Below are 72,089 nucleotides of genomic sequence, written 5' to 3'. Positions count from 1 at the left end.
GTGAGTGTCCTGGTTAGTGGGGCTGAAAAGGCTTAACCTTAAGGCTAATGGAGAGTTTAACTTTTCCTTTTCATCATTTTTTTAAACTAAAACATAATTGATTTACAATGTTGTGTTACGAGAATTTAGCTTTTTCTTTATCCCAATCAACTTGCCCTGGTTATTCTACTCAAACTATTGATAATTTTTAAATGTTTTATTGTGTTTTTCTTGATGAAGTGTGTTTCTTAGCCTCTAATTATAATTGGACATTCCATTTTTAAAAAAAAAAACAGCTCCTAAATCAGTATTTGCTTACTTTTTCTTCAAGAACATGAATCAGTCTATAGATTACTTAACATTTACATATATTCATTGACATTTACTGGCAGAGGAGAGTGAAGATTTTTACTGTAGAACCCTCTATGTTAAGTTGCAAATAAATAGATATGATTTTCTCACATTTTTATAAGAACACCCCTGTACCACGTGACTTTTCTGTTCCTCCCAACAAGAGGGAGAATCTTTACTCCACTCCTTGAATCTTGTGTGGTTTGGGTTTTTGGTTTTTATTTTTACTTGGTTTGGTCAAAAGGCCACCAGCAAACATGATGTGTTGTTTAGTCGCTAAGTCGTGTCCAACTCTTTTGCAACCCCATGGCCTGTAGCCCACCAGGCTCCTCTGTCCCAGGTGTTTCCCAGGCAAGAATACTGGAGTGGCTTGCCATTTCCTTCTCCAGGGCTTCTTCCCCACCGAGGGATTGAACCCATGTCTCCTGTATTAGCAGGTGGATTCTTTACCACGGAGCCACCAGGAAAGCCCAAATATGATGTGAGCAGAGACTGAAAATTATTCTTAGGGCCTTGCCTTCTCTTGCTAATGGGAAACTTTCCACCACCACAGTCTACTAGAGAAATCTTCTGACACAAAAGCAAGCCATCCCACTGAAAGACTAGACTATCCAACCTTCCAGCTTACAGGGAAACTGCCCTAGAGCGTCCATCCCCAGGACAGCTGCCAAAAGAGATGAACAAAGCTGGCTCAGAAGAAAAGAGTCACCGGCTGACCCAGAAAACTGTGAGTAAGTAGAATGGTTTGTTATTTTCCGTCACAAAGTTTGGGGATGATTCCATTATGCAGCAATGGATAACTGACATTCCCACCTTAATTATTTGTTTTAAATAATTTCTATGTATCTTTTTTTAGATTCCACATATAAGTGATACGTGATATTTGTCTTTGGCTTACTTCACTTAGCATAATCTCTAGATCCATCCATGTTGCTGCAAAAGACAGTATTTCACCCTTTTATGGGTAATATTCCACTGAATATATATATATATATATACACACCACATCTTTATACATTCATCTGTTGATAGACATTTAGCTTGCTTTCATGTCTGGCGGTACATGTAACTTTTCAAATTATTGTTGTTTTCTTCAGATATATGCCCAGGAGTTGGATTGCACAATGATATGGTAGCTCTATTTTTAGTTTTTTAAGGAACCACCATTCTGTATCCATAATAACTGTACCAATTTATATTCCCACCAACAATGTAGGAGGGTTCTGTTTTTTCCACACCCTTTTCAGCATTTATTCCTTGTAGACTTCTTAATAATGGCCCTTGTGACCGGTGTGAGGTCATACCTTTGTATAGTTTTGATTTGCACATAAATACAAATCATGAAATATACCCACAGACATGGAACACAAACTTAAGATCATCAAAGGGGAAAGAGAGAAAGAGGGATAAATTGTAAGTCTGGGATTAGCATAAACAGACTAATATATATAAAATAGATAACCAACAAGGACCTGCTATATAGCACAGGAACTACACTCAATATTTTGTAACAGTCTTTAAGGGAAAAGAGCTTCCCAGATGGCTCAATGGTAAAGAATCCACCTGCTAATACAGGAGACATGGGTTCAATCCCTGGGTCAGGAAGATCCCCTGGAGAAGGAGGCAACCTACTCCAGTATTCTTGTCTGGAAAATCCCACAGACAGGGGAGCCTGGAAGGCTACAGTCATGGAGTCACAAAGAGTCAGACATGACTTAGTGACTAAAACACAAAAAAAGAAAGAGAATCTAGAAAAAAAAAATATATATATATATATATGTATAATTGAATCACTTTACTATACATCTGAAACTACCACAGCATTGTAAATCAACTACACTTCAGTCAAATTTTTTTATATAATTAAAGAAGAAGAGAATCTCACAGCAGGCAAACTTTACCTCATCTGTGACTTTAACCGGAAAATCACACTCCACTTAAGCATCCTATATAGAGTATAGGCATATCCTAAATCATGACAGTTAAGTATATTAAATTTTAATCATAGTTAATAGCCTGGATTAAGTCTGGGTTGGGAGACAGATCAGCTCTAAAAGTTTTCACCCTGTAGCTACACATTTTTAAACTTCATAGTTATTATGAAGATGAACAATCAGGTTTTTATCGAAATAGTAACAGTGACACTAATTCCTGACCTTTTATTTTATTTTTGTTTGAAATCCAACAGGTGTTCTAAAAACTGTTTTGAGACAGAAAACATGCCATAGATGTTTTCTGAAGAAAGTAGGATGAAAATATTTTGTAAGAGGTATCCATATTTTTTATTGGAGTATAATTGCTTTTTCAACGTTATGTTAGTTTCTGCTGTACAACATGAATCAGGCATAAGGAAACATATAGCCCCTCCCACCCCACCTCTCTAGGTCATCACAGAGCTCCAAGACAAGCTCCCTGTGCTATACAGCAGCCTCCCACTCACTATTTCACACATGGCAGTGTACATATGCCAATGATAGTCTCCTAATTCATCCCACCCCCACCTCCCCGCTGCCTCCATTAACTAAAAGCATTCTTTTAGAGTACCAATCTCACTAGATAAAACTAGTTTTCTTAGGATAATGATGGACAAAGGCTATGCATTATTCATCTTTGTGTAGCCCATAATCCCTCCAGTTTAGGAAGCACTTGATATGCATTGGGTGAATGAGCTAGTGAATGAATTATTGAGTGAGTAAATGATTAATGGGCCAATCACATTGTTTCAGACTTTACTGTCTGTAGTGGTTGTACTTCAGAAGATGTGATCTGACCCATGATATAACTGACTCAATATAATTAATGAGTCATTTCATAACAAGGTTCTACTAGTATTGTGCTCATAAATGAAGCCATGCTAATGACTCAAAGAATCATCTCAACTTCAAGATCCTTCTACATAAGTTAGATTTGCCAGTTTCTACCCAGTATCTATAGTAGGTTGTATTCTTCTTTTAATAGGACAAAATCAGCCAATCTAACTTTCACCAAGTTTACAAGTTGTGCAATAGTCATAGATATATAAAATACATATTTATCTTTATGTTAGAGACAACACTATTTGTGGTGATTGTTATCTGAGTGAACAGGTGTGGCTGAAAAAGCCTTTGCCTGACCAACTGTTCTTCCCACGCTGTATACATGTAAAGGTGCTTCTATGGTTGGCAGCTGTAGCCCTGAGGCAGAGCCCACAGCTATTTGCAGCTCCACCACTTAAAACCATGCTCTGCCCATTACCACTATTGGTAAATAGCTATATTTCTAACTCATGCAAGTAAAAGTGTTCTTCATATGATCATTTGGAATTCCAGAATTACACTGGCTCATGTGAAATTTTATTTTCTGGGATCTTTGTAGCTCTTCTATCCGGTCTGTTTTTGTTTGCCGTGCTCCAGTTTAGCAAAGAGCATCCATGTGAGCATCCGAGGGACCACACATTCTTCACGCCTGCCCAGTTTCAAAGCCTCATGCTTCCATGAGAATCATCATTCACTAGTGAAATTTAGCTTCTTGCTGTCTGACTTGCCTATTTTGAATTGAATACCATTCACAAGAGGAACTGATGAACTCATTCAAGTAATAACGTTCATTTACTTACTGCTTATTTCTGGAAGCACCAGGCACTGTTCTAGGTGCAGGGGACACAGCAATAAATAGTCACTGCCACAGGGGAGCTTTTATCACAGTGATGCACAGTTCCTTCCAGCTTCAGAGCAGAGATAGCACCTCTTCCTTAATATCACATTCACCAGCGGTCCACAACCGTTTTGGCATTAGGGACCAGTTTTGTGGGAGACAGTTTTTCCACAGACGGCATGGGGGGATGGTTTTTGGGATGTTTCAAGTACATTACATTTATCATGCCGCTGCTGATCTGACACCAAGCAGGGATCAGGCAGGAATGCAAGTGATGGGGAGTGGCTGTAAATACAGATGAAGCTTCACCCACTCACCCACCACTCACTTCCTGCTGTGTCCCAGTTCCTAACAGGCCACGAACCTCTACCAGGGGTTGGGGGCTCCTGACTTAGACCACTCTTTTACACTTAATAAGTGCTTAATATATGCTGTAAGACAGATCAGAATTATTGAGAATCTCATTTTATGCTGAAGTCTTATTGTATACAGTCATTCCTCAGTATTCAGTATTCACAAGGCTGGTTCCAGAATCTCAGCAAATAACAAGATCCATGGATGCTCAAGTCCCTCAAATAAAATGTTGTAGTGTAGTCAACCCTCTGTGTCATGGTTTCAGCATCCGCAGATTCAGGTGCAAAACCCACAGATACAGAGGGTGACTGCATATATGTGGTGTGTATGTATACGTGTGTGTATGTACACACACACACACACACACACACACACATCTTATGTGCCATGAACCTTGGAGAACCCTGAACTTCTGATTGATTCCATTTCCCATTTCTGCTCACTGGATCTACTAGCTCTTCACACTGCCTAAGTAACAGAAGAAGCACAATGGCTTTTAGATTTCCTTTGTCAATCAAAATAATTTTAACTAGCTACCTTGCTTCCTCTCTGCAAGCTGGGATATGATGTTGTTTTTCCCAGACTTACATCAAGCCTGCAGTCCTATATTTACTCTGCCAAGATTTCCATACGTTTTATTAATATTAGCATTTCTCCTGAGTGCCTCAATTGTATTCTAAGTGTGCAAGTATGGGTTCATGGCATGGATTTCAGAAGGCTTATCTGGGGCTTGACATGCTGCCTCTTCTTCTCTCTGTGTGCATGTTTCAAATGCCAGTGTTCACCGGCACACCCACGTCAGCTGGTGGCAAGGCAGCTCATAGAGGAGTTGGCACAAGCACATCGTTCCTTTACTTTACTTTTGGGCCCATTAGTTAAGCATCTCAGGGGTTTGTTGTTCAGTTGATGATTTATTCCAAAGACTATATTTTAGGAATCCAAGAAAGAATTACTAAGAGATTCTTACTGTGAAAAGTCTTTGATATACCCTACCTACTAACTTCAGATTTCTTACTCAATGTAAATTCTCTCCCCTCAAAAAGGTCTTGTTGGTTATATTCCTGAATTGGTATTCAAAAAGGTTAAATGTTGTATCATCCAAGGTTCATTTCCCTTTTGACTTTCATATAAATACCAATGTTATTTCCCATATTTTACCTTTTATACAATCTAAGACAAATTTGGAATGGGAGAGAAAGAAAACTCAAAAGCATATTAATAAATAGCAAATATACTACTGATAAACTAGGAATTGGGATTTGTATACCACTTTGTATCCTGATCAGGACAGCCAAATGCACATGAATATATTGTTAAAAGTCATTTGACTATGATCTCTATCCCTCAAAGCTCAAACCATAGAACAATCAAAAAGCAAGTACTTATTCTGTATTTCCTACATTCCTAGCAATATGCCAATTCCCACAAAAAGGAAAAGATTATCATCCTCCCCCAAGGATCCCTAAAATTTTAATAAAGAGAGAAGACCAAACAATAAAATACATTGCCAACAACAAAATCACCAATATCATTTAAAAGGCAAAATCAGTGTCTCCTTGGATGGTACCACTAATTAGTACTAAACCAAGTCAGAGACAAGAAGTTACTGAGTAGTCCAGGTGCTTCATGCAGAGCAAGGACTCTCGGAAGAGGGACCATATTTATATACTTGCATGAGGGCTCAGTTGGTAAAGAATATGCCTGCAATGTGGGAAGCCTGGTTTCGATCCTTAGGTTGGGAAGCTCCACTGGAGAAGGGATAGGCTACCCACTCCAGTATTCTTGGGCTTCCCTGGTGGCTGAGCTGGTAAAGAATCTACCTGCAATGTGGGAGATCTGGATTTGATCCCTGGGTTGGGAAGAAGCCCTAGAGAAGGGAAAGGCTATCCACTCCAGTATTCTGGTCTGGTGCATTCCATGAACTGTATAATCCATGGGTCACAAAGAGTCAGACATGACTGAGCGACTTTCACTTTCACCTGCAAGCCCGGGTGCTCTTTGGTTGCATACATCAATAAGAGACACAGAGACAGGCAGTTAGCATGAAAGTGATGGCTGGTAGGGGATGGGTAGACACTTTTCACATTTCCACAGATGTCCAGAAACTTTTGAGCACCCTTCCTATGTTGGAGAGTTTTTGCCTCTCCAAAGTAGAAGCTCATCAGAAAAGACCCTGATGTTGGGAAAGATTGAAGGCAAAAGGAGAAGAAGGTGGCAGAGGATGAGATGGTTAGATAGCATCACTGATTCAGCGGACATGAATTTGAGCAAACTCCGGGAGATAGTGAAGACAGGGAAGCCTGGCATGCTGCGGTTCATGGGGTTGCAGAGAATTAAACAGGATTTAGCAACTGAACAACAGTAACAACAAAGTAGAAGCTAAAAATTATTTTCCTAGCTTCCCTCAAGGTAGGGTATAGGCTCATGACCTGAGTCTCACCAAGACGTGAAGGTTGAAAATGGTCGAGTGAATGAAAGAGTGTGGTGTTGTATTGATGCTGCCAGGCAGTGGCTGGGGAGGCGACAGAGGGTCAGACAGACTTCAGAGGCTGCAGTGGTCCTAGCGGTCCTGGTCCTAATATCTCCTGCAAACTTCAGAGCCTGTACTGAGTGAAGCTGTGCAACACTACAGTCTGGAAATTGTTCCTGAATGTAAGGCCACCGAACTTGACTCTCTGGCCATCACAGAGAGTCTGTGATATAAAATTTATTCTTTCATAAATTAAAAAAAAAATTATTGGAGCATATTTGCTTTACAATCTTATGTTAGTTTCTGCTGTAAAGCAAAGGGAATCAGTTGTATGTATATATATATATCCCCTCTTTTTTGGATTTCCTTCCCATTTAGGTCGCCAGAGAGCACTGAGTAGAGTTCCCCGTGCTATATAGCAGGTTGTCATTAGTTATTAATTTTATATATAGTAGTGTATATACATGAATCGCAATCTCTCAGTTCATCCCACCTCCATTGCTCCCTTGGTGTCCATAAGTTTGTTCTCTATATCTGTGTCTCTATTTCTGCTTTATAAATAAGTTCATCTATACCATGGTGGCTCAGATGGTAAAGAATCCACCTGCAATGCGGGAGATCTGGGTTTGATCCCTGGGTTGGGAAGATCCCCTGGAGGAGGGCATGGGAACCCACTCCAGTATTCTTGCCTGCAGAATCCCCATGAACAGAGGAGCCAGGTGGGCTACAATCCATAGGGTCGCAAAAAGTCAGACACAACTGAGCAACTAAGCACAGCACACAGCACATACAATTTTTCTAGAATCTACATATAAGCAATATTATGCAATATTTGTTTTTCTCTTTCTGACTTACTTCACTCTGTTATGACTGTCTCTAGGTCTATCCACATCTCCATAAATGGCACTATTTTATTCCTTTTGTGGTGGAGTAGTATTCCATTGTATATATGTACCACATCTTCTTTATCCATTCTTCTGTTGATGGACATTTAGATTGCTTCCATTCCTGGCTATTGTTAATAGTGCTGCAGTGAACACTGGGGTGTATGTATCTTTTTTAACTCTATTTTTCTCCAGGTGTATTCCCAGGAGTAGGATTTCTGGATAATATGGTAGTTCTATTTTTAGTTTCTTGAGGAACCTCCATACTGTTCTCCATAGTGGCTGTACCAATTTATATTCCCTCCAAGAGTGTAGGAGGGTTCCCTTTTCCTCACATCCTCTTCAGCATTTATAATTTGTAGATTTTCTTGGTGATGGCCATTCTGACCAGTGTGAGGTGATACCTCGTTGTATTTTTGATTTACATTTCTCTAATAATTAGTAATGTTGAGCATCTTTTTATGTGCCTGTTGGTCATCTATATGTCTTCTTTGGAGAAATGTCTATTTAGGTCTTCTGCCCATTTTTTGATTGGGTTTTTTGTGTTCTTTTGTTGTTGTTTTTTATTGAGCTACAGGAGCTATTTGTATATTTTAGAGATTAATCCCTGTTGGTTGCTGTTTGCAAATATTTTCTCCCATTCTGAAGAGTTTGCCAACCAAAATGGCAACATAGGAGATGCCAGCCTCTGTGTCCTCACAAAGAAAAACAATTATACAGCTATCTACAAACAGAAGCTCATACAGACAGAGTATGGTGGTTACCAGAGACTGGGGAGTGGGGGAAATGAAAAGATAGTCAAAGGGTACAAACCTCAAATTATAAGATGAACAACTTCAGGGGATATAATGAACAGCATGGTAATTAGAGTTAATAATATTGTATTAGACACTTGAAGGGTTCCTCCCTATAGCTCAGATAGTAAAGAATCTGCCTACAGTGCAGGAGACCCAGGTTCAGTCCCTGGGTGGGGAATATCCCCTGGAAAATGGAATGGCAACCCACTCCAGTATTCTTGCCTGGAGAATTCCATGGATACAGGAGCCTGCCAGGGGCTACAGTCCATGGAATTGCAGAGAGTCTGACACTACTGAGCAACTAACACACTTATATACTTGAAAGTTGCTAAGAGAGTAAATCTTAAATATCGTTACTACAAAGGAGAAATGATAATGATGAGAAATGATAGAGGTATTAGCTACAGTGGTAATCATATTACAGTATATAATGTGTCAATTCAACACCTTAAGCTTACGCAGTGTTTTAATGCTGATTATATCACTATAAGGAGAAGGCAATGGCACCCCACTCGAATACTCTTGCCTGGAAAATCCCATGGATGGAGGAGCCTGGTGGGCTGCAGTCCATGGGGTCGCTAAGAATCGGACATGACTGAGCAACTTCACTTTCACTTTTCACTTTCACGCATTGGAGAAGGAAATGGCAACCCACTCATGTTCTTGCCTCGAGAATCCCATGGACGGGGAGCCTGGTGGGCTGCCATCTATGGGGTCGCACAGAGTCGGACACAACTGATGTGACTTAGCAGCAGCAGCATATCACCATAAAGCTGGAAGGGGTGCAGTGGAGGGAGCTTTGTCTACTCAAGAACATCTTAGCCATTGAAATGTTTTCTATGTTGCTTTCTAGAAACTTTATCAGGTTACTTTCTCATTTAGCTCTACAAATTATTTGGAATGTTTTTGTATGTGATGTTGTGCTTTCTATGGTTGACGTATTGTGGTGTTCTCAAGCAAATATGATGTTTAGGATTTTTACCTTTTGTTCATAAATGAGGTTAGCCCTGTTAATTCTTTATTTCATAGTGGCCTGGAAATTGGCCACAAGTAATACTTCTTTATTAAATATCTGGAGCATTTCTGGAAGGTCTTAAGTTAGATTCTATTCTTGAATAGAACTATCCATCCTTACTTTTCTTGCATCAGTAGTAAGTAAGTAAGGATAAATATTTACTTTTCTTCCATTTGGATATCCATCAGTCTTGGACCATTTGTTTAAACAATTTTCTTCTCCATCTCTGCCCTGTTCTCCCTTCCCCAAAACCCTACAAGGAGCACATTTAATATAAATCAAATTACTGCATATTGTAGTAACCTTTGGAGTCTTTATTCTACTCTGCACCTTTTAATCTATCCTTGCATTAATACTAATTTCAGTTACTGTAGATTTATAATACATCCTGATACCTGATCATGTAAGTCCTATACACTTCTTTTCAGATTATCCTGGTTATTCTTGACCCTTTACATTCCACAAAAGTAGAAAATCAACTCAACCCATTTATCTGGAAAAACAAAGGAAAAACAAACGTTTGGGTTTTTTTTTTACTTTTGAATAGGGATTGCCTTGTGTTGACACCTGCATTAATCTACAGACAAATTTGGGAGGGATTGACATCTTTATGATAGCGAGCCTTCCAATCAATAAACGTGGAAAATCTCTCCATTCATTTTGTTCTTTAACTTAACTCAGTAATGTTTTATAATGTAGTTTTGTATGGATTTTTTCCTCATCTTTGGTTAGATTCATTTGTAGGTATTTGTGAATTTTGATGCTATTGTCCATGGTATTGTGTTTGTTAGTATATAGAAATGAAATGTATTTTATTTTAACCCTATATCCAGATTTCAATAATTTATATGCACATTCTTCTGGATTTTCTATATCAACAATTATTTTGTCTGTGGATAGTGACAGTTTAGGAGAAGGCAATGGCACCCCACTCCAGTACTCTTGCCTGGGAAATCCCATGGACAGAGGAGCCTGGTAGGCTACAGTCCATTGGGTCGTGAGGAGTCGGACACGACTGAGCGACTTCACTTTCACTTTTCACTTTCATGCATTGGAGAAGGAAATGGCAACCCACTCCAGTGTTCTTGCCTGGAGTCTATGGGGTCGCACAGAGTCGGACACGACTGAAGCGACTTAGCAGTAGCAGCAGCAGCAGTTAACTAGGGCTTTGAAGGAAACTCTGAAAGGAGGGTGGAGAAATAAGACGGGGAAGGAGAGGGAGCCAACAGAGGGTGGATTATCAAGCCTGTTGCCATGGTGGGTGACAGGAGCTTACAGTGACCAAGAAACGCAGGGAAACACTGTGGACACATGTCCTAGAGTTATCCTACCTGAGGGATAAACTAGAATATTTATAAACCAACCCTCCCCACCTATCAATTATGTGTTAATGATCATTCTTGGAAAGTATTAATTCTCTGGTTATTTGGCCTTCATGCATGGAGAAAAATGGACTTCTACAGCTTTAGAAAAGCCCTCAGATGAGAAATGAGTACATTGAAGGTATAGAATTTGACCCTCCCACAGGCCACACCAGCAACACTGGTGAAATATCATCCTTTCAACAGAGTCTGGGATTCTCTTTACTAATATTGTGTTTGGAATTTTTGCTTGTATGTTCATGAGTGACAACGTCTTGATCCTTTTATTGCAATGGCCTGGCAATTAGCCATTGGTAATATTTCTTTTTAAATATCTGAAGCATTGCTGGGACTGGATATTTCTTTCTGAGACAATTTTAAAAGAGGAATTTCATTTTTTAAAAAACAGAATCTTCAGGCTTTGTTTTCTTGCATCCATTTTAAGAAGTTTTGTGGTTTTAAAGGCACTTATTTATTCTAAATCTGCTAATTTCTTAACCAACCCTGTTGTATCCATATTGATGCCTGAGACTGTTTTTCTCTATGGAACAGAACAGTTGACATCTCTAACTTAGATAACTTGGCTATCACTCAGAGACACCATTAGATTAAATATTAGCCTTATATTTATATAACTTATGAAAGCAAAGAGCTGCTCCAAAGTGAATTTCTGCTTCCACAGATAAGAGCTACTAGTTACTTTTCAATTCAGTTCATTCACTGGAAACACAGTTAACTTCCATTTCACCTGGCACTAATTACACAAATTATAAACATATAAAAAGACTGGAAACTCAAGAGTGAAACTGAGAACAAATCAGAGCAAGGGATTTAGGTTTTTGAGTTATTAGATTAGAAATGGTAGATGAGACCATATGAAAGAGCTCACATTCCAGAAGGAAAAAAAAAGGCAAGAGAAAACTGTCAAGTTTGAAGAGGAAAGAACATGGAAATTAACAAAAATTAATTAGGAAGAACCAGAGTGATGATGTTGGATGTATCAAAGAAGGAACATTTCAAGAGGGAAGAGTTGGTCAGCCAAGCCCAACTGGAACAGTGGTCACGAGGATGAGGACAAAGTGCAATCCCTTGTCTTGAGTGACGTTTAGGAAAGTCATTTTAGTAAAGGAATAAATGTCGGTAAGGAAATAAGTAGTCAGAAAATGCAGATAACGGATTGTTTCACTCATTTCAAAGAAATGCCCATACTGAATAGTCATGGTGCCAGAGTCAAAGACGCTGAAATGTTTCCATGCCAGAAAAGGAAAAGTTCTATACTGGTAATGCAAGATGCAAGAAGAATGAAAAGCAGTTATGAGTGAACAAAGTCTAACACCGTTAGGCTTGGTCAAGAACATTGCAATACAAACAACAACCCATTTTTCCTGAAACCTGATAGTTAAGGTCCCACAAGGTTTAATACTAAAAGAAAGCACTGCTTTTGTCCTGGCCCCTGTATCACTTAAAGGGTTTTGCAAATCTCTATAATAAAAGAAAAAAATACAATTCTAAGAGGAGTGATCACACTCTATCATTTTAGCTGTGTTTACATGAAACCAAGAAGTAAGTAATGTGCACCCTGGGAAACTCTCAGAGTGAACTCCTGTTATGCTCACTCTGCCTTTAAGGACAGCCCAGATTTAAGTGATTTGTGGAAATCTCAAACATGGTTGACAGTCCTAACTCCAGAATCTCAGATCGTACCTTGAGAAGCCTAAGGGTTCTGACAGCGAAGTTCTTGACCAAACCCGCTCCAAAAAATAAGATAATTTCAAGATATTTTCCTTGCTACTGCAGAGTCACCTCTATGCTTCAAAGGCAAAATCAAACTAGATGAATACAAAAAGCTAATTATTCATAATAAATCTTTGTTAAACACTTAGCAATGGTAGAAAATACATGAATATCAACAGGTTCAGTGGCTCAAGGCATTTTTGAGCTCTCCCCCACACTCATTTCTGAAATGGAGGCTTTCCCTTGTCTTTTTCCATAAAGATGAGCACATCTTCCTAGAACTGATGTTGTGGGGGGTGGGCAGCAGAGAGAATAGAACAGATGAATCCTCATGACTGCTCCCTCGGCAGATTTAGTGATTCTCACTACCCTCCAGCTTAGCTGGTGTAATGGATTATTAACTGAAAAACTGTTTTTTTCCCCCACCTCAATCTGTTGCAAACAGTTTCCTGCAATTGAATATACACATGAAAATGAAAAAATAGAAGACTTTTGTTCTAATACTACACTTTGCTCTTTTCTGAACAACACCAACCAACAGTCCTGGGCCATGTGAATTACAGTGTCAACGTTGTAACACCATAGAGTTGAAAGGGAGTTTTTAAAAGTTCTGGCCCCAACCCTGACAAGGAACTGGGGTCCCAGAGATATGATTACTTGTCCAAGGTCATACAGCTACTGGACAATTAAGGAAATTCTATTACATTCTACCACACAAACTTTTCTTGCAACAATAAGCAACCAATCTCATTTTCTTTCTTTCTTTTTTTGCTTCTCTCTCTCTCTCCCCCTCCTTCCCTACCTCCTTCATTTCTATCTTTCCTTCTTTCTTTATTTCTTTTGAATAAACACTGAAACCAATCACGAAAAGTATTACTATTCTATTCTTTAACTGACCACACTGTCCATCCCTCTGGGCACCATTAAGAAGCCTTCAATATTTTTTTAAACTGAAACATCATATTCTCAGCCTAGACACAACCTCATTACTTTTTTTTCTAACTTGAAAATAACTCCTTATGTATTTTACGTTTTGTTAACTTTGCAAAACTCACTTTATCTCTGTACTATTTTTAACAGTATTCTTGCCTGGAAAATTCCACGGACAGAGGAACCTGGTAGGCTATAGTCCATGGGGTTGCCAAGAGTCAGACACGACTGAGCATAGCATAGCAGCAGCATCTATTTTAACATTGATTTCCTATGTGGAGGGCCAACACAGCCATTAAAATCATTTAAAATGTGTCCATTGAAGCAGTGAATGAAATTTTGTGACACAGGTCAACAAAATTTAGCACAGTTTCATACATCCAGACTTATTTTAGCCCATTTAGATATAATTTTAATGTGGTCTTTATACTAATGGACTTTTAAGATTGAAAATATAAACTTGAACACTAATCTAGTTTAATGAGTAACTGTTACCTGGAAGAGTTAAATGCTGTACACACCGAGGTCATAGAGTTAACTAACAATAGAACCAGCATTAGAACCCAAGTCTGCCGGGTGGACAGTCGGTTCAGTTGTCTGCTCCAGCACATCATGTTGCCCCCCTAAAAGCAGTTTATAGATAAACATAGACCTATTTGCATCTTTCCAGCCCTAAAGTAAACTTTTGAGTTTTTCTTCAATATTTTCTTCTTTTTTATTTGGAGAAGGAATGAAGAGAGGATGTTTTGGTTCTCTCTTCCTCTCTTGAATTCCACCTTTCTTTCATCTATGGGCCTTTGTTGCAGTTGCCCAACTGAAATGAAAAACAAACCTCCAGGTTCTTTTCTGATAGCATCAAAGAAGAAAAAAAAGCAAAAGCAGTTCCCGGAACTCATGAAACAGGTTTCCTTCCTGACTGTCACCCGCCATCAATTCTTAAGAAAGTAGCTTCACCAAGAAATCTACTGTACAATTCCTTAAGAATTGGGGCATGGGCGTTGGGTATGGGATGGGGCTGAGTGTTCATGTTTCAACCTTCATAGAGACTACAGCTTCTGTCTCAGAGGAAAAGCATAACTTTGCCTTTTTACCAACAACATCGTTTAGTTTAGAATCCTACCCACTTGTCTCCCAGCACCTTGAATTAGGCTTCAAATCCCACTGCTTTTACTTCTGAACTCTCTCACTTCAGCATTATCCTAATTCAGATACTAATCAACTCTACAAGACCTAGACTTTTCAATTAACCTCCAAATGTCTCCCTACCTCTAGAATTTCCTAACTTCAATCCTTCCAAAATGTTTCCATTTTACCTGAATGTCCTACAGCATAAGAACTTTAATTACTGTTAATCATTCCCTTCTTGACCCTCTGAATTTTTTTGACCACCAAACCAAAATCCTCTCCTGAGTCTCCTCAGACCCCTTTTCAGGCTCCTCTTCACTGCCAATCTCTTACAGGTGGTGCCCTTCTCTTTTCTCTTGGGATTGACACATATTTTCTATTTTATTGTTGCATTGTTGTTGTTGTTCAGTCACTAAGTCATGTGAACTCTTTGGGACCCCATGGACTGCAGCACGCCAGGCTTCCCTGTCCTTCACCATCTCCAAGGCTGCTCAAACGCACATCCATTGAGTCGGTGATGCCATCCAACCATCTCATCCTCATTACAGTACTAATTACATTCCATGATGCATAAAATAGATAGCTAATGAGAGCATGTTGTATAGCATAAGAAACTCTACTTAATTCACTGTGGTAGCCTGAATGCGAAGGAAGTCCAAAAGGGAGGGGATATGTATACGAATGGCTGATTTATTTTACCATACAGTGGAAACTAACACAACATTGTATGCTCCAATAAAAATTAATTTTAAAAAAATATACAAGACACTGGTATTGTATATTTGGCCTACTCTATAGGCCAAATGCATTGACAAGTCCTATGCCTAATTGTTTTGTTCAGTTACTCAGTTGTGTCCAACAAAGCTACCATTCCAGGCCATGTCTTTCATTATGGATAAAAACTAGAAGTACATTGTCTAGTCAAGAGACATGGGACTTTTCAAATGTAAATTATTTAAAATTTAATATCATTTAAAACTCTTTCAATTTGTCACTACCCACATGTGGCTAGTGGTTACCATATTGGATGGCACAAACACAGAATATTTTCATCAAGGCAGAAAGTTCTATTGGACAGTGCTATTCTAGAACTTCCTACAACTGACATTAAAAAGAAAAAATAAACACCTCTGCTTAGAGCATCTCTTATATGAATGTCTCAACTTGCTCTTCCATATGAATTTTCTCTCCTGTCCCTCCACACTAATCCTACTACTTAATTCCTATTAACTTTGCTATGAATCTTACTTGATCTCCCCACTCACACACCTGCATGCCCCCCCCAAATACATTTTCACAGCATAACCAAGGATCTCTTTCCAAAGTGTAAATCTGTTGTGTCAGTTTCCTAGTAATAACCCTTCAGTGGTATATAAGCCTTCCTACTAGCTATATAAGCTGACTGCATAATTTAGCATCTAAACCTAGACAATTTTGATAATAAAGGGGGATGCCAATAACAATTATGCTTCTACAATAGGGCTACAATGGGGCTCTCAGGTAAACCAGTCTGTATGGTCACCCTATAGAAAGTTTACATTTCTTAGCTTGATTTAGAGCATTCGATGCTCTGGCCCTGTCTGTCTCTTCAGATCTACAGATCTGCCATTCACAAAATGCAATGTGCTGTTTTACATTTCTGTACATTTGCTTATGCTGATCCTGTACAAAGATCTCATGTACTCTTTGAGTCATGCCTGTTAAACATAGAATTTTAAAAGATCTATATAAGCACTACATATTAATTTTAAAGTATATGTATTCCTTGCTTATAAAATCATATGCAATTCTCAGAGAAAATTGGAAAATATAGAAAAGTTTCAAAAAGAACAAAAGCATCCACATTTCTTGTGTGTGTGTGTGTGTGTGTAATAAAGTTTTATTAAAGTATAAAGGAGATAAAGAAAGCTTCTGACATAGGCATCAGAAGGGGGCAGAAAGAGTACCCGCTTGCTAGTGTTAACAATGAGGTTATATAATCCAAAGAATGTCTGGAGGTTGCAAAGACCTCATCAGACCCACTCCCATAATTTACATTTTAAGATAACACTGTCCTCAGGCAAGATACATCCTTGTAAAGACCAGGTCTACTCCCATAATTAACATTTTAAGATAACAAAAGGTTGAATCCAAAGACTGTCCTTAGGCAGGATACATTATTGTTAAGGACCTAAGGACTGTGGAGAAAGAAAAAAAGTTTGTCCTTTCTTCCTCCTTGAGAATTCCAGACCCCTCTCTCCTTGGGGACCCCTAGACTCCCTATCAACCTGCCTAGGAACTGACTCTCTCATTCCCCCCTTTTCTTTTAGGAGAATTTTGTTGCCTAGGGAAAAGGGGCGTCATTCTTGTTCCATAACTGCTTCCGAGCTGACAAGGGGCGTTGTCCCTAAATTGGTGAGGCAACATATTCTCCTAATCCTTATATTGAGGATATCTGATCCAGGGGCCCCAAATAGTAGCTGGAGGAAGCTACAGCAGTAGCAGGAGTTTGAGCAACCATTTGTAACTTAAAAGCTTTCATGCGGCTAGAAACAAATCCAGTTATACAATTACAGATGCAGGCAACATAGTCATTAAAACAAGTTAAAATCGAAATTAAAAGTCACATTATGTCCATAGTTAAAGTGCAAAGTGTTGCACCAGTCCATTTTAGGGTTGGTAGATGTCATCAGATGAAGAAGAAACATCACATGTGATTGTTGTCGAAGGTATTCACAGACTTGGAGAAAGTCTTTTCCTTGAAGTGGGGATGTCCACATTTCTACCACTCAAAGACAATGACAGGTAATATTTCACTGTGTGTTTTTCTTTATCCATGTGTACACATTGTTTTCCTTCAAAATATATTTTTGACCATTTTGCAGTAGGCCTTTATCATATATTATTTGTATTTTCCATGTCATAGATATTCTCTTAAGAGCTTTAATGGTTGGATATTAACTCATTTTATGAAGATGCACTGATCTTGTGTTAAATATTTCTTGAAATTTTATCAAATTTTACAACAATTAAATATGCTTTTTCATAACAAAAGCAATTTGTATCCACTGTAGGCTTTTGGAAGGGAAATGTACAAAGAAGAAAAGAGGTTTATCACATTCTGAAAAAATGACTTGTATGTTGCTTGAAAGATAAGTCTGTATGAAAACATTTCTAAAATTGCTATTAAGTCAACAGAAAACTATTGCATCTCTAGAAATATTACATTTCTTGGAAATATGCAGATTTTTAAGAATGCAAATATTGTATCAAGGTAGATTTTTCCACAGCTATGTATATTTTTTCTCTTAATATCTGATACTGCCACTAAGCAAAATTCTTCTAAATGCATACATGTTAAATGTTTGTAAGAAATATTTCTTAAGGTGTGTACCAGCATTCCAGAAATTCTACCCATAAATGTTAAGGTAGAATGTACCCTTTCTGAAAATTTCCACTGCATTTTAATCACAGATGAAATAGAGATTCATTTTATAAATGTTATACAAAATTTCTGACCTGGGAATATTTGAAAATATAACTTATTTCTCACCAAGATGTAAGACTTAACCAAGCGTACTTGGACCTGAATTTGTGGTTCTAGGAAACATCAACATGATGAATATATCACAGATATAGTCACCATTTGCCATCTCAGCAAGTGAAAGGTAGACTTGTGAATATGTGAATACCAGAATATGTGCCAAAATGCTACCACAATTTTATTACTTGCTGCTGTTCTGCTAATTTTAAAATGACTCCATTCAATCTCAATTAAACTTTTAATATGCCACATCTTGGTACATTTTGGCTTGGCAGGAAAATGTCACAAATTTATTCTGGTGGTCTCTCAACACTTATCTATTGCAGAAATGTTTTAGCTACCTCCTTTCACAGAGGATATATCAAAATATTTAGAACAGAGAATGCAACAAGCTAAGGCATATAGTGCCTGAGTAATATTAATATGCAATTGGATTTTGAAGGAAGCAGTTCAGAACTATAAAAATACCAATAATTCTTCTTTGCTACAAGCCCTAACCATACACATAGTATAAAATCCAGAAATCATGGTTGAGAAAATGCAACCTCCGAAATTCCAGCAAATACATCAGCACATAAATGTGGTGCCAACCAGCAGCCCTGTTTGCATAGCAGAACCTAAGAGGCCAGTGGCACTTGGCCCTTCTGAACAGGGCCTTGGAGAAGAACGTGGAACTTGCCTTTGTGGATGGTGCCTGGGTGTAACAAGGAAACATCAGGGTGAGAGTGTAGCCTGCAGGCTCCTCACACTGTGCAGACTGTACATGTGCAAGTAAACATACGTGGGTGTCTTTGGCCAAAGAAGGAAAAAAAGCAAGCTGAAGTGAATGGAGCAAAGCTGAACACTCGGAAAGTGTGACGGTGATTCCAGGGGATATGGCCGTGTCTGTCTACTAGTGAATCAAGTGTGATGTGCACTGACACAGCCATGAAGATTTGTACTAATCCTGATGTTTAGGGGGTGACCCCAAATCGGCTCAGATCAGTTACTCTGCATCAGTGTTCAGTTTCACTGAAGTCACTTCAGTTTGCCAATATATTGATAAGAAAGTGAAAGTGTGAAAGTGTTACTTGCTCAGTCATGTCTGACTCTTTGCAACCCTATGGACTTTAGTCCACCGGGTTCCTCTGTCCATGGAATTCTCCACGTAAGAGTATTGAAGTGGTTGCCATTCCCTTCTCCAGCAGATCATCCCAATCCAGGGATCAAACCCAGGTATCCTTACTGTAGGAAGATTCTTTACAATCTAAGCCAACAAAGATCCAAATGCCAGTTTGCTACAGGTACATGCCAAGAGTCTCCATGGCTCTCATAGAACAGCAGAGGAGAGAATAGGTGATGAAAGACAGCAGAGCTGATAGCAGTTTAAGTCCACAGCTGTGAACAGGCTTCTCCTGTGACTTGCACTTTTCACCCTGAAATATGTAATTACTTCCTTGAGTAGGGCATCATGCTAATCTTTCTTTTTCCTACTTCATTTGCACACATTCTTCCATACATATTCACAGAAATGCATTATTTTACTTCTTTAGCTGTAAATGTTATACACAAAAGAAGTATTTTTATAGATCAAATCACATTTTCCTCTGGCTTCCAAAATAAATTCTGTAGAAATCCATATATGGCTCTAAGACACATAAGCTAAGATGGTGACCAGTGCAAGCAAGTAAAAACAGGTGATATAATACTTGACCATTGTATAGGGTATCACAGGTTTCAAATCACTTTCACATATATTACTTTATTTCATGCTTACAACCTAGTTAATAGGACAGAAGTTAGCACATCTGTGAGGAAACCAATCTGGGTTTAGAGATTTCATGTTGCTTCTCAAGGTCCCAAACTGGGAGGTATCCAAGTTTTCAAACTCAGAATTAAGCATTCTTTCCTCTACAATGAAAACTGGATTCAGTTCAGTTCAGTCACTCAGTCGTGTCTGACTCTTTGTGACCCCATGGACTGCAGCAAGCCAGGCTTCCCTGTCCATCACCAACTCCCATAGCCTACTCAAACTCATGTCCGTTGAGTCAGTGATGCCATCCAACCATCTCATCCTCTGTCATCCCCTTCTCCTCCTGACTTCAGTCTTTCCCAGCATCAGGGTCTTTTCCAATGAGTCAGTTCTTCACATCAGGTGGCCAAAGTACTGGAGTTTCAGCTTCAGCATCAATCCTTCCAATGAATGTTCAGGACTGATTTCCTTTAGGATGGACTAGTTGGATCTCCCTGCAGTCCAAGGGACTCTCAAGAGTCTTCTCCAACACCACAGTTCAAAAGCATCAGTTCTTTGCCACTAAGTTTTCTTTATAGTCCAACTCTCACATCCATACGTGACCACTGGAAAAAGCATAGCTTTGACTAGATGGACCTTTGTTGGCAAAGTAATGTGTCTGCTTTTTAATATACTGTCTAGGTTGGTCATAGCTTTTCTTCCAAGGAGCAAGTGTCTTTTAATTTCATGGCTGCAGTCACCATCTACAGTGATTTTGGAGCCCCCAAAATAAAGCCTATCACTGTTTCCATTGTTTCTCCATCTATTTGCCATGGAATGATGGGACCAGATGCCATGAATCTTAGTTTTCTGAATTTTGAGCTTTAAGCCAACTTTTTCACTCTCCTCTTTCACTTTCAAGAGGCTCTTTAGTTCTTCACTTTCTGCCTTAAAACTGGATTGCTGCCTTATTTTCCCAAATTTCAAGTATGTATATAGATAGGCTTCCCAGGTGGTGCTAGTGGTAAAGAACCCACCTGCCAATGCAAGAGACTTAGAGATGTGGGTTTCATCCCTGGTTTGGGAACATCCCCTGGAGAAGGGCATGGCAACCGTCTCCAGTTTTCTGGCCTGGAGTATCCCATGGACAGAGGAGCCCAGCGGGCTACAGTACATAGGGTCACAAAGAGTTAGCCATGACTGAAGTGACTTAGCACATATGCATATATATATATGAATAAGTTTCTCTACGTGTCTTATATGTTTTTATATAAAGACATGTAGATGGGATTTATATAGCAATCCTCATATAGACATCTAGATAAGTTTCTGTATATGTTATGTATTTCAATATATTACATTTTTTTCTAGAAAGGAAAGAGCTCATCTGCCTAAATTCTTTAACTCCACCTCGTCCCAAACTAGGAGGAGACGGGAATATAACATTTCCTTTGAAGTCAGGGAGGGTGGGGAGGAGGACTCTGCTCTGCCAACATGGAAAGAAAGACAGGAGGAACTAACTCCCCATCCTGGAAGTACACCCAGTGTGAGTCACCTATTTTAATGTAATGACAATGGTCTCCACACTTTGAAGTCACTTCTTATATTTGGAAAAGGTGGCATTGTCACCTCTAACCTACAAGTCAGGAACTTGGCTATTGAAACCTTGATTTAAATGACCTTCCCTTTTAGCACAGTCTGAGTGGGAGGCTTCCCCCACCACCCTCACCTCTGCAGGACTTAGGCTATAAGTAAAACAAGATAAATAGAAGAATGAAAATCTGAGAAAGAGCTGAGTTCCTAATGGAAACATTGAGACTACCACAATTTGATATCCAAAGGAGAGTCAAAACATGAAAACATCAAGAGAAGGTCACATTTGTCTCAGGTGATTTCAGTTTCTTCAGTCTCAGGGCTAATTTGTATTAGCTTCAAAATCTTACCGATTATTGAATTGGATTTGTCAGTGCAACGTCGATCAGGGAGTATTTCTTGTTGTTTCATTTGGCACTTCAGGAAGGCACTTTTGCACAATTATGTCAATTCATTATGTTAACCTTTATCAAGAAAGGCAAGCACCTAAATCCTTGTCAGTCAAGCATTTCATTTTGAAGCAAGGATCTAAGAGTCTAGAACAATAGGCAACTCTTCTTGGCTTCATTAGTGCCTTTATTTTAATCTTTTTCTTTTCACACTTTTTCTCAGGCACATCTGGGCAAGTCTACTTATTAAGCCCCATTTAAAGGAAATTGAAAATTCTACAGTGAAGCTCTCCACTTGACTGAGAGTTTTCCACTCTCAGAAAGAGTGGAAATTGAACATGATTATCTTCCACTTTGAGATTCATTTAAAATAGAAACAGGTGCATCAAAGCCAGGTTGGAGTTAGTAATGAATGGGGAGAAACCACAGTAAGTTCAAGATTTGACAAAATTCAGCACGAATAAGGCAGAGAGGTTCACAGAGTGAGCTAGGATACATTAGCAGCCACAAATCTCATTAGTCTGTACCTAGGACAATAAATAGTAGAATTTACTAAGTGATATTCTGAAATGAAAGAAAACATATTGGACGGGGGGGTCATAAATTTTTATTATTAATCAGTCATTATTATTAATCATTGATTACTAACTCAATTAGTTCACATTTCCCAAAGTAAAATAATACTCAGAGATGTGTAATTTTCTGCTAATTATTAACAATGTTAAAAATGTTAAGCAAAAAAGTTAGTTCCTGGAAATTGTGTACCTGTGACTCTCATGATCTTGCTGTTCAGCTGCTAACTTGTGTCTGCTCTTTACGACCCCAAGGACTGCAGCATGCCAGGCTTCCCTGTCCTTCACCTTCTCCTGGAAATTGCTCAAACTCATGTCCATTGAGTCGGTGATTCCATCCAACCATCTCATCCTCTGTTGCCCCCTTTTCCTCCCGCCTTCAATCTTTCCCAGCATCAGGGGCTTTTCCAATGAGTCAGTTTTTTGCATCAGGTGGCCAAAGTATTGGAGTTTCAGCTTCAACATCAGTGCCAATGTATATACAGGGTTGATTTCCTTTAGGATTGACTGGTTTGACCTCCTTACTGTCCAAAGACTGTCAAGAGTCTTCTCCAGCACCACAGCTCAAAGGTATCAATTCTTCAGCGCTCAGCCTTTTTTATTGTCCAGCTCTCACGTCCATACATAACTACTGGGAAAACCATAACTTTGACTATACTGACCTTTATAGGCAAAGTAAAACTCCTCTACAGAATAGTAAAAGCCCAAATAGGGGCCCCCTGTTGGTTGTGTTCATCAATGTAGACTCAATTCTTATAATAGTACCTGGAACATAATAAAATTTGAATCAATAGTTACAGAATAAATGAGTGAATAGTACTGTATTTTTTAACTGGCTTGACTATCAAATATCTCTACACCCCTATACATCAGAATGTGTATGAAGATTGAAAAGGATAGGATTTACAAGCAGACAGGATTCTAATCTAAGCCAATCATCAAACAAACTGCACCTCAGTTCCCCTTCATACAAAATGAGACTTTTACTACTCACTTGGCCTGGCTGTAGTGTAGATCATGGACAATACACATGTGCGTGCACACAGCTAGCATCCAGAAGAATATCTGATACATAGTACACGACCAATAAACCAAAACTATTTTTACCCATTTAGTACCTAGATTGTTCTATTAAGTAAGTTTAAATTAAATGCTAAGCCAAAGGCTACTGCAGTCTTTCATAAATGAGAAACAAATTGTCTAAAAAGAACAAGTGATTTGCTGAAGAATCAAAAATGAGTGCTCTTCAGAAGGATGGAGCCTGTACCAATACCTGCTGAAGGCAAGTTTCACGGGATCAGTCCTCTATTTTTAATGGCATAGCTATTTTTGGTAAATTCAGCCTATGTTTTCTAAGACCCTGCAAAGCTAAATATATGTGGATCAGTTTCTTTAATCTTCTTTGATATTAATCTTAACCCCTTATATTTTTATAACTTCTCTGTCTTTGAAACAAGGTAAGTAAGTTTAGCAACTTTACATGGAGTCAGTTCTCCCAATAGTTTTAGCATGTATCAATTCAGGTTGTCATAAATATATCACACATATTGGTTGAACTGATCACTTCAACTTTTTTTTTTTTGATCCAACACTTCAAGTTTTTAGTTTAATGAAGAGCTCAGTAATAATTGGTAAAACTCTCTCATCTTAGCAAAACACTAGAAGGACTTAGTCTATGCCTAACATGTGCTCTGATACTGTTGGATGGCATCTTGCCACTTTGCAGAGGCCTCAAATCACAGTATTCTTTTTAGCAAATTACAATAATCCTGGGTGGCTTGGTAACATCTGGAGAAGCTTCAGCTCCTGCTCTTCTGAGTTCCCTGCCCTGCAGCTGCCTCCTGTGCTTGCTTCCACCATGCTGCCATCGTAACTGTCTACTCCACCATCATTGTGTGTTTTATTCGTGCTTCTCCAATCACTTGAACCCTAATTTGCTGTGTGTAGTTAGGAGTCTGAACCCTCAGCATCTTCATCTAGTTGTTACTGTTTGTCACTAAGTCATGTCCTACTCTTTGAGACCCCATGGACTGTATGTAGCCTGCCAGGCTCCTCTGTCCATGGGGGAAATCTTTATCTTTTATAGAGGCAACTGCAAAATCCAGCAGTGAAACATTTAGAACAGTGAAAACATAGGACTTGGGGCAGATTCTCCTTGAGTCCTGTTATGCACAAGCAATAAGCCTTGACCATCCTTAGCTTCTTTGACCGAGGCTGCCTCATCCATGTATCAAGGGTGGCAAAAACATGGATAGTTGCAATTCCTTACTCAGAGGTTCTAAGTCTGTGAAAATACTCTGAAAACTGAAAGTGCTCTCCGAATACTGGTGGCTTTGGAAATTCTTACCAAAAGATCTCCTTCACCTTGGGTATACTTGCTACAATGAAATGGATGTTGATAACCACTAAATTGGTGAGTAATAACACCATTAGGAAACTTCAGTATGTAGATGTAAAGTGTATTAGTCAGCTTGGGCTGCTATAACCAAACACCATTAACTGGGTTACTAAAACAACAGTCATCTATTGCTCACAGTTGTGGAGGCTGAGAAATCCAAGACCAAGGTGCCACCAGATTTGGTACCTGGTAAGGATCTTCTTTCTGGTTTGCAGATGACTGCCTTCTCGTTGCATCCCCTCACATGATAAAGAGAACTCCAATCTCTTCTTCCTCTTATGGTGCTGGTGGTAATTTAGTCACTAAGTCACGTCTGACTCTTTGTGACCCTATGGACTGTAGCCCACCAGGCTCCTCTGTTCACAGGATTTCCCAGGCAAGAATAATACTGGAGCAGGTTGCCATTTCCTTCTCCAGGGATCTTCCTAACCCAGGGATCGAACCTGTGTATCTTGCATTGGCAGGTGGATTCTTTACCACTGAGCCACCAGGGAAGCCTTTTCTTCCTCTTATGAGGACAATAATTTCATCAAAGAGGCTCTACCCTCATGACTTTTCCTAAGCCTGATTACCTCCTAAAGTCCCCAACTTGTAAAAATCATCATTTTGGGGTTAAGGCTTCAGCACCTGAATTTGGTGAAGGGGAACACAAACATTCATCTTTAACATAAGAAGTCAAACTATTATGAAATATCCAAAACATCACATATATGAATGCACTGAGCTAGCAGCTAGGTGTAGAATTTTAATTCCGACTTTTTATCTTGCTCTATAAACTGGGAAAGCCACTAGGCATGTAGCACACATGTACTATTTCTAATCTTAAAGTATTATAGCAAAGGAAATAGAATTTTCCTGTTTTGTAGTTGAGATTCCACGTGGCTTAGTAGCATGGCTAAGATTACAGATGTACTAAACAGAAACCCCAAGATTCAGACCTCATTCTGTTTCCAAAATCCCCTTCCTTCCCCACTTTATCATGTTGCCGATTTCTTCCTAGGTTGTCTTATCTGTGAATTTGATGGTCACTCCAAAGGTTTTCTTAGGTCCTGTTCAACTCTAAAATGTGACAATTGACTGCGGGTGATGGGTATCTAGACTGCTCAGATGAGTCAGTAAAGTAGCTCTAAATAGATCAACCAGGGTACCTACGAGTGGAATTTAAGTGTGCTAAAAGGTAAAGGCTCTTTGTTCTCCGGCTCATGGGAAGCAGGTTCGTGTCCAGCTCTACCTCTCTGAGCATCCTTCCCCTTGATTCCAGTCTGCTATGCAAATTAGGCGATTTGGGCATATCACAACCAAAAGTGTTTGGGAATCTCTGCAATAAATGAACCATCTGACTACATATAACAGAGAGAGTGCTTTGTGGCTTGAAACTATTGAACCGATATTATCAGAGTCATGCTGTAACTCTCAAAATGACTTGATTTCCCCAGGAAAAAGTCATAACATAATTTATGCATTCTCTAGCATGTACAGCTGAAGCAGCAAATAAATTGCAAAAGCAACTGGCAGAGCCGAAAAAAAAACTAACCAGTGATCTTTTGAGCATTCCTAAGTTACTGTACGTATGTGAAAGCTTCTTTAAACAAATAATCATGCTGCATTTTGAAGACTTTATTAGGTAAAGCAGGACATATTTTCACCTTCCACTGCTGACCAACACGTTCTGTGATGCAGTACAAAATTCTGCTTGTATGATTCTAATCTTTCCTTTCCATTGATTCTGTCATTTTCAAAGTACAAAGTCCTGGAGAACTATGCAAAGTAGTCACCACAGAATACACTCCTTGACCTAGGTGATGTTTAAAAGTTTATCAAGCATGCATATCTTTGAAATATTAAGATTAGAGTTACCTGCACCAATTGGAGAGCTGGTACTTCCTCTTGGTTTGTAGGTCAGCTTCTACATTTTACAGCCAGAAACTGACCTTGACCTTCTTCATAGAAACAAAACTCCGGAAGTACAGGCTGCTGTGTTTCCTACAATGCCCTCCTTTCCAAGCAGCCTTCCAGGAATGGGAAAGACACTAAGGGACAAGGAAGAAAGATGCAAAATGTAGCGTCCTGTGGGAAAACCATATCCATGCAATTCACTGAAAGCCACAACTTCTTAATGGGAAAGGTGCCCTAAAACCAGCTCTTTCAAGAAACAGTGAATCTTGCAAACTGGGTGTGACTGCACCATACTGCTTCAGTCTAGAACAAGTAGATATACTCCCCTCACATGCAAAAGAAGCCAAAGACCCATTACTTCTCTCTGTAGTCTTTTGCCATATTTGTGTTTGAGACATTATGGCTTCACATAAAAACACACTTCACATAAAAAACGTTCTGACTCATTCATGTTGAACGTTAAGAGGAAGGTGGACTTTTCTCTAATAGAGAATAATAAAATTATTGGCTTTAATTATGTCATGGAGCTTCCCAGGTGGAGCTAGTGGTAAAGAACCTGCCTGCCAATGTAGGAGACACAGGTTCAATCCCTAGGGTTAGGAAGATCCCCTGGAGGAGGAAATGGCAACCCACTCCAGTATTCTTTCCTGGAGAATCCCATGCAGAGGAGCCTGGCAGTCTACAGTCCAGAGGGTCACAAAGAGTCAGGCACAACTGAAGCAACTTCACACACACACAATTATGTCATAGATCACATTGCCTATTAAAAGCGGTTAGTGATTTAGGGTGTCCTTACTTAACAATTTAAAACTGGATGCTGTTAGTCCTGTGAGATTTTTAAAAACAGTAATTCATAGATACAACAATGGCAAAGATTTCCTTTTTTTTTTATTTTATTTTATTTTTAAACTTTACAATATTGTATTAGTTTTGCCGAATATCGAAATGAATCCGCCACAGGTATACCCGTGCTGCCCTTCCTGAACCCTCTTCCCTTCCCATACCCTCCCTCTGGGTCGTCGTCCCAGTGCACCAGCCCCAAGCATCCAGTATCGTGCATCAAACCTGGACTGGCGACTCATTTCATACATGATATTATACATGTTTCAATGCCATTCTCCCAAATCTTCCCACCCTCTCCCGCAGAGTCCATAAGACTGATCTATACATCAGTGTCTCTTTTGCTGTCTCGTACACAGGGTTATTGTTACCATCTTTCTAAATTCCATATATATGCATTAGTATATCACTTATATGTGGAATCTAAAAAATACAAGAAACTAGTGACTATAACATAAAAGAAACAAACTCACAGAGACCGAGAACAGACTAGTGGTTACGGGGGAGCAGAATAAGAGGGGAGTGGAGATACTGATTATGGCTCCAGGATGTACTGTAAAATGGGGGATGTGGCCAATATTGTAAAAATCAAATCCCTCATGACTATACATTGGAAGTGAGAAATAGATTTAAGGGACTAGATCTGATAGAGTGCCTGATGAACTATGGATGGAGGTTCATGACATTGTACAGGAGACAGGGATCAAGACCATCCCCAAGAAAAAGAAATGCAAAAAAGCAAAATGGCTGTCTGAGGAGGCCTTACAAATAGCTGTGAAAAGAAGAGAAGTGAAAAGCAAAGGAGAAAAGGAAAGATATAACCATCTGAATGCAGAGTTCCAAAGAATAGCAAGGAGAGATAAGAAAGCCTTCCTCAGCGATCAATGCAAAGAAATAGAGGAAAACAATAGAATGGGAAAGGCTGCTGCTGCTGCTAAGTCGCTTCAGTCCTGTCCTACTCTGTGCAATCCCAGAGACAGCAGCCTACCAGTCTCCTCCATCCTTGAGATTCTCCAGGCAAGAACACTGGAGTGGGTTGCCATTTCCTTCTCCAGTGAATGAAAATGAAAAGTGAAAGTAAAGTTGCTCAGTTGCGTCCGACTCTTCGCAACCCCATGGACTGCAGCCTACCAGGCTCCTCCATCCATGGGATTTTCCAGGCAAGAGTACTGGAGTGGGCTGCTATTGCCTTCTCCGTGGGAAAGACTAGAGAACTGTAAATGGGAAGTAACCTTTAAAAATTGTACACAAAATTTTAGAAAAAAAATTTTAAGAGTTTACCAGACCAAGAAGAAAAATAATGGCTTTCTTTTTGTTTTAATATATGATATATACTAATAGTATAATTACATATACTAATCTATGATAAGCTATAAATCAGGTGGTTACATTACCAGATTGTTATGTTTAGGAAATTTAGATACTATTAATCTTCACTACTGATTATGGCTCCAGGATGTACTGTAAAACGGGGGATGTGGCCAATATTGTAAAAATCAAATCCCTTAACTACTGTTTGTTCTTAAACAAGGAAGAAAGTTTTTGATATCAAATATTTTTGCAAAAGGTAAACCAATAAACAAGTAAATATGTGAGGTGATGGGATATGTTAATTAATTGGTGGGAGGACTCCTTTCCCAATGTATGTGTGTGTATACATATATATGTATATATAATCATCACATTGTACACTCTAACTATCTTACAATTTTATTTGTCAAGTATACAATAAAGCTGAAAAAAGTGAACCAAGTTACCAACTGGGGCAATCAATTAATTAGTTTTTCATTATATTTAATACCACAGATAACTTGGATATATCTAGAAATTCAGAAATACCTACATTTTTGTCATTATATTAGTTCAGTTAAAACCTACTTACATATTTTCACTCCTAAATAACATATAATTGTAAAGTGATAGAATTGATTTCACATGGCATATGCAAAATTTCATCTTTATTCTACAGTCATATTAGCTGTGTGCTTTTCTTTGTCTGGAGATGCAATTCAGTAAACTACTCATAAATGCCAACCATGTGGAAATGAGAGTGTTTGATGATCTCAAGGAGATAACGATAAATCCCTGACTTCTAGGAACTTATAGTTTAGCAATATGTAAACTATATTGTCTTTGTATTTTTCCTGTCTTCTCCCCCTCTTTTTTTTATTGAGAGTGCCCAGGAAATTTAACTAGCAATTTTAGAGGCCTATAAAATCAGAAGCAGATTGACTCTCAGTCTTTAAAGATTTTAAGCAGAATTATAATGGCAGCAAACAGGCGGATATGGCAGTAAGAAAGTAATTTTTATAATGTAACACTGTCTCCCCGATTCACTAGCGTAGATTCAGCACCTCCACGTTAACAAAGGTTAACATGATGCTAGACACGACTGAGTGACTTCACTTTGACTTTTCACTTTCATGCATTGGAGAAGGCAATGGCAACCCACTCCAGTGTTCTTGCCTGGAGAATCCCAGGGACGGGGGAGCCTGGTAGGCTGCAGTCCATGGGGTCGCTAGGAGTTGGACACGACTGAGCGACTTCACTTTCACTTTTCACTTTCATGCATTGGAGAAGGCAATGGCAACCCACTCCAGTGTTCTTGCCTGGAGAATCCCAGGGACGGGGGAGCCTGGTGGGCTGCCGTCTCTGGGGTCGCACAGAGTCGGACACGACTGAAGTGACGCAGCAGAAGCAGCAGCTAGCATTACCACAATCTCTGGGGAAAGTTCTTCCTGTTTGTTTTCTGTTATTGGCGTTGATTTTTAAAGTATTTATTGAATTTGTTACAATATTGCTTCTGTTTTATGTTCTGGTTTTCTGGTCTTGAGTCATGGGGGATCTTGGCTCCCTGACCAGGGGTCCAACTCATTGGAAACCAGAGTCCTAACCACTGGACCACCATGGAAGTCCCTGCATTTCATGTTTTAACTTGTAGTAGTGGAGACTTTCATCCTGCGTATACACTTATTCCCCTCATTAATTTTAGTCACTGTTGAACAGCAACCTTTTTGTGTGTATTCAGTCAATGGCAATCCAGGATGTCTTTGTGATGCTCTTTTCAGATTGTGAATCATTTTAGCCAATAGAGAATAAATCGACTCTACACAGTTCGACAGTTTCTACTAGAGGGCCATAATACAGATTTCCTATGAGAATAAAGACCCTTACATCAAAGTACTAAGTATGGTGTATTAGTTTGCCAGGGCTGCCGTAACAAAATACCACAGACTGGGTGACTTAAACAACAGAGATTCATTTTCTCGGGGTCCTGGGGGCTGGAAGCCGGAGATGGAGGCTTTGGCAGGGTGGGCTTCTCCTGAAGCCACTCTCCCTGGATTATAGTTGATTGCCTCCATGCCGTGCCCTGACACAACCTTTCCTCTGTGGACACACTGCTGGGACATACTCTTTTATAAGGACATCTGTCATAGTGGATGAGGGCCCCACCCTTTATGACCTCATTTAACTTTATCTCTTTATAGGCCCTATTTCTAAAATAGGGCCATCAAGGGGTTATGTGATTTTTTTTTTTTGGTGGGAGGAACACAATTCAGTTCCTAATGTACAACCCCCCAAAACCTTCAGTCTCATGAATATTATAATCCTATTGAAAGAAACTTTCCTTAATATTTAGGAGGATTATTTCAAAACCTCTGAAACAGTAAATTAGGCAGAATATAAAATGCAGCTGTCATTAATTTTACTCCACATCTCAAATTTAAGAAATGCCACATTTGTTATTTTTCTTAATGTTATTGAATCTGAACCATAGGCTCTTGGAAAATCAGTTGTGGTTATTACTGGGTCTCCATCACCCTGCCGCTTTCATCCAGGTTCAATGGAGATCAAGGAAGGCTTGATCTTGGAGAAGCTCACTGGTGACCACTACGCTGGTCATCATAGTGGGTAGGCTTCTCATTGCCCAACCCACATGGTGGCCCCAGAGCTGAGACGCGGTACGGATGCTTGATGAGGGTGGGAGCTGAACGCCTATGGTCCTACCTCCCTAGGGAGCACAAGAGAGTTCTACTACTCTTCATGCTTGCAAACCACCAGCTTGCCCCCTTTCTCAGATTCAGAGACGATCCTCCACCTTCTCCCAGCCTGCTGCTAAGCTGCTAAGTCATGTCAGTCATGTCCGACTCTGGGCGACCCCATAGACGGCAGCCCACCAATCTCCTGTCCCTGGGATTCTCTAGGCAAGAACACTGGAGTGGGTTGCCATTTCCTTCTCCAGTGCATGAAAGTGAAGTCACTCATTCGTGTCCGACTCTTCGCAGCCCCATGGACTGTAGCCTACCAGGCTCCTCCATCCATGGGATTTCCCAGGCAAGAGTACTGGAGTGGGTTGCCATTGCCTTCTCCCACTCCCAGCCTAGCACTTCTATTTCTCTCATCATTTACCCCTCTGCAGTGGGTCCTCCCCTCACCTGGGTTTAGAAATCCAGTCTTCTCTCTACAGCAGTCATTTTTTTTCTCACTAATACAAAAATAAAAAATAACAAAAAGCCTGAACTGAGCTGTCTTGTAGGCTGACTTATTCACTAGAGATGACAGCTGAAATCTACACAATCCCAGAAAATGAAAAGTTCCACATCTGTCTCCTCATAGCAACCAGGAGAACACGAATCCATTCTAAGAGACAATGAGACGTCATAAACTAAAAAGATAAAGAAATTGAATGAGTTTCATTATAGGCTCTTTAAATGTCTTTTCGACTGTCTATGTTTTACTTTCTTCAACCTGCCCTGCATTCTAAATTTGTGAGGCATGTCAAAATGAGCCTTCAGTCTCTTTCGTGGCGAGAGGAAAACTGACATCAAGAGAAAGGTGATAGGGGAGCGATGTGATTTCTGCCACCAACACTGTTTTCCCCATCACATATGACTCTGTTGTTCTAACTGGATCCAAATTTCAGAGATGGCACTTGGGGAAATCTCAATGGCCCAGTGACCATTCTGGAATCAAACAAATTCCACAAATGTGTTGCTAAGGAAGTGGACTGATCGAACATGAATTAGGTAAACAGAGTTGAAAGTATTTTCCAGCTAAGACACCAAATCAGCATTTGTACTACTGGGTATCTTACTTATTCCTTCTAGCTAGCTTACAATAAATGAATAGGAAGAACCAAATTAATTTTTGTTCTCTTTGACATTACTCAGGATTTCTACATTCAGGATTTTTATAATAAGGAGATATTTTACATACCTATTTTTTTGAAAATTAAATCAAATATAATTTAAATGTCATAATTTTTAAAAAGAATTTGTCCTGTCAAAAGTATTATCACTAAATTTTCCCATATTAAGCTTCTTTTGTCAAAGACTTACTTTGTCATATTTTGAAGAGATGTAAAGGATGAAATAATATGATTTCTGGGATTTACTTCAAAATAATCTGGAACTAGCAGAGAAATGAAACACAATTGACCATGAGATGTTAATTTCAGAAGCTTTTTGATGATTACATGGTGGTTCATTATAGTACTCCCTCTACTTTTTGTATATAGTTCAGATGTTCTGCAATTGAAAAAGGTGAAAACAGGAAGTAAAACTTCAGAATTGAATTTAGTACTCCTTATGAAAAATAAAGACCAACAGTAAATCCAATAGAAGGGTAAATGTATAACTTTACTAGAGAACACTGGACACCTGTCAGGGTGATGCAGGGAATTTCAACTTCTTCTTCGAAGTGTTCAGAATCCCCAGGGAACCACGCTCTTTTGTCTTCTGTCATGATTGTGAAAGCTGATGGGTGTGTGGTCACCCCTGAGAGTAGTGCTTTGGGGAATAGCATCCTTATGCCAGCTACTGCCAACTGGTGCTTGTGTTGTTTCGATATTCTCTGAGGTCTTGTCAACCAGCAGCTGTACTTCTGGAAAGAATCTAAAACCTAACCCCAGTGGCAACTCTCCCTGCCCTCGTAATCTAATAATGGGATAGAGAAACAGCAAGAGGCAGTGCAGCTGACCCTTCTCCTGTATTTCCCCTTAATCTTGGGGTCCCACTGAAGAAAAATATACTCATTCTAGACTTATTCTTTAAATGATAGAGGGAGCCTTTCCAGGTGTTACAAGACACACACAAAACCGTCAATCATTTTCCCTCCCTCCAAAAAGCTTACAACCAAGTTAGAGTCAGAATACACAAGGATGAAATAAGTTAGAAATGCAAGGTTGTGTAGGATGCATGCCCACTGAATAAAACAGACACCAAATACCGTACTGTGGCAGGGTAGGGAAGACCCCATCGTAGAGGGAGTAAACTGGAAAAGTTTTCATGAGAGGATGGCATTTAAATGGAGGCTGTAACCACACCTAAATTCATACAAAGAGGGACTTAGCTGGTCATACAGTGGTTAGGAATCCACCTTCCAATGCAGGGGAAGCAGGTGTCATCCCTGGTCAAGGAGCTAAGACCCCACATGCCACGGGGCAACTAAACCTGTGCACCTCGAGTGTCATAACTAGAGACGCCCACGTGCCACAGCAAAGACCCAGAACAGCCAAATAGCTAAATACAATTCACACAGAGGGTGAAGGACTAAGCTAGTGACACATTATATAGTAGAAAGAGCAGAACTGAAGCCAGACAGATCCACCTCCGATCCCCACTGTCATCTCTGAACTCTGTCCACTCATTTGTGAATCACGCAAGGAGGTTGTAAGAACTGAAAACATTAACACTTGGCATTATTGTTGTTGTTCAGTCACTCAGTCATGTCCAACTCTTTGCGACCCCATGGAGTGCAGCACGCGAGGTTTCCCTGTCCTCACCATCTCCTGGAGCTTGCTCAAATTCATGTCCATTGAGTCAGTGATGCCATCCATCCATCTCATCCTCCGTCACTCTCTTCTCCTCCTGCCTTCAATCTTTCCCAGCATCAGAGTCTTTTCCAATAAGTCAGCTTTTTGTGTCAGGTGGCTGGTGTTTTGGGGGAAAGCCTATTACTAAGTAGGCTGCTAATAAATGATTGCTTTTTTCTCCATTGTGTAGGAAGCCATAGGAAAAACATTTCTAAATAAAAACTACAGCCAGATTGTAGAGACCCTGAACCTCAGACTAAGGGGTTTAGACTTTATAGGTGTCCAGTGGATTTCAGCAGAGAAAGTCATGGTGAAAGTTGTATGTGGAAAGATGATTACCCTTACAGTGATTAGGCAAGGTGGTTGAGAAGGGAAACTTGATCTAGAGAAGTTACGCTAGAAAGTTAATACCATGATCTGAACAGTAAGTATTAAGGGTGGGAATGGGGTTGTGGCCAAAGATGAATTTACTATGGAGCTAATGAAGCTTCATCTTTGGCCCCTTACTTTGAAGAACCTCATCTGGGGCCTCAGAAATGATATGAAGATGGCAACAGCTTTGCATAATCATGTCTGTGTTGTCAACTTTTGCAAAAATAAGGTATTAACTGGTGAAGACCACTGTCTCTTCCTAACTATTAGTTTGGACTTCCATAACAAAATACCGTAGACTGGGGGTGCTTCAACAAAAGAGATCTATTTTCTCATAGTTCTAGAGGCTGGATGTCTGAGACCAGGGAGTCAGCATATGCAGGTCTGGTGAGAGACCTCTTCCTGCCTCTTCCTGCCTTGGAGAAGCTCACTGTGCACTCATAGGGCCCTTCCTCTGTGCTCAGGTGGAGAGAGAGAGTTCTCTTCCTGTTGTTGTTTACTTGCTAAGTTATGTCTGACTCTTTGTGACCCTATGGCCTAGAGCCCACCAGGCTCCTCTGTCCATGGAATTCTCCAGGCAAGAATACTGGAGTGGGTTGCCATTTCCTCCTCAGGAACTGAACCTGTATCTCCTGCACTGCAGGAAGATTCTTTACCACTGAGCCACTTGGGAAGCCCCTTCGTGCTCTTCAGTTCAGTCGCTCAGTCGTGTCCTACTCTTTGCAACCCCAGGAACCGCAGCACGCCAGACCTCCCTGTCCATCACCAACTCATGGAGTCCACCCAAACCCATGTCCATTGAGTTGGTGATGCCATCCAACCATCTCATGCTCTGTTGTCCCCTTCTCCTCCCCTCAATATTTCCCAGCATCAGGGTCTTTTCAAATGAGTAAGCTCTTTGCATCAGGTGGCCAAAGTATTGGAGTTTCAGCTTCAACATCAGTCCTTCCAATGAACACCCAGGACTGATCTCCTTTAAGATGACTGGTTGGATCTCCTTGCAGTCCATGGCACTCTCAAGAGTCTTCTCCAACACCACAATTCAAAAGCATCAATTCTTCAGCACTCAGCTTTCCTTATAGTCCAACTCTCACATCCATACATGACCACTGGAAAAATCATAGCCTTGACTAGACAGAACTTTGTTGGCAAAGTAATGTCTCTGCTTTTTAATATGCTGTCTAGGTTGGTTATAACTTTCCTTCCAAGGAGTAAACATCTTTTAATTTCATGGCTGCAATCATCATCTGCAGTGATTTTTAAGCCCCAAAAAATAGCCACTGTTTCCACTGTTTCCCCATCTATTTGCCATGAGGTGATGGGACTGGATGCCATGATCTTAGTTTTCTGAATGTTGAGTTTTAAGCCAACTTTTTCACTCTTCTCTTTCACTTTTATCAACAGCCTCTTTAGTTCTTCACTTTCTGCCATAAGGGTGGTGTCATCTGCATATCTCAGGTTATTGATATTTTTCCCAGCAATCTTTATTGCAGCTTGTGCTTCCACCAGCCCAGTGTTTCTCATGATGTACTCTGCATATAAGTTAAATAAGTAGGGTGACAATACACAGCCTTGACGTACTCCTTTTCCTATTTGGAACCAGTCTGTTGTTTCATGTCCAGTTCTAACTATTACTTCCTGACCTTCATACAGGTTTCTCAAGAGGCAGGTCAGGTGGTCTGGTATTCCCATATCTTTCAGAATTTTCCACAGTTTATTGTGATCCACACAGTCAAAGGCTTTGGCATAGTCAATAAAGCAGAAACAGATGTTTTTCTGGAACTCTCTTGCTTTTTCGATGTTCTTATAAGGACACAAATTAATCTGACCTTGAGGTCACCACCTTTATGCCTTCAGTTCAGTTCAGTCGCTCAGTCGTGTCTGACTCTTTGCGACACCATGAATTGCAGCACGCCAGACCTCCCTTTCCATCACCAACTCCCGGAGTTCACTCAAACTCACGTCCATCAAGTCGGTGATACCATCCAGCCATCTCATCCTCTGTTGTCCCCTTCTCCTCCTGCCCCCAATCCCTCCCAGCATCAGAGTCTTTTCCAGTGAGTCAACTCTTCACATGAGGTGGCCAAAGTACTAGAGTTTCAGCTTTAGCATCATTTCCTTCCAAAGAACACCCAGGACTGACCTCCTTTAGGATGGACTGGTTGGATCTCCTTGCAGTCCAAGGGACTCTCAAGAGTCTTCTCCAACACCACAGTTCAAAACCATCAATTCTTCAGTGCTCAGCCTTCTTCACAGTCCAACTCTCACATCCATGCATGACCACTGGAAAAACCATAGCCTTGACTTGACAGACCTTTGTTGGCAAAGTAATGTCTCTGCTTTTGAATAAGCTATCTAGGTTGGTCATAACTTTCCTTCCAAGGAGTAAGCGTCTTTTAATTTCATGGCTGTAATCACCATCTGCAGTGATTTTGGAGCCCCAAAAAATAAAGTCTGAAACTGTTTCCACTGTTTCCCCATCTATTTCCCATGAAGTGATGGGACCAGATGCCATGATCTTAGTTTTCTGAATGTTAAGCTTTAAGCCAACTTTTTCACTCTCCTCGTTCACTTTCATCAACAGCCTCTTTAGTTCCTCTTCACTTTCTGCCATAAGGGTGGTGTCATCTGCATATCTGAGGTTATTGATATTTCTCCTGGCAATCTTGATTCCAGCTGTGCTTCTTCCAGCCCAGCGTTTCTCATGATGTACTCTGCCTTTATGCCTTAATCTAATGCTAATCACTTCCAAAGCCCCCTCCTCCTACCTATCACATTTGGCATTAGGACCTCAGCACAGGAATATTGGAGGGACACAAACATTCAGTTCATGCACCCATACTTCCCTCCCTTGTCACTTTCCTCTTGTACTCTACAGAAACTGTAGGCATTTGGGGAATGAGAGTAGGGGGAATTTGAATTGAAGAAAAATTCAGTTTGGGTTTAGTGAGGCATATTTATGTGGTTTTCATTCACCCCCCATGTATGTAAGTTGTTAGTATCTTTCCCTATGCAGAAACAGTTTCAGAAGTCCTCCCATGCCTCAGTGCTAACTCAACGGAAGGTGCAGGACCACAGATTATAATATAACATAACATCCCTCGAGGCCCTTAGGATCTAAGGGTGCACGTGATGGAAGAAAACACATTTTGAAATGTACAGAGCCTGTAGAAAGTCGGTGAAAGATTCTTGCAACCATCAGGTGTAGAAAGTTGGAAGTAGATTATTTAGTTCTCATTGGTAACTAGTCATAATAGATGGTCTCTCCTATAGGGAATTTATTCAAGAATGCTGCATATACATTATAACTGTTTAACTGTATTATAACTGTAGACACATAATATTTTGTCTCTTTTTAAATCATAGTTGTACAAAGTAGAATTTCTCAAAATTCCTAGATTTATATAACACAAACCTTCAGTACCACCTTACAGAAAGTCTAAAACAGATCATTCATGGGACAAAAAATTGACAGTTTTTTCATAAATTTGAGAACAACTTACAATTGAAAACAATTTACGTGACATTTCCCATAATGATCTGTGATGCTGAAGGATACGTTTATAAACTATTAATTTTTTTAAATTTCAATCCATCAAGTTGGAAAAACGACCTACCTTTCTAGTCTCTCTCTAGTAAATGTTCCACAACCCTTGGCTTATAAAAGTTGATCAACAACAAGTATGCATCCAGGAAAAAATGGTTCTGGGGGCGGGGGTGGGATTGGGCTGCAGAGGATTATTTAAAATGTTTTGTGTCTTAATGGAGTTTGTAATGTTTGTTGTATTTATATCTGATCCTTTTTCTCAGTCTACATATTGGATTAGCCAAAAATTTTGTTCAAAAAAGCTTACGGAAAAACCCAAAGGAACTTTTTGGCCCACTCAATAAAAATTAACTTCCATTTCTAATTTTATGTTGATAGCCTCTTTTGTTTTTTTTTTCTAAAAGGGGATTCCTAAGCCTAGATCTACCCTCTGACTATAGCAATGAAAATAAAACAAAAAGCATGAATCCAGACATTGAAGACACTTCAAAACATCTCTGTGAGTTCTATTTGCTCTACAGGAAGGGACCTTATCACTCTGTGGCGTGTGTGCTCAGTCACTCAGCTGTGTCTGAATCTTTGCAGCCCATGGACTGTAGCCTGCCAGGCTCTTCTGTCTATGGGATTCTGCAGGCAGGAATACTGGAGTGGGTGGCCGTTTCCCGGGATCTTTCTGACCCACGTGTCCTATGTCTCCTGCATTGGCAGGTGGACTCTTTACTGCAGGGCCACCTGAGAAGCCATATTACTGTCGTAGAGTAGGCTATTTTATTGGCTACAAAAATATTTCCCACCCCCCTTCAGTGCTAGACTTTTCCGAAACATGCTCTAATGACACAGTTTGAAACACTCAAGTGGAAAATAAACAGAAATTTACCACATTTCCAATGTCTCACAACACATTCTTTCTCCCCTGCAGCAAGCTACAAACTCATCTTTCTCTCTGTGACCTTATCATCACCACCCCCAGACCATTTTCCAAACTCTGGACAAAGTTATTTTTCTAATATGCAAATCCGGTTATATTGCCATCTGATCAGAACTCTATTACTTTTAAGAAAAAAGCACCATCTTTAACAGAGAGACGTAGATATCGGGGGATCCTTTCTCACGTAATTGCTCCTGTGTCATGTATGGATGTGAGAGTTAGGCTGTGAAGAAAGCTGAGCGCCGAAGAATTGATGCTTTTGAACTGTGGTGTTGGAGAAGACTCTTGAGAGTCCCTTGGACTGCAAGGAGATCCAACCAGTCCATTCTGAAGGAGATCAGCCCTGGGATTTCTTTGGAAGGAATGATGCTAAAGCTGAAACTCCAGTACTTTGGCCACCTCATGCGAAGAGTTGATTCATTGGAAAAGACGCTGATGCTGGGAGGGATTGGGGGCAGGAGGAGAAGGGGACGACAGGGGATGAGATGGCTGGGTGGCATCACTGACTCGATGGACGTGGGTCTGGGAACTCCGGGAGTTGGTGATGGACAGGGAGGCCTGGCGTGCTGCAATTCATGGGGTCGCAAAGAGTCGGACACTACTGAGTGACTGATCTGATCCGATCTATTTGATTGACCAAAAAGTTTGTTTGGGTTTTCCCATAATATCTTACAGAAAAATCAAAACAAACTTTTTGGCCAACCTAATACATGACTTGCATGGGATCTTTCCTGGCTTCAAGTCTGAGTCATGTGCTGCTCACAGCTGCTGGTCTCCTGTGCAAAGACTTAGCTCGCTATATGTTGTTCCCTGTTCGTTTCCTCCACAGTGTACTTGTTCACCACAAACCCCTTTCGAAAAAAGGTGGTAACTATGACTGCTTTATTTGTGCTTCTCTTCTCCCTGACTCACACATGTCAGGCACATATGAGGCTCTCAATATATATTTGCTGAATAAGCAAGTAAATTAGTCACTCAGCATGGGCAAAATTGCAATAAATGAATGGAGGGTGGAATAAACATTCATGAAACCATCCCCCACCTTAACAGTAGAGCAGCGCTGGGACCTAGAAACTCCTCTGTCACCATTTCTTCACCTCAGCACCCAGAGTGCCCTGGAGTCACCACCCTTCCAAAGTTTGCTTTCCCTTTTCTCCCTGGCTTGCTTGCTCCTTAGGATCATATCATAGATGTAGGTAAACCAAAACAAGAAAAAAAATGTGTTGCTTACTTTTAATGATTTCAAACTTTGTAAAACTGGCAGCATACTGTAATATTCTGCAACTTGCACTCTTAATGACATGGTGTTTCTAAGCTTCATCCGTTAATAATGTGTGTAGCTGTAGTTCGCTCGTTTTCACTACTATATGGTACTGCAATGAGTAAACTTACTACTATCAACTTATCCATTTTGTTCATATTCTTCCAGCCACCCAACTCCCTAGATCCTGACCGATTTTATTTTCCAAAGATGGTACATCAGTATTCCTCATGCCGTATGTGACATCTCCTTTATGCATTCTATCAATGGACATTTAGATCATTTCCATGTCTTGGCTGTTGTAAATAGTGCTGCAATGGACATAGGGGTGCATATATCTTTTCTAATTATGATTTTCCCTGGATACATGCCAAGGAACAGGGTTTCTGGATCATATGCTAACTCTATTTTTAATTTTTTTAGGAAACTCCGTACTATTTCCTACACCAGCTGTACCAATTTACATTCCCACAAACAGTGCAGGAGGGTTCCCTTTCTCCATGCCCTCTCGAGCATTTGTTATTTGTAGATGTTTTTTAATGAAGATCATTCTAACTTGTATAAGGTGATACCTCGTTGTAGTTTCGATTTTCATTCCTCTAATAGTGATGCTGAGCGTCCGTTCATGTGGCTCTTGGCCATCTGTATCATCTTCAGAGAAATGTCTTTTTAGGTCTTCTGCCCATTTTTCAATTCGTTCTTTTCTTTTTTGGTTAAGCCAAAAAGATTTTGGTGTAGTTTGTTTTATAGCAACTTGAATAACCTCTTTAGGAACTGTCCATTTTCTGGGCCCCCTGTCTTTCTGGGGAAATTTTCCCTTTGCCTTCAAGGCTCTTCTAATTCTAATCAACCAACGTCCATTTTTCCTGATACCCATCATAGCTCCATCTAACCAGATTAACTCATAATTGTTTATTAAAATTCTATATTAAAAATATTCTATAGAATGTTTCTGTTAAAATCATTTCTCCCTGCCCTCACCAATGTCCCAGGACTCCCTGCCTCCTGCTTGAGCTGGATCGCCATTTGTCCTTCAGTACAACATTCAGCTTCTTTAAAACTTCTTTACCTTTGAGTAAGTTTGGGCTAAACAAGATTTCTCACAGTGTGATCCACTGATGATCTGCCTCAGAGGCACCTGGGTCCTTATTGAAAACACAGACTCTGGACAGCACCCCAGAAAGGCTGAATCAGGATCTCTCCAATCGTATCGAGCACGCCAGGTGCGCCTTAAACACATTGAAGTTTAGCAATCCTCAATCTCCTGGGGACATTTAGCAGGGGGGATGGGAGTAGCACTTGGAATAAATTTGAGAAAAGAGACCTGGGAGAACTCAGGCAGAAATCCTTTTCTTTTTGCCAGTTAAAACAGTTAAGTCCAGTGCTCTATACCTCCAGAGCCTGCTTCTTTTCCCAGACAGTGTAAAACCATGGCCTCAAGTTATATAGCAGATGTGCAGAAAACATAGTAAATGTTGAACTTGATTAAATAAATAAGTAAATGAAAGGATCTAGAACTTATTGTCCACAAATCTTACAAAAGAGGTTCTGATTTTCAGATCATGGTGGGTGTTAGTGTAGAAGCCAGGGAATATATTAATAATTTTCAGTGATACTTAAAATTCATGATGCTGGTATCTATAAACATGCATGAGTAAATACTGTGTGACTTTACCCCAGGAATGGATATTTCCATTAAAGCTAACTAATCCCCTTGTAGACTTTCTCTCTCATTGTGTATCCTGTGGTAGACATTCTCTCAGTTGTTTTTCGTTTCCTAAGTTGTTTATTGGGGATACTGAAGAAGATTCTTGGAAGGCCCTTGGATTGCAAGGAGATTAAACCAGTCAATCCCAAGGAAAATTAACCCTGAATATTCACTGGAAGGACTGATGCTGAAGCTGAAGCTCCAATACTTTGGCCACCTGATGTGAAGAGTTCTTCATTCAGAATAAGCTCATTGGAAAAGACCCTAATGCTGGAAAAGATTGAAGGCAGGAGGCGAAGGGGATGACAGAAGATGAGATAGTTGGATGACATCACTAATGCGATGGACATGAGTTTGAGCAAACTCCAGGAGATAGTAAAGGACAGGGAAGCTTGGTATGTTGCAGTTCAGGAGGTTGCAAAGAGTTGGACACGACTTTGGACACAATTTTGAAAACTCCATGTATGTATAGAAACAAAAATAGATGTCAAGGGTATTCCATACTCAGGCCAACTGTTCCCCAACATTAGAGAAGCAGAAGCAAGGAGCCAACTTCTCTGCATTCTTGTTTATCTGATAAAAGTATAAAATTTGCCTGTTGCTTAACTTGTCATGAAAATACCTATAATAGTGTTTGAATTGAACATTAAGAAATGCGTTCTTAGCGATATTCATGTGGTGCTGTAAGTTCCTCCTTCTTCAAAGTCAAAGTGAAGTCGCTCAGTCGTGTCCGACTGTTTGTGGCCCCATGGACTGCAGCCTCCCAGGCTCCTCCGTCCATGGGATTTTCTAGGCAAGAGTACTGGAGTGGGTTGCCACTTTGTTCTCCAGGGGATCTTCCCGACTCAGGGATTGAACCCAGGTCTCCTCCTTATTGGCCACTATTTATCACTGTGTTCTTCTTGTGCCTTTATGTATGCTAAGTTGCTTCAGCCTTGTCCAGCTCTTTGCGACCCTGTGAACTGTAACCCTCCAGTCTCCTCTGTCTGTAGGATTTCCCAGGCCAGTATTCTTGCCATCTCTTCTTTCAGGGGATCTTCCCGACCCAAGGATTGAACTGGCATCTCACGCATCCCCGGCATTGACAGGCAGGTTCTTTACCACTAGTGCCACCTGGGAAGCCCATTCTTCCTGGAAGCCACCTCAAAACTTGTGTGCAAGAGGCAGATAAACAAGAAAGAAAGGAAAGAGAAGGAGAGAGAAAGAGGGAAACCATGTAGAGAGAAGGATTCCTTAGCAGAGAAACCAATCTCAATATTGTAAGAATCAGTGAATTCTCAGATCCCAGAGATGATTCAGCAGACTGCTAACTGCTCCATCATCTGACCTTTGCCTTATTTCCTCTTATACTCTACTCTTCCTGCAGACTTCTAGTGTTTTATAAATTCTTTGAAGGAAATATGCTTTCACTGTGAACCTCAAGATTATGGCACTTTTTACATGTCCTTTAAGCTTTCTGTCGGAGAAGTTCTCTCTTTTTATGAAACATAAAATAGTTTACTTTTTGACACAAATGAACGTACCTATAAAACAGAAACACACTCACAGACAAAAAGAACAGACGTGTGGTTGCCAAGGGGCAGGAGGCGGGGGGTGAGAGAAGGACTTGCAGTTTGGATTAGCAGATGCCAACTAGTGTATATAGGATGGATAAAGAACAATGTCCCACTGAATAGCACAGGGACTATATGCAATATTCTGTGACAAGCCATAGTGGAAAAAACATGAAAAAGAATATATATACATACATCCATATACGTGTATAACTGAGTCACGTGCTTGTGCAGCAGAAATTAGCACAGCATCGTAAATCAACTATACTTCAATGAAATTAAAAATAGTGCAACACTCAAAAAGAAATAGAAGAATAAATCTTACAGCACTAGCCATGCTAGTTCAAGAAGACAATAAATGATAGCTTTATATATGTATATAAATAGTTCATTTTGCAACAATAAACCATAAAAAATACTCGCTGTAACAGCACTGCAGATGGGTATAATACATAACAATATTCAGATCACATATATTACTTTCATTTGATGCTTATAACAGCCATGTAATGATGGTGGGAAAAAAGGCTATTTTTTTCCCCTCAAGCTTCTTATTTGTGTCCTGCCTTCTTCCTGCAGCACTCTTTGCCCTGATAGACACATTGATTTCTCCCTCATTTCTTCCAAGTTTTATTTAGATGTCACCTATTCAGAACCATTCCTTGACTCCCCCAATAAAACTGCATCTTCTTCCCTAATGGCACTTTTTGTCATCTAACAGCATGTGGTTTCTGTCTGTCTTTCTGTACTTGAATGAAACCTCCATGCAGGTGGGAATTCATTTTGTTCTCTACTATTTCCCCAGTCCCCACACAGCACCCAGAGTACAGCGGATGCTCAGTAAATAAACAAATGAATGCATTATTCCCATTTCATAAATAATGAATTAGGAATAGGAGGCTTAAAATAGTCGACCATGCTGGGGCACCTAATGAGTGACACATTAGGATCATAGATGGTCAAGCCAAGTCTTGTTATACATTTCTTTTCTATTATGGCTTATTGTAGGATGTTGACTCTAGTTCCCTGTGCTATACAGTAGGACCTGTTGTTTATCCATCCTATGTATACTACTTTGCATCTGCTAGTCCCAGATTCCCCCGACTCTTGGCAACCGTAAGTCTGTTCTTCATGTCCATGAGTCTGTTTCTGTCATTACATTTTCAAGACCATTGCTGACACATTGTACTAGTCTACACTGCTGCTGCTGCTGCTAAGTCACTTCAGTCGTGTCCGACTCTGTGTGACCCCAGAGACAGCAGCCCACCAGGCTCCCCCATCCCTGGGATTCTCTAGGCAAGAACACTGGAGTGGGTTGCCATCTCCTTCTCCAATGCATGAAATTGAAAAGTGAAAGTGAAGTCGCTCAGTCATGTCCGACTCTTAGCAACCCCATGGACTGCAGCCTACCAGGCTCCGCCAACCATGGGATTTTCCAGGCAAGAGTACTGGAGTGGGGTGCCATTGCCTTCTCCACTACACTACACTAATCTACACTATTGACTTCACTGGCACGAATTTCTGGAACAAAGGAAAATCTGGACACTTCATTATCATTTCCTGAGTGTTATCTGGAGCAAAAATGAAATTAAAGCCATTACATTTCCTGACACTGGATGGTGAGAAGACCTCTAAGCTATGGGGGAGGGGACACCCCACTGAGAGCCCATGCATTTTCCTGATTGTTAGTCCTATTCGCGTGGTCCCTGAACAAACGCTTGGCAAACCATTCCGAAGCACTCTTTGTCAGTAAGCAGACAGTTATTTCAGCTAAAATCATAGCATCTTAAGAGATGATGTTATTAAGATAAAGAAAGGCACTGGCTACTCTCAGTGGTAGACCATTTAGCAGCCTCGCAGGTATGTGACGTCACATGAGCTGTGGAGAGGGGAACAGGCCTGGCACATGGGCCAAAGAATTGCAGTGCTACAGTCTGATTACATGCATAGCAATAGAGCAGACCGTACATAATTTTAGATAGCACTTTCCCCTTGCTATTAAGGATGATTAAACACTTCTGATACCAAGCACAACTTCATTTAGCAACTTGCTTAGAAATTGTAAGCTCCCCATTGACTGTCATTCTATTAGTCTATTAACCAGCCTATTTCCTGTTAACCAGCACTTTCAAATAGACCCTGGAAGCAAATGTTAAAATTGCAAGAGGCCTAAAAGATTATCCATTAAAAGTCCATGATTTTAAAAAGGAAGACATTTAGGCTGCTTAGACTTGTCAGTTATACCCAGCCAAGAAGCAGTATAGTCACGCCTTAAGTCCCCCCAAGCCTCTTTATACTGCACACAGTGGGCCCACACTTTGCACAGGATCTGGCCTGCCATTCCCAAACACATTGTTAAAGAGATAGAAACTGAAATGAAAAGCCTTGAAGCATAGCAACTTCATAAAGTAATTCTGAGTGATTTGTACATTGCTGTGCAGAATAAACATCAAATTCTTTCCATTACACTGTTAGTGTTCTTAGGACAGTGGTCTATCTCTGAACTTTTATAATGTCCATAAGAATTATATATAATGAATATGAATAAAGAAAATATTTGGCTAAGCTGTAAAATCAGTTTCCTTACCAGTGGTATAACTGGTCATATGGCATAATGTTTTTTCTTCAATTACAATGTTGGAAGCCAGTAAGAAATTTGAATGGTAGGATCATACATTGGCAGAGACTTAACCACAGCTAATGCCCATTCTGTAATAATCAAGTTGATTCATTATCACCTTCCAAATGTATATACTAATCATTTCCATGTGCCAGTGTGGAAAGACTTTCACTGGTAGCTCACTGGACCATTTCCCTTTTCCTCCTGGGCACAGTAAGATGACTGTTTTCAGCAGCCATGTGCCTGAGTCATGGCCAATGGCTTGTCAACAGCAGTGATGTATGCCATCAAACCCTCATACATGTGTTCCTCCATTTACCTTCCTCATCTTCTAATCAGATGCATAAATCTAGTGGAACACTGAGCCGCAGGAGATGGCAGAGCTAAAAAGAGAAGGAGCCTGGGTCCCTGAGTCAGCATTTGAGGAGAGAAATAAGTGCTCGGGGGACACAGCAGAAATCCTTCGGAAAGACTACTCAGAAATCATATCAGAGAATAGCATTGAATTAAGGTTTAAGTTGGAAGGAAAGAAAGCAAAGTCACCTTGGATAGAAGAGGAAGCTTACACAGAGCTTCAGTTGTGAAATCTTGGGTTCAGTTGTATGAATTAACATTGACTAACATAACTGGTCCCATCAATTCATGGGAAATAGATGGGCAAACAGTGGAAACGGTGTCAGACTTTATTTTTGGGAGCTCCAAAATCACTGCAGATGGTGATTACAGCCATGAAATTAAAAGACGCTTACTCCTTGGAAGGAAAGTTATGACCAACCTAGATAGCATACTCAAAAGCAGAGACATTACTTTGCCAACAAAGGTCTGTCTAGTCAAGGCTATGGTTTTTCCAGTGGTGATGTATGGATGTGAGAGTTGGACTGTGAAAAAAGCTGAGTGCTGAAGAATTGATGCTTTTGAACTGTGGTGTTGGAGAAGACTCTTGAGAGTCCCTTGGACTGCAAGGAGATCCAACCAGTCCATCCTAAAGGAGATCAGTCCTGGGTGTTCATTGGAGAGACTGATGCTGAAGCTGAAACTCTAGTACTTTAGCCACCTGATGCAAAGAGTTGACTCATTGGAAAAGACCCTGATGCTGGGAGGGATTGGGGGCAGAAGGAGAAGGGGACGACAGAGGATGAGATGGCTGGATGGCATCACCGACTCGATGGACATGAGTTTGGGTAAGCTCTGGGAGTTGGTGATGGACAGGGAGGCCTGGCATGCTGTGATCCATGGGGTCGCAAACAGTCGAGCACGACTGAGCGACCGAACTGAACTGAACAGAACTAGAGCACAAAGGAGAAACAGGCAACTATGTGAGCATTGAGACCAAAATTGAGGAGGGGGTAAGATTATGAAGGAATATCAGTGCCCAACTAGAGGACAGCTTTTATGGTGTGCTGCTGCTGCTGCTGCTGCTGCTAAGTTGCTTCAGTCGGGTCCGACTCTGTGCGACCCCGTAGACGGCAGCTCACCAGGCTCCACTGTCCCTGGGATTCTTCAGGCAAGAACACTAGAGTGGGTTGCCATTTCCTTCCCCAATGCATGAAAGTGAAAAGTGAAAGTGAAGTTGCTCAGTCGTGTCCAACTCTGCAACCCCGTGGACTGAAGCCTACCAGTCTCCTCCATCCATAGGATTTTCCAGGCAAGAGTACTGCAGTGGGGTGCCATTGCCTTTTATGTTACAGGCAGCAGAATCCAGAAAAGGTTTTAAAGCTGCAGAGTGGCAAAAACAAAACTCTCCATTAGCAGGTATGCTCTGATGCAAAGTGGAAAATAACTTGGAAAGAGAAGCAATTGTGAGAGGAAGACTAGTTACCAGACTATTAGAAAAATCTGGGCAGGCAGATATTGCAAGATTTACTGCAAACTGATCTAAACTACAGTAGAAGAAACTGACCTGAAAACAAATACAAGAGACCAAGCAGAGGAGGCATTTCAAAAGTGTAAAGTTCAAGTAGCTGTTAGGTATAGAACTTAGAGTAATGTTAACTGAGATGGGAAGATGAGAGAAGATACAAGGTAGAAGGAAAAGATGATGAATCTGCTTTTAAATATGTTGGATTTGAAGTCCAAATTCAAGAAGCTATCCAGTGTGCCATTTGTATTACATATGCAGAACTCAAAATTGGAATTATAAATTTGGGAGTTGGCAACACAGGGATGATGGTTAAGCCATGGGAGTGGATGAAATCTGCCAAGAAATGTGTATAGAGTGAGATGAAAAGGAAGAAGAGATTTCACAGGATACTTGAAAGAGTGGTTAGGGTAGTATAAAAAGCATCAGGAGAGGAGAGTATCATGAAAATTAAGGGAGGAGAGGCTTTAAGATTCCTACCCACACAGGAGAGATCAGACCAGCAGAGAAACCAGGTATGCTAACGAGCCAGCAAGTGGGACTACGGTGCTTGAAGCTCTATCAGACTTTGCGGGCATGTTCTAAAAATTTGCCAGAGAATGCAAATCTGTTGTCAGATTCAAGTGATAAACATCAGCTGGAAATCAAAGATGGAGCAAGAGTGCAAACATCAAGTAAATGCAGACCGAGGGAGGTGAAGTATCAGGATGGGAAAAAGCCAAAAAGTTCCAGGATTTTTGATAGAGCTGCTTCTTATCAATTTCTGGCCAGGTGGTGGACTGGATCAGAACAAACACAAGAGATGTTCAATCATTTCCAGGAACAAGAGGCCTGAAGGGCCACTGAGGGGTTCCAGCAACTTGGTTAGTTTGAGAGGTCGATATCATGCTGCCCTGGAGTGAAGGAGAGATTGGTAAGTGAAGGCAATGAGTGGAGATGGAATGGAATTTATTGGAATTTTGTGATGGAAGCCTGAATAGCAGGCAGAGTTCAAAGAAAGCGTGTTTAGGATGTTTGTAAGCTGAGAGTAAGCATCTTTCTTGGGGAGGAGGAATGGGAGACTGAAGGAGCACATAAGTTAAGGAATCAAGGTGGAAGCCAGCAGTACCTACGGAGAAGTGCAGTGTGCCAATTACATCATATCTTGTTTCCTTTGTTGCTTTACAGAATATGAAGAAAGTACAGATGAAGGGTGAGGGGTATTGAGGCAGCTCATACCTGGTGAAGTGAGACCGAGCCATCCAGGAAGAGAGCACCCAGGTAAAGGCTTGAGAAAAGAGTAACATACTGGAATGGCAGCTGCAGAGAGACAAGGCTGTCTGGGGTGTGAGGGATTAGATTTTCCCTGAAGGCCCAGCTCAGGCAAGAGACAGATTTTTATCCAGCCACAATCGGAACCAGGTCTAAAATCAGAGACAATAAATAATAATAAAAATAGTACACAGGTATTTTCCAGGTGGAAACAAAGGAAAGCATAGAGGATAAAGAATCCAAAAGTGGTCAAGAGGGCAGACCAGGCTACCCTGAGTCATTTCAGGCCTAGGATAATGGTCTATCACATGTCCTACCATAGTGCCTGACACACAAAAGGCACTTAATAAATCTGGAATGATGCGCAAATGAACAATTAAATGAATGCATGAATGAATGAGTACATACTTGAAATTCAGGCTGTTTATGGAGGAAATGAAGTAAGACATTAATAGACTGAATGACTATAAAGGATTTGAGAAGCAGGATTGTGTGATGAGGCAGAAAGAACAGGTTTTGTGGGAGTCAAAGAGTTGGAGAAGAGAAAGAAATTATGGGCAGAAAGAGTTACTTCAAAATTCAGATTTTCAGAAGAGCAGTTCCACGTGATAAAAGGTCCAAAGTGTGCTTCTGCAAATGGGGCTGGTAAAGTGGAATGGAAGTGACTGTCAGTATGAGGGCAGGCTGTTAGAGGGCTCATCAGTACATAACATGAAGTCACTTAAGACGACAGCGGATGCTGGAGTGAAGAGAGAAGCTGTGAGCCAAGTTTCAAAGTCCTTGAAGACTGAGAAGAAATGCCCCAGAGGTAACACTAAAACGCACCTGTATCTTTCATCAAGATAATATTGGCTGTCCTTGCCACCCAGCTTCCTTGTGATCAAATAAAAGGATAATTATATGAAGTTTTTATTGTTAGGAACCAAGAGATAAAAGTGGGCAGCATATCCTTCAAATAAGGAGAGATTTTAAATGAAAACTACTCAAAACTGCCAGGAAGCTGCAGGGAGACAGGATAAAGTTGAGTCCTTTTCAAGAAGCCAAAATACAGGAGCAACCTTTAGAGTGTTCTGGGGGAAGCAGTGACACTGAGAGTCAATATGGGTCTCAATAAGAGGAAACAAGCAGAGAAAATCATTTGAGCTGCTAATTATGTGCTAACTTCTGAGAGCTTTATCTATATCATCCTGAATTCCCACAGCAACCATGCAGATTGGCTATCAGTACCTTCAGATTACAAATGAGGAAGCAGGGACTGTGGTTGAGTAAATTTCCCGAGACTACACAGTTATTAAACAGAGTCGCAGAAGTCGAACCCAGCTCAGGTGGATCACATCCCATCCTATCTCCACTCTACTCCATTACATTAAAACTTAATGCGTTCAGAGCTTTATAGGGGAATTGAGAACATGACGGACAATGCACGAAGAACTAGTGGAGGACACAGGGAAAGATATGGGAAAATGAGCTGGAGGAGATTGGAGTATGGGCAAGGGTCACTGACAAGAGCGACCTTCCGTTATTGATTAATAATGACTCTGGGTATATAGGAAGCTGGGAAGTGAACAGAAGAAGAGCAAACGAAACTAACCAACCTTGAGTTTCAAGTGGAACTTTGACATTCGGTGGTTGTAATGTCTGTGTAAAGTCCATTCCCATTGGTAGGGAAGTTAACTGACTGCTTTTTTAAACATTTATTTGAATAGTCAAACAACCATCTTGCCATTTAACAAGAACCCTTGAGGAATCAATTAAAAATTCCCATCTCAGAGGACTTACATATGTACACAACAGCTTGGGTTAATTTACTAATTCATCTAATCAGCCTGCCAAATTATTAGCCAATTTCCCTAATCTTGTAATAATTCACACTTTAAAAAGGCAAAGTCTTCCAATTATCATGCTACAAAATTAGAGAAAACATATAGATACATCCTTTTAGATCACCAGTAGTGACTTTAATGTGTTTTATGGAGGACAATTGATTAGACTGTGTTCCTAAAGTATTTAGGATGTTTAAAAATTGCTCTTTCAAGCATTTTGAGTGTCATTTTTATGATCTTGTTTGTGCAGTGTATTTCTTTGTCAAATCTTTTATATATAGCACAGAGATATACATCAGCCAGGTCCCAAATGGCTCATCAAGAATTCTGAGTTAGAGAATTTAGGATGAAGAGAACTGTTGTTTGATATAAATGCCGTGAAGCAGGGGCTGCCTTTCTAGCCAGAGATTTTTAGATGTGCAAGGAATCTTATGTAACCCACACATGACTGGGCTTTTGGGGGGCAGAGCTTCTTTCCTCAGGTCTAGTATTGGTTTGGCCAAAAAGTTTGTTTGGGTTTTCTGTAAGCTGTTAAAAAACAACAACAACAAAAAAACCCAATTGACATTTCTGGCCAGCCCAATACATGTGAGATCCCCTAGATAAATTCGGTTATACTTCTCAGTCTGTTCCCTACCCCTTCCCAATCTGCCTCAACATTTACTCTAACTCTGAAAGTATTGGCAATATTTATGGGGAAACTCTCATAATATCCCAAAGAAGCATCTCCAAATTCCTCCATTAGACATCTTTTATCTGTCTATGGGATCTGTCCTCTCTCTTTTTCCCCTTCATCACCTCTCAATTCTTCTTCACCATCTTTTAGAATTCAGGGACAAATTATTATAATTGCCCTCTCACACAGAGAAGTCATGTATACCAAAACTCTCATTTTCTGATAAAAAACTATTGGCTAAAGAAGATCCATGTGACACAGCCATTAATAGAATAGGGTAGTACTCTTGCCTGGAAAATCCCATGGACGGGGGAGCCTGGTGGGCTGCAGTCCATGGGGTCGCTAAGAGTCCGACACGACTGAGCAACTTCACTTTCACTTTTCACTTTCATGCATTGGAGAAGGAAATGGCAACTCAGTCCAGTGTTCTTGCCTGGAGAATCCCAGGGACAGGGGAGCCTGGTGGGCTTCCGTCCATGGGGTTGCACAGAGTCGGACACAACTGAAGCGACTTAGCAGCAGCAGCAGCAACAGCATTCATATACTATTGCTTTTTCCACCACCACACTTAGAAACCTCCGAACTGCCTTCTAACTTTAAAATTCTACCATTTGCGCACTCTGATGAATTTGGACATTGATCTATAATGGCTGAAATAAACGTGCAGTAATTTGAAAGTTTTGGCATGGTGGGAGAAGAGGACTTAATGTCTCTGCTTTGATAGCGTGGTGCTTGACCGATCTGAAATGCCCAGATACAGAAGAACCGATGACGTTTCATAATGTTATGTACACACCTTTAGCCTTATTATTTGGTTTCCAATAGGCCTGTGGGGTTTGTTGATTTCATCTTTTTTTGGTTTTGTTTTCAACTTTATGTAATCTGTGGAACATGTTAATTAATCAAGCAAGAACACATTTTTAATAGTTCTACACAATGGAAGAAAGTAAAAAATATAAATATAAATGTTTTTTATATGGTAAACAATTTTTAGAAGTTACCAAAAGTTACTGACAATCAGTCTGACTTATGTATGGCTTTGCAAAACACAATGTCAAAGATAGTTTAAAGATAACAGTCCATACAGAGATGTGGCTTCACGTATTTGTATCCTGAATTATGTCTCAGTTTCAGGTGCCACAGCACTAATTGGGGACAATCGGTCATCATCAATTTACAACGAATTTGTCTTAGCTGGCCATTTATTTTTCTCATGGTGATTTACGCTGAGCTCAGCTGAGCTTCTCGATCAGCTATAACTTTGGGTCAGATCTGAAGCTTCAAATCAGATCTCGATCTTAGATGGCTTATCTCACCTGTCTAGGGCCTTGGCAGGGAGAACTAGGCTGACACAGCTCTGGTCTTTGAGGTTCCTCACTCCCTGGCTATAAAAACATGTCTTGCTTATTGGATGGAGGAAGGGGTCCCCAAAGAGACAAGTCAACAAAGTTTCTTAAGTCCAAGGTGGGAACTGGTACACCATTGCTTGGGCCACATTCGACAAGGTGAGTGCCAATTAAAGGAGTGGGGATATGGACTCTACCTCTTTTTTTTTATTAATTTATTTTTAATTGAAGGATAATTGCTTTACAGAACTTTGCTGTTTTCTGTCAAACCTCAACATGACTCAGCCATAGGTATACATATATCCCCTCCCTTTTGAACCTCCTCCCGTCTCCCACCCCACCCATCCCTCTAGGTTGATACAGAGCCCCTGTTTGAGCCATACAGCAAATTCCCCCTGGCTATCTATTTTACATATGGTGATGTAAGTTTCCATGTTACTCTCTCCATACATCTCACCCTCTCCTCCCCTCTCTCCATGTCCATAAGTCTGTTCTCTATGTCTGTTTCTCCACTGTTGCCCTGTAAATACATTCTTCAGTACCATTTTTCTAGATGCCATATATATGCAATAGAATATGGTATTTATCTTTCTCTTTCTGACTCACTTCTCTCTGTATAATAGGAATAAAACCACCATATGACCCAGCAATCCCACGCCTAGGCATATACCCTGAGGAAACCAAAATTGGACTCTACCTCTTGATGAATAGAACTACAAAGCACATAGCTGAGAGCATAGATGTGGGAAGTCCCCTACGTATAAACAAGTTATGTTCTGAGAGCACGTTCTTAAGTCCAATTTGTTTGTAACTCCAACAAAGTTAGCCCAGGTACCCAACTAACACAACTGGCTGTATAGTACTGTACTGTAATAAGTTTCTAATACTTTTCACACAAATAAAACATAAAAAACAAACACAAAAATAAACATTTTTAATCTCACAGTACAGCACCTTGAAAAGTACAGTAGTACAGAATAACCACTGGCATACAGGGGCTGGCATCGAGTGAACAGGCAAGAAGATTTACTGACTGGAGGAGGGGGAGGAGGGGGGAGATGGTAGAGCTGAAGGGCTGTCAGCGATCAGAGAGGGAGGGCAAGCTGCAACTTCGCTCATGCCTGACGATGGCCCAGGTTCTGGTTGCTTGTTGGATTCAATTCTATCTTCCCTCTTGCAAAACCGATCCGGTGATGTCTGGATAGGAGCATGCTGGCATCTGTGAAAGTCTGCACCTTGAAGGTTCGTACGTTCCGGCATAGAGGCGAGTAGGAACAACGGTACAGGGAGACTGCTGTGAGTGACCTGCCCCGCGGTGCTTGGCCTCACCAAAAAGTGTTTGAGTAGCTAATTCAATAAACATAAATGATCCTACTACCTTAGAGTTACTTAAATTAATCATGTGAATGAGACTGCGTTCTTCACTCCTATTAAATAATATTTCATAAACACACAATGCAGTGTTGAAATTTCAGACAAAATATATATATAGAGAGAGAGAATATATATATATATATATATATATATATATATATATATATATATATGGTTAAATATATATATATTTACATGGTTCTTTAAACTCCCATTTCCTCAGACACTGGGACTTGAGCATTCCCCAGTAACATGTGGAGTTGTTTTACGCTTTCCTGAAGGCAGGGCAGAGGAAGCAGCAGCATCGTCTGATATGATATGAATTTTGGTCCTAGAAATTTTTAAGTACACAGACTCCTGGAAACTCACCCGGCCTCCTCCCGGATGCTGGTCCAACCATCTTTATCAACTAGAGATGGAAAGGATTAAAGAACGTAGCTCCAAAAACACTTCATTGTACCAGGTAATGGGATCTCTGATTCTTCATCCTGGAGTTTATATCCTAAATGCTGTTTGAAAGCAGTATTTCGTTAAGTGCTCCATGATAAGTAGTTTGTTCAGATTAAGCTTCTGAATTATTTTCATTCACATTCATGTGATGAGCAAGATAACACTGGAACTCAATTTTGAAGAATCTTTCTCTGTACCATATAGCTTCATTCATCCTGTTTGTGCTGCACAGAGATGTTGAACTGATGATATAACAACACAAATGTCTATTTACCTGCAATTTGAAAACGCTGTATTGCTTTTTGCTGCACAAAAATGTGAAATGTACTTTTCTAAGTAGACCGTCTTATATCCTTGTCATTTTAAAAATCTCACTCTATGGAGCTTTTTGTTTGTTTGGTCAGTTGTTTTATAAGCTTATTCTTTATATCCTAATTTAGCATCTAATGAGAGTAGATATAACAGTCAGATTTCTTTCAAGATATTCAGATGTAAGAAGACATGGTGTCCTTAATTTGATTTTTTTGATGGACACTGAATTATAAATCAGGAATGGAGAATAGCTGTTTACTGGGGTTTTAATTAGAATCTCACTCATCTCCTAGTTGTCTTAATAATTAAATGCTGTCTAATTTAATATAAGAAGTTTGCCAAACTGGCTGCTGATTTATGAATTTATAAATGTATTCAACTCTCACCTTTAATAGAGAACAACAAACTATATTTATTACATAGTAAAACTTTGATTCAGTTCAGTTCAGTCTCTCAGTCATGTCCAACTCTTTGCAACTCCATGAATCACAGCATGCCAGGCCTCCCTGTCCATCACCAACTCCCAGAGTTCACTCAGACTCATGTCCATTGAGTCAGTGATGCCATCCAGCCATCTCATCCTCTGTCGTCCCCTTCTCCTCCTGCCCCCAATCCCTCCCAGCATCAGGGTCTTTTCCAATGAGTCAACTCTTCACATGAGGTGGCCAAAGTACTAGAGTTTCAGCTTCAGCATCATTCCCTCCAAAGAAATCCCAGGGCTGATCTCCTTCAGAATGGACTGGTTGGATCTCCTTGCATTCCAAGGGACTCTCAAGAGTCTTCTCCAACACCACACTTCAAAAGCATCAATTCTTCGGCGCTCAGCCTTCTTCACAGTCCAACTCTCACATCCATGCATGACCACAGGAAAAACCATAGCCTTGACTAGACGAACCTTTGTTGGCAAAGTAATGTCTCTGCTTTTGAATAAGCTATCTAGGTTGGTCATAACTTTCCTTCCAAGGAGTAAGTGTCTTTTAATCTCATGGCTGCAGTCACCATCTGCAGTGATTTTGGAGCCCAAAAAAAGAAAGTCTGACACTGTTTCCACTGTTTCCACTGTTTCCCCATCTATTTCCCATAAAGTGATGGGACTGGATGCCATGATCTTCGTTTTCTGAATGTTGAGTTTTAAGCCAACTTTTTCACTCTCCACTTTCACTTTCATCAAGAGGCTTTTTAGTTCCTCTTCACTTTCTGCCATAAGGGTAGTTACACCCTATCAGATATGAAATATTATATGGAAGAGACAATGAAAACTCAAATAGAAGACAAAACCCAGACTCAAGATTTAAATATTTATGAAGGGAAGTATCTATGATTCAGCTTTTAAAATACAGTTTAACTTTCCTTATCTAGTTACATAGTCTATTTTCAGAAAAATAAAGCAAGAAATTGATTTCAGAGTGATACTTTTCAATTAAATGTAGCACTGAAATTAATTTTTAATAGAAGAAACATGATTTTTCATCATTATAATTTTTTTTTAGAAAGAAGAGTCTCAGAATCAACTTGCGAATTTTCTAAGAATTGTGACTAATCTCCAACCAAAGTGATATGGAAAACTTTAGCTCAGCATAACCACTTGCTCTTTTTTCAAACTGGAAAGTGAGAGTGAAAATGTTAGTTGTTCAGTCCTGTCTGATTGTGACCCCATGGACTGTAGCCTGCCAGGCTCCTCTGTCCATGGGATTTCCCACACAAGAATACTGGAGTGGGTTGCCATTTCCTTCTCCAGGAGATCTTCGAAACCCAGGGACTGAACCCAGGTTTCTTGCATTGCAGGTAGACCAAATTGGAAAACTGGCCTACTAAGCAGACCCAAGACTTTTGGAAGCTGTTGGGTTGGCGGGGAGCACTGGAGAAAGGAAGAAAGAAGGTGTTAGAAATGGTAATTTAATGTAAGCACAGATAACCACACAAAGGCATTAATTACTTCAGTTTACAGATAATGGAGTTCAGGCTTTTTTATCCTGTGGAGGGTTTTTTTTACTCTACTTTGAAGGCAATAGAAATGATCAACTATAGTGATGAAAATAATGCCCACTTGAAATTTCAGCAGCCATCCCTCATTATTTAATTAAAACTCTATTGATAGGATTTTATTTTATATGTAGCTTAAAAGTAATTGAGCTTCCCTGGTGGCTCAGATGGTACAGAATCCGCCTGCCATGTGGGAAACCTGGGTTCTATCCCTGGGTTGGGAAGATCCCCTGGAGAAGGGAAAGGCTACCCACTCCAGTATTCTGGCCTGGAGAATTCCATGGACTGAATTGTCCATGGGGTTGCAAAGAGTCAGACACGACTGAGTGACTTTCACTAAAAGTAATTAGTATATTTATGATGATACCGTGAATTTTATTCTTGAAAGTTAACTCTTGGTTTTTATGACATGACAATCTTGCATGGTACACAACTTCAGGCTGACATAAAATATGCAGATTTCTCTATGCTAAAGAAAAGCCAACTAAACAATCACAATGACTTTGAACTCTTCATCCCAAAGATGCATTGGGTGCATTTTTTATACATTGAAATAATAAATAATAGATTGGGTCTAAAAGTAATTTGTGTTTTTGCTGAGCCATCGACTCTCAAAATATCTGGGTTCTGAGTCTGTAAATCATTACATCGTGAATTTTAATCCTATCTCAATCTATCTGTGTGTAGGCAAAAGCAAGACTTTGGTAATTTGGTGTTTCTTTTAAAGTTTTTGTCTATTCTTCCTGTCTGCTAAAATAGTTTCCTTTTCATTCAGAACACATACAAAGGAAGAAGAGGAGGTTAGAAATTATGTAACATTCTGCTCCAGCCATTCCAGGTTGTCAACCACTCTAATTTATTAAAATATGGAGTTTTCATTCAAGAGAAGTAATTCCTTAACTTCTTTAAATTCTGTAAGAAAAAAAAAATTATAAAGGCACAGGCAGCCGTCTGCCCTGCCTCCTCATTCTGAGTGGGCCATTTTCTCAGCCAACAAGCTATCGTTCGCTGCATTGACAAGATAGGCAGGCATTTTTTGAACTTTGCCAGATTGGAAAACTGGCAAGAATTCTTTTGTTTTCTGACACCATGATGGAAATGTACAGAAATGCTAATCACTGTAATTGTTTGTGCCTAATTCTTTGATATCACACTTCAGGTAAGATATTCAGAATGTTATCAAAGAGTGAGTCTTCCATGACTCAGTGAATCCTTGATTCTTGGATCCAATACATGGTGTGTGGACCCCAAGTCTGGCCCTCATTCATGGTGTGATTTTTGACATCCTTAAGGCTCTGTCCATACCCACTCATTTGGCAGTGATTATGTTGTATATTGTTCTGCTTTCTACGTGTCTGCGTATTATTTTGCAAACATACTGTCAGCCTTAGGTGGTTTATGTGATAAAGGACTGCATATCACAGTCACATCACAAATAAACACATATTTGTGTTTTCCAGTCTATAGATATGATTTGTGTGTTAGCTGATCTTAAAGCCAAGTGAAAGTTTTGCTCTTTCTCTATTAGAGAGAAAGGCTTGTAGAAAGGCTTTCAGCTCTTGAACCCACTGTACATAAGTCCCAGCTCCTTTCTCTTCATTTCCAAGTAGACCCGCTGGATGTGTTTAATTTGGCATGGAAAGAAGGAAGATTGCTTAGGGCAGAGTTTCCAAAAATGTGTTCAGATGTTAATAGATTTTATTTTTAGGGTTCCATAGTCAAATGAGTTTGTGAAATGGAAGATTAAAATTAGTTAAAGCAGGTTTCTTTATGGAAAGACTGTTCTGGAAATGTAATATGCTAATGAGCAATTATAAGTCCCTGAGAGAGTGACAAAGTGTGTGGTTTCCCACCTAGTTGACCATCAAAACCATGATTTTGGAGAGCAGCTCACACAACCATGACAAGTTTTCTGAAGAACACTTTCATTTTGTGAAACCCTGATCTAGGAAACAACGCAAGGAAGACAATTAAGTAAATATGTGTAACAAGCAAAGGAGAGCTCAAAGATGGCAAGAGTGATAACTTGAAATCAAGAGACAGTATCAGTCAGGATACCTAGGTTATTGTACATCAGTGTCAAAAAACAAAACAAAACCCAATGTATTATTGATTAAGAACAGAGAGAGTGTATTTTTCATTTATGCCTACTGTCCGTCACATGACAGCTGAAGGCACCCCTCCACACAGGCAGCAACCCAGACACGCAGGTGGAAGGCCTTCCACAGATCTAGAATGTCCCAGATCGAATGAAAGAGGAAGGGACTCGGGAGAATCACATTGCACTCTCTTAGGAGTTTCCACTCAGAAGTTGTGCTCTCACAACTTCTGCTCATATTCCATTGGCCAAAGCACATTACATACCTAAGTCAAAGGACGTGTGGATGCACAGTGTTATCACACTTCTAAGAGAGGAAAATCAGAATATTCATGTGAACGTTCTAATGACTGCACAGAGACTGAGGACATCTGCCCGCCCCAGGGTCATGCACCTTTCCCACATCCAGGGACTTGTCAATGCAGATGTGTAAAGGCCAGGGCCCTCACCCCAACTCAGGATAATTCTGGGGAGCAATCCCAGCTTCACAGGCTTTCCAAGGGGTTGACAGAGGCCATTATTAAGACCCCATCTTGGCCCCCCATCATGCCCAAACCCTCCCTCTGCCCAGTCCTGTATCCTTCACTTCCTTCCCAAAAGATGTTCCCAGGGACTTCCCTAGCAGTCCAGTGGTTACGGCTTTCCCTTCCAATGCAGGGACATGGGTTTGATTTCTGATTGGGGAGATCCCACATTCCTTGTGGCCAAAAAACCAAAACCTAAAACAAAAATGATATTGTAGCGAATTCAATAAAGACTTTTAAAATGATCCACATAAAAAAAAAAATCTTAAAAAAATAAAAGTGTTCCCAAAGGCACTCCCTAAAGAGCCTCCTGCTCGGTAATCGCTATCTCAGAACCTGCTTTATGGGGAACCTGGTCCACTACACTATACAACATAGGTCTTGGAATAATAGCAAAAATTGTTCTGTGTATTTTTAAACTTTAGGTAAATGGTATTGCATTATATTCTATAATTTGCTTTTTCCTCTTCAGATTATGTTTTTAAGGTGTATTCACATTGACTCACATAGCCCTAATCTATTTATTTTAACAGATTTTTGGAAAATAACACATGTACTTGTTTATTCCCCTATAAATGAAAAATTTGGGCTTTTTTATAATTTTTATAATTATAATTTTGCTGATATTCTTTATATATATACTTGTTCACATACATAAGAGCTTCATATATATAGATAATATGTATATGCATATATATATGTATATATATAGCTTCTCAGGTGGCTCAAATAGTAAAGAAGCTGCTTGCAATTCAGAAGACCCAGGTTTGATCCCTAGGTTGGAAAGATCCCCTGATGGAGGGCATGGCAACCCACTACAGTATTCTTGCCTGAAGAATTCCATGGACAGTGGAGCCTGGTGGGCTACATACAATCCATGGGGTCCCAAAGAGTTGGACACAACTGAGCAGCTAACACACAAATACACATATGTGTGTGTGTGTGTATGTATACACATATATATGAATATATATACCAAAAGAAGAATTACAATAAAATAGAGTATGTGCCTTCTCAACAGTATTAGATGTTGTGTTTCCCTGAATATTAATAGAGTGAAACTTAGATGGCCATTATTTTTATGTAATCACCTATCTCTTTGCCATCCTGATCTTTCTCTAATTGAGCTTTAAAATGTACATTCCTGATATCATTCTTTGTCAGATATATGACTTGAAATATCTTTTTCCAGTTTGTAACTTGCCTTTTAATTTCACCTTTTTTTTTTTTTCATAAAAATGCCTCAAATTTGAATACAGTCAAATTTATTTATATTCTTTCCTTTATGACCTATGCATTATCTGTGTTATTTAGAAAAATTCTCCCATGTCACATCTGAAAAATATTCTGTATTTTTCTTGAAATTACTGTTGCTTTTGCTTTTGACATAGTGACCTGTTTATCCACATGGAATTTATTTCAGTTTTGATATCGTGAATATACTTCTAGTTTCATATGGTCAATCAATTGTCCCAACATCATTGTTTCACAAATTGATATTCTCAGTAATTTGTAATGCCATTTCTGTGTATGAGTGTGTGTGTGTGTGTGTGTGTGTGTGTGGAAGGTGGGGACCCCTCTGTTCCATTTAGTCTGTTTGTCTATCCCTGGACTAACATCGTTCTGATTTCATTACTATGGTCTTACAACAAATCTTGATATCTGAAAAGTCTAGTCCCTTTCCTTTGCTCTTCTTTAAAATTACCTTTGCTATTCTCAGCCTTTTTCACCAAGTGAATTTTAGACTCAGCCTGCTAACTTTCACCAGAAAAAATTCTCTGTTGGGATTTTTATGGGAATTGCATCACATTTTAATTCATTAATTTGGGGATAAATGATATGTTTATGATGTTGAGTATTTCCATTATAAAAATTATGTACTTTGTGAATGGTATATCTTTAGAGAGATTCATTTTACCATATAAATGCTCAAGTCCCACTTTTTCAATACTGTGATACACGCAGAAGAGCATGGAAGTGAAGGAGCAAGCAATGCATATGCATTGCTGCCCTGTTTTCTCTTTCTGTATAAATAGATTAAATTTGGCACAAATGTGATTTGAAATAAATGCAGTGCTTTCAGAATGATGGATTCCATAATAAAGGAGCTAGGTAGCACCATGTGAAATTATCTAAAAGACTGAGAAATCCAACAAAAAAAAGTTATTAGATTCAAAAGAATTATGAAAAGTGAAAGTGAAGTTGCTCAGTCGTGTCCAACTCTTTGCGACCCCACAGACTGTAGCCCACCAGGCTCCTCCGTCCATGGGATGAGAAGGCCTTAAACATTAGGTGAGAAAGACAAAGTAAAAAGACTGGTCTTCCCTGCTGGAAGCCTTAAAGATTGGCAGGCTGATATTCGTTCATTCATTAAACAAATATTCATTGAGTACCTACTATTTTCCAATGTTCTGACACTGGGGGAAGAATTTGTTGTTGTTCAAATGCTAAGTCCGACTCTTTGCAATCCCATAGACTGTAGCGCGCCAGGCTCCTCTGTTCTCCACTATCTCCCAAGAATTTTCTCAAATTCATGTCCATTGAGTCAGTGATGCTGTCTAACCATCTTATCCTCTGCCTCCCCCTTCTCCTTTTGCCTTCAATCTTTCCCAGCATTGGGGTTTTTTCCAATGAGTCAGCTTTTCGCATCAGGTGGCCTAAGTATTGGAGCTTCAGGGGAAAGAATAGGAAATCAAATAAAACTGCTGCCTTTTGTGAATCCACTTAGAGGAGGGGTATCTTAAATGCTTATTTAGTACTAAGCACCTGAGGGCTTCCCTTATAGCTAGCTCAGTTGGTAAAGAATCTACCTGCAATGCAAGAGACCCTGGTTTGATTCCTGGGTCAGGAAGATTCCCTGGAGAAGGGATAGGCTACCCACTTCAGTATTCTTGCCTAGAGAATTCCATGGACTTGTATAGTCCAATGGGTCACAAAGAGTCAGATACAACTGAGTGGCTTTCACTTTTCAAGCACCCATTGTATAAAAATGATAACCATTCTTTCAATACTTAAGGTGCTTATGAGACGATTAACCATCGTAAGATCACTAGAGCATTAATCAGTGCTATGTGGCATGGTCCAAATTATCAATGCAGTTAATATAAGAAGAAAGATAACTGCAAATTGATTGAAAATCATAACAGGTTTCCTGAAGGAACTGGGTCTTGTGCTGGAATTTGAGGACAAGCAGGTCCTCAAAAAATAAAGACATGTGATATGAGTACACAGGAGTCCTCAACGTTTCTCAGAAAGAGAATCGTGCTGGATAAGAGAAGGTGAGTTTGGGCAAATCAGATGAGGCCAGATAAGGGAGGAGTTTGATCACCAGCAGAGAAGTTAAAAATGGCTGCAGAGACCAATTATAGACGATCGTCCTCTTCCTCCTCCTTCTTTTCCTTCTTCTTTTTTCTTAGATCAGGAAGCCAATATGATAAAAGAAAAATTGTAAGAGTCATTAGCCTAACATTGCTATGGAGGAAGCATTGGAAAATGAAGAGAGGAATGATGTAGAAACAGCTCTCTGAGCCTGACACAGTCTGACAGCATCTGAGGCAGGGAACAGCATGGTCCCTACTTATGAAACGTACAGTCACGATGTGGGAGGCGAGACTGATACATTTAACACTAAATTAATAAACAGTCATAGCCCAGATGTTGGCTGGGACCTTTTATCCCTTGGCTTGAACCCCCAAATCCAGACCAAGTTGGATGTCAAAACTGTTTTCCTTCTGCTTCTGTTCCCTACCCCTTGACAATCTACACCCAAAACCCATCCCGTCACTAATTTCCATCAACTATACTTGCTCTCTAAGCATTTGATGAGTTTATTTTAACTTCCTGAGCAACTGAGGATCATGGAGAATGATCACAGTGGACTATCCACAACCTTCTCTTCACTGCTAATGCCCCTTTCCTCCTGGTCTTCCCTCTCTGCCCCTCATTTCTCCTTTCCTGAATTGCTTGCTAGAGCCTCATATTCAGCACTCTTTTCATGTAGATCAATTCAATTGTCCCTCAATTCTTGCCCCAAAGTTTCGTACCCAAACAAATCAAAGTGCCAACAAACAAAGGGGAAGATAGCATGTCTGTGTGTGTATGTGTGTGTGTGTGTGTGTGTTAATTTCTCAGTTGTGTCTGACTCTTTGTGACCCCATGGACTGTGGTCCACCAGACTCCTCTGTCCATGGGATTCTCCAGGCAAGAATACTGGAGTGGGTTGCCCCAACCCAGGGATCAAACCTGGGTCTCCTGCATCACAGGTAGATTCTTTACCATTGGAGCCACCAAGGAAGCCCTAACATTTCTTGTGTTTATGTGTTAGTCACTCAGTCATGTCCGACTTCTTTGAAACCCCATGGACTGTAGCCCACTAGGCTCCTCTGTCCTTGGAATTCTCTAGGCAAGAATACTGGAGTGAGTAGCCATTCTCTTCTCCAGGGAATCTTCCTGACCCAGGAATCAAACCCGGGACTCCTGCATTGCAGGCAGATTCTTTACTATCTGAGTCACCAAATGAATAAGTAATAAACCAAACCAACAATCCTCTGACACAGAAAACACCAGAGAGAACAAGGCAGAGAAAGAAATATGTTTCAGACAGCATGGCAAAAGCTGGGTAAATAAGGGCTACAGTAGCTCAGAGAAGGGAAAGATCAATCAAGAAGGGTTTTAATGGAGGAGATAGATCTTGAAGTGGACCTTGAAGAGAGACCTGAATTAGTACTGCAGAGAGAGGAGGCAAGAGGTCATTCAAGGTAAGGAAATAACTGTAGGAAAACCACAGAGGGAAGAAAGAGCCTGGCATCTGGAAGAAGGCAGCTCTCAACTGAGAATTTAGAAAAAAGATAAGGCTGACTGGGTGCTGGAAATGCTGGATTGTCAGACTCAAGGGTTTGGCCTCTTTCCAATAAAAATCAAAAGACACTCTAACAAATGCTTTTTGGAAGGCAGACGATGAAGGAAACTTTGGGAGGGGGGACGTCTCAGAAACAAGAACCAGGGGTTCAAATGCTATCAGAATTCTCTTTGTGAGCTTTGCTTCTTTCTGGAGGTTGGCTTTAATTTCTTCTCTTGAAAATCAGCTTTCTCTACCCAGGGATTGTGGTGAATCAGCAAATTCCTGCCTTCCCATCCATGAAGAAAAGACTCTTACCTCTTGTTCCAGCTCCAGAAACCAAGAGAAGGATTCTATTTGGCTTGGCTTGAAATAATTACCCATGCCTAGTACCAGCCCTGTGGTCAGGAAGGTTAACTTGTGGAAGAAGATGGCAATTTCTAATGGAGGACATAACAAAGCATGGCCAGATGTGGCTGGCAGGCAGAGGTGGGGGAATGGGGAGTAAATATGGAGGATGAGGCACGGACATCACCACTGGGACAGTTTTGAGTGAAGAAGCAAATATAGTTTGTGTCTAAGGTTGAACTCACTGGCAAGTGTTACATAAAGAAAATTGATTTTTTTTTTTTTTTTTTAGCCAGCATTGATTTAAAACCTACTAGTCTTGATTTTTTATTAAACCTTTCTTATTTTTTCTCATTTTCTTCTAATCTAAGTCATTAGCCAGTATTTTGTGTCCTTCTAAAATGGCACCCCACTCCAGTACTCTTGCCTAGAAAATCCCAAGGGTGGAGGAGCCTGGTAGGCTGCGGTCCATGGGGTCGCTAAGAGTCAGACATGACTGAGTGACTTCACTTTCACTTTTCACTTTCATGCACTGGAGAAGGAAATGGCAGCCCACTCCAGTGTTCTTGCCTGGAGAATCCCAGGGATGGAGGAGCCTGGTGGGCTGCAGTCCATGGGGTCTCACAGAGTCGGACACGACTGCAGCAACTTAGCAGCAGCAGCAGCAAGTCACCTTAAGTTTGGGGGGATGGGGGAATGGGAAAAAATAAAATCAATTACTTAACAGTGGTTATGAACCAACTGTTAAGATATAGTTGCTGTTTTCGAGGAACTTAGTCTAGGAATAAAGATATCATATATGCAAATAACTGTGGGTAGAAAATAATAAATGCCATTAAAGAGGTATAGATAAATTCTATGAGTTCGGAGTTTCATACTATAATAAACAGTATTGTTGAACTGATATTTTGAAGTAGAATGCAATAGATCAAATTAAGACCTGAAAATGTTGCAATGAAAGGCTTTCTATAGGGAGGAGCTGCTTGAGACTAGAAGAGCATTGAAGTAATAAAGAGCAGAATATCTGGTGAAAACCGTTTATATTTGACAGGATGGACTTGGACTTGACTCTAAAAGGAGACAGGACCACAAGGAGGGGAACACTTCCAAACCCATACCTACATAGTGAGATTGCCTTGGGAAGGAGACAAAGAGCTACACTGAAATTTGTTTAGAAAAAAATATATGGTGGGACTTCCCCAATTCTCCAGTGGTTAAGACCCCACCTTCCAATGTAATGGGTATTGGTTCAAACCCTAGTTCAGAGGCTAAGATCTCACATGACTCTTGGCCTAAAAACCAAAGCATTAAACAGAAGCAATGTTGTATCAAATTCAGTAAAGACTTTAAAAATGGTCCACATCAAAAAATTTAAAATTTGAAAAAATGTATGGGATATCATATCTTCCCTGGTGGCTCAGAGGTTAAAGCATCTGCCTCCAATGCGGGAGACCCCGGTTTGATCCCTGGGTTGGGAAGATCCCCTGGAGAAGGAAATGGTAACCCACTCCAGTATTCTTGGCTGGAGAATCCCATGGATGGAGAAGCCTGGTAGGCTACAGTCCACAGGGTCACAAAGAGTTGGACACGACTGAGCAACTTCACTTACTTACTTACTTATGGAACATCATGGTAGGTTAATAGAGGAGCAGGTACAATGGAAAAACCAAACAGACTGAGATTTTGAGGATAAGGGAGAAGAGAAATTAGCAGTGTCCTGGGGCAGATTTACATAACATCATAAAGACCATCCTCATGATGAGAAGTGATCACCTTCCATTTTGAATGGCCCTGGATTCTAATCCTAATCCTCTGAGACGCACAGGAGAGGAGAAGAGCACCTCATACCAACCTTTGGCAGAGCTGGTGGTGCCTCGGTGTAGTGTATGGAACCCACAGGTCATAAACCTTCAGAGTATCAGTAACGGTGCCACAGAGAAGTCCTTGCCACTTCGGATCCACACGTGTGTGTTAGTCGCTCAGTCATGTCCGACTCTTTGCAACCCCATAGACTGTAGCCCACCAGGCCCCTCCGTCCATGGGATTCTCCAGGCAAGAACACTGGAGTGGGTTGCCGTTTCCTTCTCCAAAAGGAACTACAGAAAGAAAGTGAAGTCGCTCAGTCATGTCCGACTCTTTGTCACCCCATGGACTGTATGTAGCCTACCAGGCTCCTCCATCTGTGGAATTTTCCAGCCAAGAGTACTGGAGTGGGTTGCCATTTCCTTCTCCACATGAGAGAGGTTCAAACCAACAATCTACTCCTTGTGGAAGTCCAAAGATTTTTGCACAATCCAGGTGAATACACTTACCTTGGTTCTAAGATGCCTTTTCCTCTGAATTAAGTAACCTTTCCACATGAACTGTCCCTGTTCTGCTGCATCAGCCCAGCTAAGGAACTCATTTTTTCTTTGAGGGCTCCAAGCTAACTGCCCTCACGAGGTGTTGATGTTCACGATCCATCTACTGAAGGTTTGGTGAAACAGAAGGGTGTTGTGTTCCTATAACAGAAAACAGATTCAAAGGAGATTTTAGACATGTCTGATTTTTAAAAGGCTTCAACCATCTGACAGCTAAGAATTTTTCAGAGGCTGTTTCACCTTATAGAGTGTCCAGTCTTGGACTATCTATAAGGCTGCTCCCACCCCCTAACCACCCATGTTTCCTGTTCACTTCTTCCCGGCAAGATTTCAAACCCTTCCCGTTTTATTATATAGAGTAACATTTCTCAGTCAAGGGTGGCTTTGCTCCTCAGGGATGATTTGGCAATGTCTGGAGCCATTTTTGGTTTTCACTACTTGGTGGAGGGGGTGGTTACTAGAGACACCTAGTGGGTTGAGGATGGCCACACTGCTAAATATGGCCATACTCCTACATTGTGTGGGAAAGCCCCCCACAACAGAGAACTATCTGATCCAAAAGTGTTCATAGAGCCAAGGTTGGAAAACCACCATATAGAGCAAATCAGTTCTCTCCAGCCTCCATATCCCAGACTCCAAGTCTCCCCCATCTTTGAATGAACACAATTCATGAGACGGTCCCCTTCTTTTAATGAAGGAGCCCCCAATTCTCACTATGACACTCAAGAAAACAGAGACCCTGAAATCTTTAACATGAGCTGCCCTTCTCAGAAAAAGTTGTGGTTTTGAATAGAATTTTTCCTTAATACATATAAAGTTCTCATCCATACTCAACTCTACTTTCTCTGCCAGAAAGAGAAAGAGAGAAAGAGAAGAATGTAAATAGTGTGGGTGATTCTGTCCCACGTTCCACTCGAGCATATGCCCCAGAGGCGCGCAGGAAGGGAGATGTGAATCTGATGTTCCTTCAGTTGGTCTCAGTTCCTGAATCGCTCTCATAGTATGAGCAGCTCACCATACTGAGTGTGATTCAAGTGTTTAAAGATACATTTTTTTTTCATACAACATGGCCCCTAAATGCAAGCCAACTCCTTCATCAGGTGTTTAGCTGAGAAAACAGCAATCTGTTCTGACGCTGGAGGAAAAACTGGCTGAGTTGGATGCTATAGTAGCTTCGAATGCACATTAAAAGGGCCATATATGTTGTACTTTCCAAGTGAATTAAGAGATTTTTGAGATATAATTTTCCACCTTGATCATTGACTTTAGAACCAAATTCTATGTAAAAATGTAATTACCTGTTAGAAGAGTGGTAGTGAGGAAGCAGAGATCTTAGGGTAGAGATTTGAGGGAAATTAAAGGGTGGGAAGATGAGATGGTTAGATAGCATCACCAACTCAATGCACATGAATTTGAGCAAACTGTGGGAGATTGTAGAGGACAGAGGAGTCTGGCGTGAGGCAGTCCATGGGGTTCAAAAGAGTTGGACACTGCTTAGCATTTGAACATCAACAACATGATGAGAATAAAGAGAAAAGAAATTGTGAGCTAAGATCAGAAAAGCGAAGAAGTCTGAGAGACCAACGCCTTGTCTATCCATTTACAGGGCCATCTATTTGATAATTGAAAGGAAAAGCTTACTAATTTTATAAAAGGCAAGCTGCACCATAAAGGGCTTAGTTTGTTGCAATATTGATTTTTTAAAGACATTACTGCACAATGTGGGTTCAAAATTCTGTAAACTTCCAATGTAATAATGCCTGTTGAATTGTTAACTCTCTTGTCTATGGCGTCTAAGGTGAAATTTTGCCATATTGGTCTTTTAACATAATTTAATAAGTTATGTGTTAGCTTGTTTTTTAATTTAAAAGCTGCCAAATATATGCCATAAATTCCAAACCGTTTTAAAATTATTAAACAGCAAGGGCCAATGGCAGCTCTTGTGGGTGTACCTTTGAAGTCTGTTTATATTGTGTGTGCAAGTGGCTTTGTGTGAAAACAGGTTAAAAAACAAGTGGTTGCTAGTTATCTCTGTCTTTGCTGGTGTGGGTTCTGCCAGTGGTCCACCCTCAGTAATTTGAATTAGAGAATATTTTTCCCGTTGTTAAGATGAGATTGGAAAAAAGGAAAATTAACTCATCAATATTGCATGGGTCAAGAATGCTGTTTGAGGTTTGGAAAGATAAATTCTATGGTATTTAGAATTCTATGGTATGGTATTCTATGGTAAGATAAAATCATGTTCAGAAATTCCCGTTTTAATTACAGACAGTATTTTCAGAACTGTGCTGTGGCACGTGGCTCATGGCGCAGGCATTCTCTGGCTTGGGGGCTTTCTGAATAATGCACCAAATACAGGGGAGATTGTTCTCTGCTAAGCACTGTTTTCAACACCAAAAAAAAAAAAAAATATAGTGCTTTCCTTTTATTTGGGCACACATTAAGAATATAGATGGGCTTCCCTGATTGCTCAGTTGGTAAGGAATCTGCCTGCAATGCAGGAGAGCCCGGTTCAGTTTCTGGGTCAGGAAGATCCCCTGGAGAAGGGAAAGGCTACCCACTCCAGTATTCTGACCTGGAAAATTCCATGGACTGTGTAGTCCATGGGGTCTCAAAGAGATGGACATGACTGAGCAACTTTCACTTTCACTTAAATATATAGATACTTTGTTTGGACCTAAGTGTTACCACTTTTGTTGCTCCTGTAAAGTCAAATTTATGAAAATCAGTTTAGAATGGAGAATCACAGAAACTTAACACTGGACTGGAAATATTGCAATACTGAAAACGGATGAAAACAATTTCCTAATAGGGTTTAGTTTATTTATCCCATAATGCTACTAAAAAAAAAGCATCATTTGGATTCCAATGAAAGAACACATTATAGTCAAGGTAATAAGTATTTGAGACAGAATTTGAATCTGGTTCAGTGGGATTCCCTGGTGGCTCACACAGTAAAGAATCTGCCCGCAATGCAGGAGATCTGGGTTCAATCCCTGTGTTGGGAAGCTACCCTGGAGAAGGGAATGGCAACTCACTCCAATATTCTTGCCTGGAAAATTCCACGGACTTAGGAGCCTGGCAGGCTACAGTCCATGGGGTCGCAAAGAGTCAGACATGACTGAGCGACTAACACTTTCAGTGGGATTCCCATCCATATTCTTTTCTCTACAACATTCTGCCCAGCTAGCTAACTGAACTCCACGATGAATTCAGTAATCTTGAATATACGAACCATTAGGGTACAAACACATTCAAACTTACTACAATACTATTCACTATAGGCTTATATTCTGTACAAATATTCAGTACCCGCTGAGTTAATCAGGGCAATGTACCAAAATTTCATGAAGTACACAGAATAAAGATATATTTATCAGTTACATCACAGTCCAGTGCAGTTTGGCAACTCTCCTCAGTAGCTTTCCTCCACAAGATGATTCAGAGATCTAGTCTCCTTCCATTCTGTGATGTTGCCATCCCAGACTTGAGACCTCCCAGGCATTAATAGTAAGGGAAGTGAGAGCTGAGACAATCATTCATGAGTGTTATGACCAGTGAGTACATCAAACATTAGGACTCAGACCCAGGCATATGGACCCAACCTAAGTGCAAGGGAGCCTGAGCCATGTAGCCCTCCTGTCCACTTGGAAAGAGACAAATGAAACTGAATTTGGCAAGCTCATAGCACTGTCTCTTCCACACCATTTAAGGGAATTTATTTCTTCAAGTAGCAAAAACACCCAATGAACTTTATGGACAGGTCAAAGTTATGACGTGGACACTAGGTTACAGGTCACAAGAGTAACATGTTTTTCGATGCAGAGCTTGAAATATTAGAAGAAAATCTTCCTGGATGTTAATGGGAGGAGCTCAAGCAGTCAGTCCTGAAAATCAAATAGCCCAGGAAGGAAAATACCAAAAAAGAAGTGATCAAATAAGGTCAGAAGCCAAGCTTGGAGAGTGCTAAAGAATATGGGTAGAAGAGTGAGTGGGTGTATATGGTTTAGGATTAAAGGGATGTAAATATATCATAGCTAACGTTCATTGTTTACTATAAGCAAGAGTTGGGTTCTTAACCCCCATAACAACCATATAAGGTAAGTTGTATTATTTTATAGGTGATGAAACTGAAGTCCAGAGTTTATGTAATTTACCCATAATCCCACAGCTAGTTGGAGGCAGAGCTAGGATTCAAACCCAGGCTAAATCTAGGTCCAGGGTCTACGCTTTTAACCTTTTTTTCTTTATTGCCACTCTTAAACACTTCTGGATTTCCCCTTTTATGTGATACCTGGTTTCTGACTGAGGGGCAACTTTTCTGAAGAAAACATAAAAGGCTGGATGTTGAAGTTCCAATGTACTTCATCACTCACTGATTCATCAGGCTATATTGTGTGTTTCTTTTTCCTGATCTCATTTCCTCTTTGCAAAGTAATTCTTTATCTAAAAGGCTACACAAACCAATAGATAACCCTACTCCATCACCCC

The 72,089-nt window shown here is 40.2% G+C and overlaps 1 long non-coding RNA gene across 1 annotated transcript; it reads right to left on the bottom strand.

Moving 5' to 3' along the window:
• Nucleotides 1–22,979: 22,979 nt before the first annotated feature.
• On the bottom strand, nt 22,980–67,322 carry LOC123330050. The gene is made up of 3 exons (XR_006545761.1): nt 67,091–67,322; nt 26,677–26,849; nt 22,980–23,186 (listed from the first exon to the last, which is right to left on the bottom strand). It is a non-coding gene; the product is annotated as an uncharacterized LOC123330050 (long non-coding RNA).
• Between the last annotated feature and the right edge of the window lie 4,767 nt (nt 67,323–72,089).

This window comes from Bubalus bubalis, chromosome 17 (genome assembly GCF_019923935.1).
Source record: "Bubalus bubalis isolate 160015118507 breed Murrah chromosome 17, NDDB_SH_1, whole genome shotgun sequence".
NCBI lineage: Eukaryota > Metazoa > Chordata > Mammalia > Artiodactyla > Bovidae > Bubalus > Bubalus bubalis.
This window is presented reverse-complemented; position numbering and strand designations above follow the sequence as displayed.